Source organism: Gordionus sp. m RMFG-2023, chromosome 3 (assembly GCF_954871325.1).
Source record: "Gordionus sp. m RMFG-2023 chromosome 3, tfGorSpeb1-WG-v2, whole genome shotgun sequence".
In the NCBI taxonomy this organism is placed as follows: Eukaryota; Metazoa; Nematomorpha; class Gordioida; order Chordodea; family Parachordodidae; genus Gordionus; species Gordionus sp. m RMFG-2023.
In genome coordinates this window covers 51936933-51997399 of record NC_088777.1, presented here as the reverse complement: position 1 = coordinate 51997399, position 60467 = coordinate 51936933, and the positions used below count along the sequence as shown (strand labels likewise).

General features: G+C 29.6%; 2 protein-coding genes across 3 annotated transcripts in view; one reads left to right on the top strand and one right to left on the bottom strand.

The window, feature by feature from the left end:
- Positions 1 to 24374: 24374 nt before the first annotated feature.
- LOC135925700 (uncharacterized) lies at positions 24375 to 32079 on the bottom strand. Of its 2 annotated transcripts, none has more exons than XM_065461152.1 (2): positions 31940 to 32079; positions 24375 to 26374 (listed from the first exon to the last, which is right to left on the bottom strand). In XM_065461152.1, exon 2 carries the CDS (start codon positions 26242 to 26244, stop codon positions 24820 to 24822), a length of 1425 nt encoding a protein of 474 aa, XP_065317224.1. In that variant the 5' UTR covers positions 26245 to 26374; positions 31940 to 32079; the 3' UTR covers positions 24375 to 24819. The 2 variants fall into 2 exon arrangements, with proteins under 2 accessions (XP_065317224.1, XP_065317225.1); XM_065461153.1 differs by lacking the exon at positions 31940 to 32079 and adding an exon at positions 29491 to 29535.
- Positions 32080 to 58602: 26523 nt separating this feature from the next.
- The window catches only part of LOC135927100 (uncharacterized), a 13499-nt gene continuing 11634 nt past the window's right edge, over positions 58603 to 60467 (top strand). Inside the window, exons 1-2 of the mRNA XM_065463037.1 lie at positions 58603 to 58692; positions 59445 to 59513. Of these exons, the coding sequence (XP_065319109.1) occupies positions 58603 to 58692; positions 59445 to 59513 (159 nt within the window). The remainder of the gene's footprint in view (positions 58693 to 59444; positions 59514 to 60467) is intronic.

Genomic DNA, 60467 nt, shown 5'->3' with positions numbered 1-60467 from the left:
AAATGGGAAAATATTATATTTATACATTTATTTAAATGGAAGAAATATGAAAAGAAAGAAACTGTTAATTTTTATGAAATAATTTCTGAATAAATAACTAAAAATATTTTATAAAAATTTTTGTTTGATTTTGTTATAAAAATTATAATATAAAAAAAAATTTGGTCATTATAATTTACATTTATATAAATCCATTTTGTGCCGATTGTTTAATTATAAAATTATTGATATTTTTCAATTTAAAGGCAAAAATATTCCCTTTTTTTCCCCATTTAAAAATCCCAAAAATTGCTTTAACACAATCACATTTACATCATAAAAAACGACTTTTTTTCAGAGTTGCCTGTATCTAGATATAAAAATGCGGTATCTGTATCTGTATCTAGATAGATTTTTGATTAAAATAACTGTATCTAGATATTATTTTAGACGATGTATCTGAATCTAGATTCACTTAAAAAAGTATCTTTTATCAACTGCTTTTTTTTTCATTTAAATTTTATCTCTAAGTATGACTTCTAGAAAGAAGGTTTAATAACATCTAACAGAAATCATTCAATATTTATATTTTATTTGTATTTATTTATATTTCAAAATTTAAATTTAAATCCTATATTATTATTATTACATAATTTTTAATTTATTTAATTATATTTTTTTTTGGTGTTGAAACTTATATAATACAACCAAGAAAAAATAAAGAGAAGAATTTCAATGCATAAAAATCTATTAATTCGTTTTAATTTATATTTATAATAACATATAACAAACCCAGCAATAGCAACGATACGGCCTGTAAACAACGGTGGGAAGTTCATAACTTTTGAATATTTAAGGGCTAGTAATTAATGTAAATTAATTAAGCAGGAAGGCTAAAAAATAAATCCCCATGTTAAGAATACTTAACGGTAATAAGATATTAGAGTTTTTAAGGGAAGAATTATTGTTACAATCAATCAGAGTTAAAGGATCTAAGTATCTATCTGTATCTAGATAGATTTTTGATTAAAATATCTGTATCTAGATATTATTTTAGACGATGTATCTGTATCTAGACAACTGTGCAATCAATTAAGCAGGATTACATATGCATTGTGATGGAAGGGGAAACTGGTATTCTGGATGGCCCAGGATTTTGGCTTTTAATTTACAACCACCACTTCCCAGAATATTTTTGATCTTGGGAATTGTATTTTATTTTGTCTTATCTTTTGTTAAATAAAAAAGATAAATGCATCATTCTCTCGAAATTATAGACAAAGTAATTTTTTATTTTATTTTTTTTTAAAAAAAATGTAGCTTATATGATATCGATTAAAAAAAATTTTTTTTTGCCTGTGTTATAGTTCTTATCAAATCTAACCAGATGCTGGTCTTAATATAAAAGAAGAAGAAGATAAAATGAGTTCCGCGAAGACACCTACAAACTGGATGTTTGCAAATGTAGATTCGGTTAAATCTCGGTGGTGGATCCGATTAAAACTATTTCCTAAGAGACCTAGAGCCTATTGCGCCTAGTTGAATTTTAGTGATACTTTTGTTTTTTTTGCTTGTGATCTTGATTTAAGCAGGGGAAAAAATATATAATCTCCATACACCTGCAGGCCCTATCCTAAGCCCTGCCCGGCTACCCGAACCGGACCCTATTTTAATTTTTATCAAATTTCAGGTCGGGTACCAAATATTTGAAATCGCCCCTTATTAGCCGTAAAAAAAATATATTTTAAAAAAATCCGGGCCGAAAAATAAATTTTTTACAGTTCTCCGATAATCTCTAAAGCCATTTTTATGTATAAATATATATTTCAAAAACATATAATTTTGGTGAGGTCGCTTTGATTTTTACATATTTAGCAAGGGGAAATGAATGGAATTAAATAAAAATAATCAATTTTTTAAAAACATATTTACTTATCATTTCAAACAAGTTCGGAGGACCAGTTAAATAATTTATATATTTTTTATTTAGGATCGAACGTGGCGAGACAAAATAATATTTCCATTTTGGATTGGAACAAGACAGACCGACCCTGACAAGTCACTTTTTTTAAAAAAAGTTTTAGATCAAGAATGCGAAATTAAATGCTGTAAGATGCAGTGACCACTGGAACGAATGGACAGACAGCATTGGAAATGCAAGGCAGAAATATAAGAAATAAGTTACTTCAAGAAATGAACCATAAACCCCAAACATTAATATTTTAGACTATAATTCTCTATGGGGGAAGGGGGTGGGGGGTCTCATTCAAATTTTAGAAAAATACTCAGAATCATGTTGAATAGATATAGAAGACCTATTAATTGGATCTAATATCATCTGAAATTTATATTTTTTAAAAATTTATAACTAACTAACCTGTTACTATAACCCAATGATATATAAAAAAAATTTTTAAAAAAAGTGTTATTTTTTAAAAACGAAAATAATTTAACATTAGAGGTATATAGTCTCCATCGATTTATTTAACATTAAGATGATAGGAAAGTTGATACCAAAAATAAAATTTAACAATAAGGTTATTCGAAAAGGTACATTTCTTGATTACGGCGATTATAGATATTAGATACTAATAAGAGGCCTTAAACGTGTACTAATTATAAATGGGAGATTTCTGGATAATTTTTTTTTTGTAATTTTATAAAACTTTTAATTTTTTGTAATAGGTAAAAAAAATATGGATTTTAAATCGTACAAGACTAATTTTAAATTTTTTATTTTAAAAAATAATCAATTTATATGATTTTTTTTTAGAAATCTAATTAAAAATAATATAATATTATTTTCAAATTAATCCATATTTATTATATATATATCCCTGTTAAAATTATCATATTTATTTATATAACCATATCCATATTAATTTTAACAAAATCTGAAAATACATGCACAAAACATAGGAAAATATAAGTGGTGTTCATAACAAAAATAATGATCATTCTTTTTTCTTCGAAAAGAAAAAAAAATTACATGTTTGTTAACAAACACATTCATAAAAATGTCTATTACAAATTGACAGATAATAACAATCTTCGGTCTAGAATTGGAGTCCTCAACTTGATTTTTCTTCGAAATTTTTAAGTTGGAAGTGGATAATAAATTTATATAAAAATAAAAAAAACTAGATTAAAAAATATTAATTTTTCGCCCAAAATTAGTGTCAAAATTCAATCAATAACTTTTTCCGTATATTTTTATTTTAAATTTTATAATGTTGATTTTCTCATTTTTAAACATTTGTGCACATGGAACACTCCAATTTCTAGACCGACGCCATGTTTACCACAAAATACCCCCATAAATATTTAAATTTATAAAATTATTGTATGGCTCTTGATTGGTTGTTAAAAAAAAAAATTTTTTTAGAACGCAGCTAAAAAAAATTCATCATTACAAAAACAAATCATTACGTTTCGCCAAAAAAAATAGTAACCCCAAAATCAAAAGTAGTTGCATGTCGTTGATGATAATGTCGTTTCATTGGTTTATCGGAATAACTAAATGAAATTATTTTTAATTGTTTAAACTTCTTGTCGTTATAAAAATAGGTAGTGTTGTATGGCCGGTCGGTTCGAGCAGATTTTTAAAAACGGCTAACTCGATCATTTTAGCCAGAAAAAAATTGGTTGCCCTAAGACTCGAGATTTCGCTAATAGATGTCCAAACCTTTGTTCCTTCTACAAACAAAAACTTCAGGGCTTTCGTAATACTATCCTGGATGAAATACTGAGTTAGCATTTTTTAAAGATTCGCTCAAAACGCGCCGTTAATAACACTAAAAATAGGCGGGTTGGTTGGTATTTTTTTTTTCGATATTAAACAAGTAATATAAAATCGTTCGTTATTTTTTTTATACCAATGCGTTGCTCAATGACCCGGGGTAAAATGATTTTATTAGGCTTGGCAATGAAAGTAGTTTTGACCAAATACGTTCCTGGCTCTTTAAAATCCAACAAAGTTTTGGGTGACATATATCTGGGCTATTTATATATGATGATAAATATAGGATATTTTTAAAAAAAAGTTATTAAATCTATGATTACAAATTTTTTCTACCAATATATTTGAAATGATATTGCGAAAGTTAAAACATTAACATAACAATCGACATACGTATTTAGGCATCCAGCTTTTGCTTTTATTATCTAGTTTTTTGATTCTATATATTTCTTTTATAGTATGCGGGATATTGGGGGTTATAATTTCGTAGATGTAATCTTTTTTGTGGGTGATATTTAAGCTCTTGATATTATGCGTATCTAAAAATATAATAAGAGAAATGATAATTATTTTTTGTCTGGCTTTCTAGATATTTTGGAATTTTTAAACACAATTATACAAGCTTTTTAGGTACATTTTCATTCGATTACTATTAATATATATTTTTATTTAGTAATTTTATATATTTTTACATATTTTTATAAAGTTGCTTTAATATTTTAGTGTTTTATTATTTTTTTTAAAAAATACTACTAATATTAAATACATGTAATATTGGTTTTACATTAATTTGATGTATTATAAATTCTATTTTTAATGTTTCTTATTTTTTTTTGTATATGTTAATGACAAATAATGTTTTTTTTAAATTATTTTTAAGTTCGTCATAATTAAATAAAAATATTTATTTCTTGATGGTTTATTTATTAGTAAATGTATCAATGATTGTTTTCAATTTTAATATATTTCAACCTTTGAGATTTATAATCCTCTTCTTCGTATTAGGAAATTCGGAAGAAGTGGCAGTACAGCTTGAATTATCATATCGAAATTCAACTTCATAAATATTCCCTCTATCAAGATTCTGGGAAAATGTCTTGTTCTGGTATAATCGCAAAAAAAAAGAAGAATAAAAAGTTGAATAGAATATAATGGAGAGTTCAGTTGAACACCAATGGTATCCTAAGATTTTGCAAGTTTCTCATCTAAGTTTAGATATTGGGATTTCTTTAGAAAAAATTGCCTTAAAAAATCAAAACTAGATATGTTATTATACTAAGTATTATATTCGAGGTAGAATAACGAATTAGAGTCAATCTACTAAACGATGTTATAATGTAAATAAGCCAAACCCCGGCAAATTTTTATTGAACTGAATCTCTATTAAAATGAAACACGTTGTTGCTCAAAACATAAGAAAAACTATTAATAATAAAAATTTATTATTTTAATGGGCTTATAACAAGATTGAATTTTTGCAAGGTACCGTCAATAAGTGTTGTTAACAGCTCGTTTTGAGCCGAGTTTTTTAAACGGCTAACTCGATATTTTAGCCTAAAAAATATTGCCTATAGGCTCCAGATTAGGTTAATATATGTTCTAGACCTTTGTTCATGCTATTGGAGAATCTTCAGGTTTGCGTAGTATTTTTCTGAGATGAAATATTGAGATAGCCGTTTATAACAACACTAGGTTCGAACTAAGCACTTACAACCACGCTGCGTGTAAGAGTGGGGTGGGGAGGGTCCTTTAATACCGTTACAATTTTATTAATTAAACTTTTTGGGTGATCCTTCTATTTATGAGCGCTCCGGACGTCGTATCCTTAAACGTGACATTAATGGCCGGCGCACATTTCCATTTTCGCCAGTAAAATCGGATTATTTTTTCGCTTTTTTGTTGAAACACGAAATTCGGGGCGGAAGCTAAGCGTATACGCATCGAAATATAAATTAAGAAGATGATAATCGATAAATAATGTAGGTTCATGGAATTCGAAGAAGACCGTTTCGTAATTCTCCGTCTCTCGAGAGAGAACGAAGAAAGCAGAGAAGAAAGAAGAAAAGAAACGATAAAATTTGTTAGACTTATAAATGTATATTAAAGTAAAATTTTTACGTTGTATCGTTACGCATTTTTCGATAGCCACCTTGTAATAACCTACTCTGATAAAATTGTAAGACGCCGAAATTTGATTTTTGGATACCTACAAATCATTGAAAAGAGACTAATAATCGTAATGCTACATTTCCGATATTATTATTGTAAATAAAAACATGCGTCAATAAATCTAGGTCCGGTCCGGCCCGTGGTCTAAAAATAAGGCGTATATAATTTGATTTTTCAAATCTAACCCCATAACTTTACTTTTTTTTAAAATTATATATTTTTAGGCCATAGGCCAATCCGACGCACGCAGGCCTATTGGCCGAAGATTCTAATTTTGATAAAAGTAACATTCTATAATCGTATACCGATATATTCTTTACTGATCTGTATTTTTCCGTTTCATTGGTCCACGAGTGATATATCTTGATTACTTTGGCCATTGGAACCCATCGTATTTCGAAGTTGAAGAGATGTTTAGGTGCGATGTCCAGACATTTCTGCTGAGTTGTCTTGCCTGAATCAGGTATTTTTTTAAAATTCAAAAATCACCCAACAAAGAAATACGAAAGTTCGTTAAAACTTTTGTAATGAAATTATTATTAAGATGTGCACAATTTTTCATTATTCACTTTTAGAGACTAAATTGAGTTAGGGATTCAAAATAACTATGACCCCCCTTATTTCAATTTATTTTCTTTTTCTTTTTTTTTAAAAAATATCTAGAGTTTTAATTTTTTTTAAAAAGATATTATATGAGAAATTCTGGGAATTGTTTGAGATCAAAAAAAAATTATTATGTTCTGCCATAGTTTTTTTTTTATAAAAGAAATTTTATAATAATAATATATATACATTATAAGTATTGAAGGCTCTCTTAATAATAAATACGTACCTAAAAGAAGCCTTCGATACTTACAATATATATTTTTTTATTTAGTAATTTTATATACCTTTTTTAATAAAACCGATTTAATATTTTAGCGTTTTATCCATTTAATAATATTATTTTAAAAAAATATATCATATAAAATATTTTAATAGGACACGCAGTTTTATTATTAACGACTCGATTTACCAACTAATTTTAAATGCGATGTTAAATCAAAATAATATTACGTAAAGCCTCTAAGAATTTCGCAAAATACTGATGTCTAAACCATTTTTCTGCCCCATCTAAATGAACAAATTTTTCAACCCTAATAAGAGTAATATTTTATTTTTGGTTTTAAAATTTTGAAACCGTTTAACAACACTTACAAGCTTATAGAATTTTTTTTATATTTATATATAATATAATACACGAAAAATTTACCTGCATACGAAAGCACAGCCAGAAGTAATACAGAAACCAATTTGATCATTTCTTTAAATTTTATATTTTATAAATTTATAAATTTTTTTAATAATTTTTATAATTTAAAAAAAAGGAAATACAAAAGTTATTTTATTAAATTTTTATATATTTTAAATTTAATTTTATTATTTTTTAAATGAAAGTTTTTTTAAATAGAAATAATAAAATTACGAAATGTGTTGAGCTGGGAGATGACGAATCTTGTCTATTTTCCTAATTTTGTTATACAAAAAACATCCTATCAAAAAAAAACTCTTTATTTAAGTCGACTATTAATAAAAGAATGTAAATAAAAGGAAGCTGTATTTAATTTTTGCTGTATTTGTTTTTTGTATTTTAAAACGTTAAATTGTTAAAGTAAAGAAAAGAAAGGAAGAAAGAAAGAAAGAAAGAAAGAAAGAAATAAATTTAGAAATAAATTTTTAACACTGTAAAGACCTGTAGGTTCGGGCCAAAGCCCGGGTAACAGTTTTTATTAATCCGCAATATGTTTAATGCGGCATTAAGTGGGCAAATTTTTTCTAGCCCCCCCCCCCCCAGTTTTTATGAGGGGCTATGCTTCGCTACTCTTCATTTTGCGGGCCTTCGGTCCACTTTTATCTAGCGTTGGTCGGGTTTATTGGTTTTTTTTTGAAAAAATTGTTATTTCTTATGATTTTTTATAACGATTCTCATTTCACTTTGAAAATATGAAAACACAAAATAAGCCATAATGGAAATTATCAAATATTTCTCAAAAGCTTTCAAAACTTTTACCTAATGCTAAAAAGTTACGTCTTGTGTAAATGAACTAATTTTATGTATAATATATAAAAATAAAAAAAATTAAATCTTAATTTTATATTATAGTTTTTTTTAGCAACCCAAATGGAGTAGCGTTGTTACGGTTTAACTTAATAATTTAGCCAGAAAAATATTGTCTAAATCTCGAGATTTCACTAATAGATGTCCAAACCTTTGTTCCTTTCTACGAGCAGAATCTTCAGACTTACTCTTAAAACGAGCTGTCTACTACTATGGAGGATTGAAATTGCATTTTTGATACCGTTTTTGTTCAAATGTGTAGACTATACAAACGACGCTAAATTATTTTTTTTTTAAATTATTTTAAACAGCATACAAATTATAATAAAAAAAATTTAAAAATAATATTCTTCGAAATTTGATCTTGCCTGACTAATAGTTTTAAAATAGTTATATATTAAAATTTTTTTTTTTTTAAATAAAAAACAAATTACGGAAGTTAATATTTGCCTTTTCAGTTTTTATTTATACATAAAATTAAAAATATCCACCTTTTATAAAAAAATTTTTTTTTAAATGTTAGTTATTTTTATTCGAATTCAGGGGCCTGCAGAGGTACCATTTATACGGCCCGACCCGGCCCGGCCCGATCTGACCCGGATTTTTTTTTCAAATATTTTTTCCGGCCCGGTCCCGGTTTAAAAAAAAAAAATATTTTCAAGCCCGACCCGTTTTTTTAATTTGTTTTTTTAAGATATATTTTATTTATTTTTGATTTTTTTACAGCTAAATAAAGGCGATTTCTGGTTTAGGGCCGAGCCTAAAGTTTCTGTTCGAATTCATATAAATATTTTTTAAAAAATAAATAATCATTTAATATTTATAAAACCTATGATAAATAATATATAGTGCTGTAAATGTTACTACAAAAATAAAGCCCTACCGTTTTTCGTTACGCCTGAAAAAAAGGAACGCGTTACCGTTACTCGTTACTTTTTAAAAAATGACGCGAATTACTGACTATTCAAAAAAGTAACGGGGTTAATCGTTAGTTTAAAAAAAATTAAATATTATATAATATTAACAAAACTATATATAAAAAGTTTATGTAATAAGATATGATTCTTTTTATGGAAATAATTTTCATATATATATATATAATTTAATTATAATAATATAATAACAAAAAATATTTGTATCAATTTTTATTTTTTTTATTTTATGATTTACAAATTTTTTGACCAGAACAAACAAGAGCGCTTAGTGCTCAACACAGCTTTCGCCATGCTAAACGCACGTTCGATTGGCGCAGAGTATGGGAGAGTTGTATTATTATATTTAATAAATAAAAATTTTAAGAGGAACTTATTAAAAAAATTTAAGAATTATCTTAATTTTGGATGAAAAAAACACTTAATGGAACATCCTCATAAGGATCTAATTCATTTCCTGCCTTTATCGGAAAATATTCTGGTATGTGTGTTTGGATAAAGGAAGAATTAAGTCTGCTCTTTTTTTTTATCAATATATTTTCTCAAACTGGAGAAATAAGTTATAGCATTCTTCCTTTGTTAACCTCTATTTTTATCCACAGCCAATCCAATTTAAATAAGCTGGTGAATCATTGCTGATAATATATATATATATTCAACTTTATAGATGTGTTTGAATCTATTGAAAAGTAAAGATAAATCACAAATATAAAATTTAAGCAATATTTGTATACACCTTTTATCTATGCTTTCTAGGATCGAATTAATAAGCGGCTTACAAAACTTGAAATTATTTAAAGCCGTTTTAATGTAATTTTTCTTCGCTCTCTAAAATTGAAAGAGCCGTTGCAATCAGTTCCATAACCTTTAAGATCACATATAAACATATAATATTCATCCATGAACGACTAGTCGTTAGAAAGTCTAGGTAATACAGATTATCACAAGATTCGTTAAATTTTACAATTCTTCTTAATTAGACTATCTATTAATTTCACCAAGTTATAAAAAATAGATTTCCATCTTGTTATAACCAGTTGGTTTAATAAGATATATTCACTTTTTTTTTCTTAAAAATATCTGCACAGTTTGAAGATTGTCCATGTTAATTCCACAATCGCTTACTTACGACTTAAAAAATGTAAATTTTCAAAATGGTTTTAAAATGGGACATCGTTACCTGCCTTTTCAATGTCAACACTTGCAACGAGATTTAAAGTGTTCATCATCCAATTCCTCTCCTTATTCATACACTCTAGGGTAATGCTTTTGGTCACTTTATTTTGTATCTTATATGTGGTAAAATTTCAAAGATTATTTTTTCCTGGATTTCAAATGTGTCTGTTTTAAATTAGCTTTTTGACACGTTAAGTAGGCTGTATCTCAAGAGTGTCTGGGTGTAAACAAATTTACCATCATCCCTAAATAAGAACTTTTTTTAAAAAAGACAATATTATCAATCTATAAAATATATATTATATATTTTTTATATGCCGATGAAAAGCTGACCAAGAATCCACAGTGGTACAGACAATTTTTGTTGTTATGCACAATAAATCCACTAATTTCTTTGCCATGGTTTCATATACTTTTTTAATTTTTATATCCTGGACATCGTATTTTTAGTTGGCTCCTATTTTTTGGTAATATTAATAAATGAAATTGCTTTCTGCAAATGAAAAATGGTTGTAATACTTCAATTAAAAAATTTAAAAATTAATTCATCAACAGCTGATTGTGCTATTTTTTTTTATCTAAAGTAACGAGTAACGTTTTGCTTTACCGTTACTCAAAAAAAAACTAGCTACCGTTACTCATTACCTCTAGAAGAAGGTAACGAATGGCGTTCCTTTTCTTCAAAAAAAGGTAACGTTGTTAGTGACTCGACGAGTTACTTTTTTGACGCAACTTTATAGCAGTATAAATATATTATTTAATCATTTATAATAAACATAATAAAATATTAGAAATATTATTTATAAAGTTTTAGAAATATACTAAGTAAAGGAAAAGCGTTTCAAAAACATGTGAAATTTCCTCGAAATATTTCCAATTGAATTATTTGTAATATTAAGTAAGTTTTGAGTCTTTTGAATGGGTATTTAATTTTTGGATAATAGATTTAAAAAAAATTTTAAAATAAATTTATTTTGAGCCACTGAATTGAGTTTACGAACCATATTTAACCTATGATAGGATATTCACTGGAAGCAAACCTCCCTCAAAAATTAATATCTACCATCCTAATAAATATTTGTCAGCTCCGGCGGCGATATTATAAATAACTATTGACCTGTTAGAGCCCCTGAGCGGATCTGATCATATTTTGAAATGTGAGATGCATAATGAGCCATAATTTGACTTTATGTAATTATAATAATATTGTTATTTTATCTATAAATCTTTCAATTAATGCCTGACGATTCCATATGTTAAATTCCGCTACATTACATGAAACCAGATGAGGCGACAGGTTATTAAGGATCCTTTGATTTTGAAACCTAATTCGTTTGATGATGAGAGATCTAATGATCATTCTATGATATATGTGCATATGATTAAGGCTCCTTAAAAACTCGCTCCCTCTACTGTAATAATATATTTTAGCTACATTATCAACATTTATTAAATCTCATGGGAAAATATGTCTTTAACCACCGAGACCTCCAGGCGAGTCAATTTGTAAAGAATTTGTTTTGCCTTGGAGGCTTTGGTTGTAAATTTTTTGAAATTTTTTAAAATGAGAGCCCATTACTACTTGAAGGAAGATGATTTAGCTAACATCTTCGTAAACTTCAATCTATGTCGTTCATTCCGAAACGGCGATATCGTTATCGGAAAAACATCGTTGAGCTCCATTCATTTTAAAATTAGTCATATATTTTTTATTAATAGAAGTTAAAGTATCAATTCTATTTTATTTTGGCCGGTATACTCCACGTAATATATATGTCTGAATTATTCATTAAGGATTACAATGTTATCTTTAATTTATTAAGATATTGGAATATCTTGATCATCTGCGGCTTATACAATATCGAAAGAAAAAGTAAAATAATAAAATGGTGTTATCAAAGTAACAAGTAAAGTTAACGAATAATATAAAATAACTGCTCCACTTGGTTTTCTAGATGGAATTGCTTGGGAAATCTTAGGTAGGAAAAGTGCTCGACCAATGATTATCAAGATCACTGTAATATTTGACATTGGTCTCTGCATTAAATTTGAAAAATTCAAGCCATTTAAATATATAAAGCAAATTAGTGCAATTATTGTTAGTGGTAACAGCATAAAGTTTTGCAATGGCTATAGTAGTTCCGATGTTGAATGAAGTTATTGGTAGTGTTATGTTAAATTACCATTATAAGAGCCAATTATGGGAACCTGATTATATTGAAAATTTATTGAGTTATAAAAAATGCTAACTCATCAAAACTATTAAAATGGAGAGTTGTTAAACCCGGTTCCATGTCAATTCAGTTAAACTTTTATCCCGTTAGCACATTTACTTAAAAAAAACTTTAAAAATAACATTTTTTACCATTGTCACTTATCTAGGGTACATCTTCATTGAAATTTTATTTAAACATGTTAAAAATACTTATTTTAGCTCATTTACGTCAAAAAATGTAAAATAACTTTAAAAATAACGATTATGACATTTGTCATTTTTCTATTGTACATTTTCATGAAATTTTAATTTTAACATGTTTGCAATCTATATTTTTACCCATATCAACATAATTTAAAAAACTTTAATAATAATCATTATGACAATTGTCATTTTTCTATGGTACATCTTCTTGAAATTTTAATTTTGACATGTTTACAATCTATATTTTTACCCATTAGCGTCAATAAAATTCAAAAAAACTTTAAAAATAACCATTATGACAATTCTCATTTTTCTATTGGTACATCTTCATGAAATTTTTATTTATCATGATAACAATATTTAGCCCATTTAACGGCAAAAAAATTTAAAAAACTTTAAAAATTACGATTATGACAATTATCACTTGTCTATATTAAATCTTCAGATTTTACTCTTTTGCAACAAAAAAATACAAAAAACTTTAAAAATAACGAATATGACAATTGTTACTTATCTAGGTTACATCTTCACTGAAGTTTTATTTAAACATGTTATACTTATTTTTGGTCCATTTATGTCAAAAAAATTTTAAAAACTTTAAAAATAACGATTATGACAATTGTCACTTTTATATGATACATCTTCATGAAATTCTAAGATGTCGCTAACGGGGGGGGGGGGGCGCGCGGGGGCTCGAGACCCTTGAAAAATTTGAATAGCCCCCTGAAACAAAAATTTTTTTTTTAAATGGTTGTTTAATATCCCCTTGAACTAAAAATAAATTTTTTTGATTGCCCACTGAATGATTTCTTTTATAATTTATTGAGTAATATATAGATTTAATTTTATAATTTAAAAATTAATAAGTCTATCTAAATTATTCTTAAATTAATATTTTAATTAATAGATTAGATTAATACTTAAAAATTATATTTTCACTATGTGAGCTTGCAATCAAATTCTGTGTTTAAATAGAATATTATAATCACTCACTAAATATTAATTTAGCATTAACAGTTGAAGCTTTATTGACTTTTTTATTTAAATTATTATATAACCCTATTACTTGAAAATTAATAAATTTAATATCCGAGTTTAATTGATATTTAAATTTAATTACCATGCCTCTTCTTAAATTTATTAGGTTCAAATCCAAAAAAAATATAAGAGATTTATTTATAAAAAGTAAGTAAACATATATTTTATAATCCTTTATTAGATATAATTGTTTATAAAAGATTAGGTTAAATACCACTTTTACAGATGTATTTGACAGTTATATAATATATTACAGTTAATATTTTAATAAATTTTACTAATAAATGCTTTTGATAATAAAATATAAGTAATAAATTGCTTTCAAATATTTAACGCCACATTTCTTATGATTTATCCCAGAATTATGTAATAATTAGATAATTTTTCATCTCTTTTTTACGTGTATTTAGGAAAGCTATTTTTTTCTTATTTGAAAAATAGTTTTGAGTTAAATTTTTGATACTAATATATTTTTGATATTAATACAAACTACTACTATTTTAAGATATAATATACCAACTAGAGGTGGTGCGATAATAATAAATAAAATCTTAATTAATTTCTTTTATCATATCATATCACTCTGGTTCTTATTTATAGTTATAAAATGTTTTATTTCTAATATGGCATCCTTGCCTTGTAAATAACTTAAGGCTTCAAATCAGTGCATAATTTCTTCTAAATATTTTTAGTGTTTTTGTTATATCAATTTATCTAGCATAATAAATTCTGATATAAGATAATATAGTGAGTGTCATGGCTATGACTGCAAATTAACCAGCATCTATTATTTGTGTGGTTATTTAAGACTATTATTACAGCTGCTGAGAGCATATGATTGCATATTTTATATGCAATAATGATCAACTGTGTAGTTGTTTATATATCAATAAAACTGGAAGATAATCTTTTAGAAATTTAATATCTCACAATTTTTTTCTCAATTACTTATCTAGCTTTCATTATGTCATTTAAGAGGAAGCTCTAACCAGCACCATATAGTTTTATTATTTGGATTGGTCGTTTATATTCTTTTCTCCATTAATTGTTGATTTGGTTAGGTCTATAAATTTTTCCTTATTAATCCATTCTATAAGACATTGTCTAAAAATGGTAACAGGGTGTTATATTAATTTCTTGATCTTTTGTCAATGTAAGTTGCTAATTTTATAATATGTAGTTTTTAAAAACCGTTATAAATTGAGGCATATGTATAAATTAATTAACCTTTTTTATCACAGACGCAAATTTTTTATATCAGCAATCAATATTTTATACTGTAATAAATAGATTTTGTATTAAAAAATAATATTTAATGACAAAATATGAAATTCAGAATTCAGAGTTAGCAAATTTTTAAAAAGTATAATATATTGATATAACGGCCGAAGGCCTGCAAATGAGAGTATGGGGGGCTTCGTCCCCCATAAAATTTGTTTTAGTTGAGCCCCCTGAGATTGTAAAGGCTAGCGACGCCCCTGTTCTAATTTAGCATGTACACTCTATATTTTGACCCATTTAACGGCAATTTTTAAAAAGTTTTTAAACAACGATTATGACAATTGTCACTTGTCTAGGGTACATCTCCACTGAAGTTTTATTTATACATGTTATAACAATACTTATTTTCAGAGTTGTTAAAGGATCTTAATACTTGTATCTAGATCCTATATCTAGATGTAAAAATGTGGTATCTATATCTGTACCTAGATAGATTTTTGATCAAGATATGTGTATCTATATATTATTTTAGACGATGTATCTGTATCTAGATCCATTTAAAAAATATTTTTTAACAACTCTGCTTATTTTAGCCTATATACGTCACTAAAATGTAAAAAAACTTTTAAAATAACGGATGACAATCGTCACTTTTATATGGTACTTCTTAATTGAAATTTTAACATGCAAAAAAACATCTAATACGTTTAATAATACCGAATATGATAATAGTCATCTTTGCAAAGAACATCTTCATTGAATTTATTATTTAGCATCTTTACAATATAAACGATATTTTCAAAATATATAGTTTTACTTAAATTGATTAAAAAAAAGTATAAAAGAATTAACCCTAAAGATTGTATATTTATAAAAAAATTCACAAAAGAATTTCTCAAAAAATTTTTTTATTTACAAATGAAGATTTTTAATTAAATACTGATATAATATATAACATGTAGATTGTTGTATATAAATTTAAAATATTTGGTAATGAAAATTAAAAATTTTTGATATTAGTTTTGTGATGTTTGTTAGCATAATAGATTCCAATTTTGAATAGCGCGATAATTTGTGTTTGTTGATTTCTATTAAAAAAAAAGAACGGAGATGGTGGACGCAGGGAAACAAAAATGAAAAAGGAACCTAAGCGTTGTCTATGATAGCTCTTTGGCTAGAAGGCTACCATTGAAACTGATATAATTAGCTTTGTGAATCGCTATGGATAATCGTTGACGAAGAAAAAAACCCTCTCGAGGTTCTTCTGAGAGTTTGCTGATTTGTGATCCTAAGTTTTTGAAAAATGCTAAGGCGAGTTTGCCGAAGGTGCCAAGAGTGGTTGATATGATTGGGATGAAGCAATGATCGTTTATTATTTCTGTGTATTTAGAAATTTTAAGTTGTTCCTTCTGGTCAAGGATGTTGATGGCGTGGTTGGATGGGGCCAAGGGGTCAATACAGGAATAGTCCCATACCAAAAGTTGGCCTCTCCTCCATGGGATTTGAGAGATCCCATCAGGACGTTTACCATCAGATCTAAAAAGACCCTGTGGTTCTAACGTGGAAGGAATTTGGGCGGATTTCAGAGCATGTTGGATGATTGTATTATATTGCTTGTGTCTGATGAATCGTCCATTGCAGGAGCGACAATGTAAACTTTTAATCAGATCAAAATATGTTCAAAAATCTTAATATATTTTTGCTTATAATTCTGGGCGTGAAAATCACTAATAAATTGTAAATAAATAATATTACAAAAGAATTTTTGCGATAAACGACATTCGCGATAAAAGTTTCGCGCTGATTTGACTTGATACGGTATATACAGAAATCGCTGAACAAAGACCTTATTCCAACATAGATAGGAGCAATAAAAGTTCAAATTTTTAACTCTGCAAAGCAACATGAAATATTTTTTTTAGGATTATATACATATGATGAGTTGTCGCCGGGGTGGACTAGTAGTTTATGATGTGAGCTTAGAGCAGAAGATCTCAGGTTCAATCATGGTTAGGAACATAAAATGTATTAGATTTATCTTTGATGACAGATGTGTAAGGACATATGCTAGGATGAATTTCTGAGCTGAGAAATGCCACCCCGGTCACCGACAAGCTTAGACAGCCGGGTGCTAGGATACATCCAACAAACCAAAAATGAAAGATGACCAGCTGACTTGGTGGGCCATTCAAGGATGATAGAAGGAACCTATAAGAATACTCCGGTAGGATATCTGTGATTGAATACTTCGGTGGGATATCTGTCGATATGATACTTCGGTGTGAGATCAAGATACAATGATAGCACTACTCAGGTGGAGGATCCGAATGGAATAGATAAGGAACTCCGGTGAGGGATATCAGAGATAGATAGTGAAATATTTGTATAGAATCTTCTGTTATGTAATAATACCATGATGTATTTAGACATCATAAGACAAAATTTTCTTTATTTTATTTTCATAAATTACACTTTATTTTTATTATAAATTACATTTTTTTTTTATTAATCCCTTAAACAAAAACAAATTTTTCTTTTTATATTATTTTTTATACAATAAAAAAATAACATGTGAAATACAAATTGCAAATTTATATTTTAAAAAAAGTAACGTTAAAATAATATTTAAAAAAATATTAATATAAAATTTTCACCGAAAGTCTATTATTTAACATTCCACCCCTCCAAAGAAATTGGGCCTATGATTTCCTTGGATAAGTTGAGTGGTAACGCTGTTGACGTTCATTATGTAATCTTCCAGATGTTTAGGTATTTGTTTAAGTCTGACCGGTCGAGCAGTCCTTATAACTGGATTCAGTGATTTTTTCATATTGTCTCTTATATAGAGAGACCCAGTAGGATATCCGTCATTTTGCCTATCGATTCATTGTCCTTAATCGTGGCTTCAGGAACATCATTCGAGAATATCTTTTTAATCTGATCCAAATGTCTCCTGATTTAAGCATAACCACAGTGTCTATTCTCAATATCAAATTACCTCCTGTTAGTAACAATGCCATTATGCCATTTGTTGTCTTTAAACGTTTTGTACCACACTTTGTCAACAATCTCTAAAGCTCTTGCAGATGATATTTTCTCTAATGAGTTGTCGCTCATTTTTATTGGTTTTAGCAAATCCCAGGCAGTTCTTGTTCTATGCAGGAATAATCTCTTGCTAGATGCAACACTTGTTGCAGCATTAGGTGTGTTCCGATAATAGTGCAAAAATATTTCTAGTGCGATCTTCTCGTCTACTTTTTTATTTTCCAGACTTCTTTTCATGTGTTTTTTGAAGGTTCTAATCATCCTCTCCAACAGCCCATTGGATTGCTGGTGATATGCTGACGTTTAAGTGTGCTTAATCTCTAGTCTTTGCAAAACTTTTCAAAAAACTTGCTGGTAAATGCCATTATCTGTAACGTTTGTTCAGGTACCCCAAACAAGCTTATAGTTCTCATCAGGTCGATGACAGTCTGTTCAGCCGTTATGGAGTTCATCGATTTAATGATGGGGAACTTGCTTTATGCATCAACCATTACCAACCAGTATTTTTGCAGAAACGGCCCTGCTATAACTAAATGCATTCTTTCAAAAGGTTTATTAATGGCAGTCCAAGCATATTGTATTTTTTTTGGATTATCTCCCCAAGCATTGCATGATTCGCAATTTCTATCGTCATTATCTATGTCGGTGTTGATTTCTAGACCACCAGATGTAGTTTCTGGCAAAAATTTTTGTCCCATGAGCCCCCAAATGTCTTCTGCATCAGTTTTCTCATGTTGAATGGTATGATCACTATTGATTCATTGTAAAGGCGGTCATCAACTATGCTCAATTTATTTTCCATGAACCTGTAAGTTTTATTTTGTATGACCTTACTTTTTCTTATATCACTGATGACGTCCATAATCTCTTTATCTTTCTGAGTCTCCGCAGATACTTTCTCGAACTTAATAGGTATGTCTCATAGCTCCTTGCATGGCTCGTCATCTACCAGCACGCGCACCTCTTCGTTGTCAGAAGCCAAAGGAAATCTGGACAGACACTGATACCTTGCCGGACCTGTGGATTATCTTGTAGTCATAAGCCCCCATCGCAATATTCCATTTTTGGAGTCTCATTGACATGGCAGTGTTGTCTTTCAATCCTTGTTGAAGATGTAAATCAGTGGCTTGTGATCTGTTATTATTGTGAACCTCGTTCCATTAAGATATTCTTGGAGCCTCTTGATGGCATAGATTTTTGCTAATGTTTCTCTCTCTATGTTTGTATAGTTGATCTCAGCCTTCAATAATGACCTCGAGGCAAAAGCTATAGGCCTTTCTTTACCTCCTTCTTCTATGTGAAATATTACAGCTCCCAGTCCTTTCTTAGACGCATCTGCCGCAATGCTTATAGGTAGGTTGGGGTTAAAATAGCTAAACGTTGGTGGTTGATCATGAGCAGTTTAAATTCATCAAAACTTTTTTTGTGATTTCCCAAATCCATTTCTATATATTCACTATTTTATATAATGGATCAGCTAAGCTGGCAAAATTGTTCAGAAATTTACGGTAGTAACAGGTCATTCCTAAAAATGTGGCTCAGGCATGCTGGTTGTGGCTTTTATTTTGTCATTATTCGGGTGGATGCCCTCAGCGTCGATATCATGGCCTAAGAATCTGTACCTATCTTTTATGAACTCGCTTTTAGAGAAGTTAGGTGTCAATCCGTTCTTTCGAATTCAAACACTTTTTTAATGTTCTCGATATGTTTTTCATCATTACTACCAGTGATTAGCAAGTCGTCAATATAAAAAATGAAATCTTTAAGATCGCCAAAACAGCTGTAGGATCTGTTGAAAGATGGTTGTGGCTATTTTCAAACCGAATGGTAGCTTGGTGAAGCGGAAGTACCCCTTGTGTGTTTAGATCGTGAATAGATCCCTGAAATCTTCGTGTATGGGAATCTGTAGAAAGGCATGCTTGAAATCTATTTTTGTGAATTTCCTGCTCTTGGCCGCGATCAGATCATTAATAAGCGGTATCGGGTATTTGAAGTCCTCCATAACAGGGTTTATGGTGTCTTTAAAATCAACCTCATAGTCACCTTTGAAAACAGGAGTAAATGGACTTGCCCATCTGACTTGAGATACTTGCTCCATGATGTTGTCCTTTAACCAGCCGTCCAATTCACGAGTCATCGCAATAAACCTAGCATAAGGAACTCTCCTTGGAGGTATGATTTTAGGCACGGCACCGAGCTTCAAGTGAATTTTCACTTGTCTGATCAACGTTCACATTGGCAAGAACTAATATCTTGATGGCGCTGCCTTCATACCTGTAAGTTTCATATCCTTCTTACGTATGGTGGTTATGCCTACAGTCTTAGCTTGCATCAACGTGGGTATGTTGTTGATGCTCACCTTTACGTTGTACACGTCATATCTAGTATACTTGACCCCAAGATTGTACACTTCAAGATTTTGAAGATTTCTTTATGGTCTGCATTTAGGTCGTCGTCATCATCGATTACTTCGATGTTCATAGCATGGTTCGTATCCAATTGACAATCACCTTCTTTGTAATCAGATGATCTGTTTTAAGTATTATTATCATTTTTGAAAGTTGGGCCTCGTCGAATATTTCGGAAAACCATTAATATTTTGATGGTTGTGTTTGTGCTGACCACGACGGGGATAGTTGGTTAGGTTATCACCTCTATAGCAGTTATCCCGTCGATCAGGGCTATGTTGATTGTCACAATGATAGTCGTGGTGATTACCATGGACGGTGTACCCGCTATTGTTGTATCAATCGTCGTAGTAGTTATAGTTGCGATTGTCGAAACGGTTGCGGTTATAGTAACAATTATAGTAGCTTTGATCAAAACGATTGTCCCGAAAGTTTCCGTGCCGTCCGGGGGCGATTGTGATTATCAATGATGAACTGGGGTTGCTTGATAAGAGATTTACCATGTGCATTAGAGTCCTGAATGGGTTTTGTGATTACGTTACTATTTTTACTCTGCCCATGTGATTAACCTATTGTATTCTATGTGATTAAGTTAAATGAATGGCTTCAACTTTCATCACGCCCTTGATGTCACTTGGCTCCGTGGTGTCTTCCTTTAGACCTAGACTGTAAATATCTTTTATAGTCATATAGCTCCTGACCGCTTTCCTTACATCTTTGGAATTCGAAGCAACTCTCACTTTCTCAATAATGCGCTGAATGCCATTGAATTTGCATTCTTTATTGAGTCGTGCTTCGCGTGTGACCCAAGCCGAGAAAGCCCCTTGCCTTGAGTGGCAGCATAAAATAATGGTTTGGCGTTCTCAGTCTTCGACGGATGTTGTAGTTTGAATTTGCCAAGCAGAGCGATTGGGTCCTGGAAGTCTGCCTCTGTTCAAATTGCTCCAATGTTATTGAATCATCTGGAAGACTTCGGAGAAAAAACGCGGCCTTTCTCCGTTGGAGATCTTGTTGGTGTCGAAGAAATTCTGCAATTTCCCTATGTAGGCCCTGTTATCGCTATTAAATTTAGGGAAATCCAGATTGACGAATTCAGTCATATATGTGGAATTTAACGTGAGTCGCGAGTTCGTGACTCGTCTTGGCCACCATGAAATATTTGTATAGAATCTTCTGTTATGTAATAATACCATGATGTATTTAGACAGATTTTTATTTATTTTATTATCATAAATTAAACTTTATTTTTATTATAAATTACATTTTCCTTAACCAAAAACAATTTTTCTTTTTATATCTTTTTTTAACAATAAAAAAATAACCAGTTAGGTGAATACAAATTGATATTAAAAAAAATGTAACGTTAAATAGATATATAAAAAAATGTTAATATAAAATTTTCACCGAAATTATCTCTATTACTTAACAGTTAGCATGAATAATAAAGTGGAGAGAGTATTGAAAGCTTAAGAGAAAAAAAAATGATGAGTTCCATATCAACCAAGGTTTCAGACCCCTTCAAATTTTTTTCTAAGATTCCCAAAATTGCTTATCCCCTGGGCGTTTAAAGCGCTGAAAAATGGTATATTTTTTTGACAAAATGCAATTTAATTTATTTTAAATTTCTCGAGACATAATTATTAAATTTAATTATATAGCCTAATAATAGTTCTTTAATGTGACATATAAAAAATAAATATGATAGAAATCTGAATAATAACTAAAACGGGAAATATCCATAGAAAAAAAAGGTTGGCAATAATTGTACAAAATCCTATACTGTATTGAACATATGTCTAGGATCCGGTTTTAGATATTAATCAGATATCTATAATACTTATTTATATGACATATTAAAAAATTAATTTAAAAGCCCATATCTTAGCGGATAAGCAGTGTTGGAAGGTATAATTTTATTTATTTTTCTTAGAGTATATACTACCAATATACAAAATTTTTGAGGAAGTCGGGTTGAGAATCAACTATTTTTGTTGATTTGATATGAAATCCATATACTTGTTTATAGGTATTTATCAATGTCAGCTGTTTGATTATCCCAGAGATCCTAATCGTTTTGTTTAAAGCTCAAAATTCTATTAAACTCCGGCTGCTAGATTTTATAACGTTTAAGCTCAAATTTGTAGTTATAAAGGTTCGTTATCTATACGGGAGGATTCCGGCTTATAACTTAGCCGTTCTATCAATTAATATACCTTAATACTCTTTTCTATTTAATATCCCCATTACCGCTTCGGCCTTCCTCCTTTTGCCAATTTCGTTCACCTTGTTAAACAATCTTCATAATCTCTTCTTACCATATGACCAAACTATCAGTCACGACCAGTTGTTTTACTAATTAAATTTATAAAAAAAATTATTTTGCTGTATTACCAGATTTAACATCTATCAAAGATTCACATTTCTATAATTTCTATCCTTTTCTTAATAGTCCCGAGTTTCAGAAACAATAAAGCTTTGGTTGTACAAAACTTCTCAAATCCTAACTTGCATATTGAAGCTTTGAAGAACCCTTTTTGAATTTTTTTTTTGTCTCGTATAGGATTAGGTATGGGAAAAAATTTTTTAAATCGAGAATTTGTGAATTTAAATTTTGCTAGTAAAACCTATATAGATTACTTAACATGCCAAAAAAAATGGGAGAAAAAAAAAAGCTTCCATCTTTGAATGATCAGGGGGTTTGTTCTTAAACGTAATTATTGACTAGATAAAAATTAGCGTTCATATCTGTGCCACATCAAATGACTCCCATATATTTCTTTTCAGTTTATGGTCCATATCTTGTTAAAAGATCCCTTGGGTGAAATGTATTATTCCGTCATTTCTCTTATGAATCAAACGGTCACATTGATATATCATGTGAGGTTTTTAATTTACTAAATTTCTCAATAAGAAGAGTCAATCAATTAGATTTTAACATGCACCCATCAAAATTGAAATTCTTGGGTGATACGTTGGCTATCCTTCTTAGTTCTCACTTTAATAATCTTAAGCACATGTTTTATCACAAGAATTTAGTTTAATTCGATATTAATGGAATTATTTAGGTAATTCATGTTTGAGGTTCAAAGAGACTTCAACTGACTGAATAAATAATTTGATTCTCAAGAAGAAAAATTACTGTAAATTGTAACGATTTTTGTATTTGTTTATGGTTGATCTGCTTGGTCTATTAATTTTTTTTAAGAAGGCCTCTATATCGTCGGCCTAGAATTGGAGTGTTCCACCTGCGCAAAGGTTTAAAATAAGAAATCAAATCTAGGAATAACTTATTAATCAATTTTGAACAGAGCTATAACTTTGGCAAAAAATTAAAATTTTTTTAATCTAGTTTTTATTTTTATATATATATTGGGAATAAGTTATTATCCACTTCTAACTTCAAAAATTTTGAAAATGTCGAGGGGATTACAGTTCATATATTATTTTTTTTTCAACATTTTCACATGGCGTCGTGAGAAGGATGTTCATATTATCTTACAGTTAGGGTAGTAACCCTACGGCATATTCTAAAACTGAATCTAGTGGAACGAAAATTTGACACTGAAAATGAGAATAATATAACATTCACCCCAACCCTTCAAAATATTTGAAAATAGCCATAATTTTATAAAAATATGGAGAAAAATTTTCTATAACCAAGCTACATAAATAGTAATCCAAACGAAATGATTCGATATTTAATTAATTCAACTGTAATTTATATAAAAATAAGTTTACAACAACCTCATTCTATTCATACAGATATAATTTGTGCAAAAGTTTTGGATGTAAGAACAATAAAGCCTAGTTTATTAATTATCGGATAGCGATGTAAATTCAAATTCATTGCATCTCCCATCATCGTCATTATAAAACGTAACCTTATTATTTACTTGCTTCCCGGTAAACGAGGTAAATAAGTTTGACATAACGCTTTTAAAACGATACATCTCTTTATATACGTTTTTATTATAATAAAGGAGTAAAAAAAGTAAAGTATAAACTCGGTAATATAAATAAAATTTCCATTTAAAACATCATTTGTTTTTTTTTAAATATTTAATAATTCAAAAAAAAAACAGTGTAAATAAAACTTTTTATGTTTAAAATTAAAACAAATAAAAAACACAAACTGAATTACAGGAAATAAATGTACAATGTTATAATAATTATAATTAAAAAAATAATATTTTATTTGGTTTGATCATGCTAAATCGATTATTTAAAGGACTTAGCGGTATCCGCGTCACGAAATTGAGTCACGTTAATGATTTAAACACGGAAAGGGTAAGGTTTATATAAATTATAAATTTTTGCGCTTAGTTTGTTCACTACGTTATTACAAGTGTAAGCGATCGCGTGTTATATAGTAAAATATATATTATACAACACATGTACATCATACATTTAAAAAAATAATATATATATATATATATAAAATACTCATTTTTTTGTGGCCCATCTCCCATCACCAGTAAATTGATTACGAAACTATTCCTCCAATGTGGCCAACAGTGAAAGGGGGAAAATTTAATGTACAATATCATCGTAAACTTTGCTTATCATTCATAAAACTGTAAACGCTTTAAGCTATTTTATAAGATTGGCGAAGCCTTGCTATTACCTAGATACACGACAGCTGCTAATACGTTGATGAGTCCGGCTATCCAAAAGACGGGGAACCAGCGACCACGACCGGCGTGAACGAGTTCGGCAGTTAACGGACCACAAATCATGCCAGGCAATGCCGCCAAAGTGTTAGCAACAGCAAAGGTTGCCCCTGCACGTCGCGGAGCCAGATCTGCATGGTTGGCCAGGTGGCCGCAGGAGTTAAATGCGGAACCTGCCATAGCCAAGCTCATAAGGAGAATGGCAACAACGGGGTCCCGGGCTGCGGCTAAAATGATTAAGCAGGCAGCGGGTATTAGGAGACCTATCGCGGTAGCGAGACGACGTACGTATAGAAGGGATTTGCCGCGGCGAGCTAAAAGGGAATCCGCCCAATGACCGGCGGCGGCGCCCGCTAGAGAATTGAAGGCATAAGGTAGAGCAGTGAGAGATAGGTGGTCGGGATCGGCCCCCAGGGCCGTCGTCAGGTACGTGGGAAGCCAAAGAGCGACCACTTGACTGCACCAGTTCATGGCAAAGTGGGCGGCATAAATAGCCCACAAGGCGGGCTTGTCCAAGTATGGTAGCCACCAGGAAACGCAAGGTGGTGATAGTCGATGCAGGGTGCGCTTATAGTGCGAGAGTAGAGTATTATTATTACCGTTGCTGACGTTGTTATCGACGGGGTCAAAATTGGGTTCACGGTTTTCGGCGAAAAGCGGGACTGATACGGAATTATTAGCATCGTTGGCACGATCGGTCCCTTCTAAAGGAGAGTACTGCGAAGGAGTCGAGTAAAAGGCGGGTGGAACAGGAACAGAGCGTCTCTCACGGTAATATGCCACCCAAGCCAGAACCCATAAAAATCCCACTACCCCTAGCAGGTAGAAAGCGGCGGACCAAGGTGCATGGGGTAAGATGAGAGTGGCGGTGCATTGACCCACCGATCCAAGGGCCACGAGGTACCCAAAGGCGCGAGAGCGCTCACCCGGGAGTAGCGTGGTAGAGTAAACGTGAAATACGGCAGGCAGACCAAACCCTTCCCCGAACCCCATGAGTAATCGGGCAGCGATCAGGTATGGGAGGCTGTGGGCCACGAGAGGTGTTATAAAAGTGGAGAGTGACCAGATAAACACGGCAATACCCAAGACCCTTTTAGCACCGTAACGTGGGGCGGCTCCGGCCCCAGCAAGTTGGGAAGTAAAGAATCCAAATGAAAAGGCGCTGAGAATAAGGCCCTTTTGATGCATTGACCATCCGTATTGGTTAGCCATGGGCACTATAGCCAGGGGCATAACGACCCGGTCGGCCGAGTTTATAAAGTTCGCAAGGGAACAGAATGCTACTATCTGAGCGTAAGAAGACGAGGACGGACCTAGGATGGGATTCAGGGTGGATATGGGCGATTGCATCCTTCTTTATTCGATATTTAAAATTACCCGATGAATTTTGACGGCTGGATATACTAATTTTAAGATAAGTCTTTGTCGTGGTTTGTGTCGTAGTCTTGGCGCGGTTTAAGCACGCAGCTATTTATGTATCCTAAAAACGAAAAAAATCAAATTAATTAAACATCATTATTAGTCTATTTTATCTTAACCAAAAATTACTCACCGATAATAGCGGTGCTGGCAATCAGGAATGACAAATGTTATGCTAAATCTCACCCTTAAAAATTAGTGTTATTTGAATCCCATAATTTTGGCTAACCTAATCAAACGTTTAGCCAGAAGGGATCGGTTTAAAAGTATAGAGGTTATGCCTCAATTTGGAGATGGAGACCTTTTTTTTGTGTTACGATAAAATCTTGGGCCAAGGTGTTTAAAAGTTTAGCTAATCGATTTAACGACACTATTCAAATACGAATCGATTTTGTAGTCAGATTACATAAAAATTTATCACGTTTCTTATAAAATATATATTAATATTAAAGGCCATAAAAAATCAAGTATATCAGTTTAGTTGGATTTGAGAATACCCTAAAGAAGAATTAATCTTCAAGATTATCAATAGTTGTATTGAAATCTTTAGACGAGCCACCGATTAAACCATCATAGATATACCAGACCTCTGAAGAGGGGAGCGTGAGGCATTGATTGCCTTGACCATATCGTTGATTCCGAGACTAAATAGAAATGATCCGACAGGATCACTTTGTTGAATCCCTTCTACGGAGGGAATTTTATTAGAATCAAATGTAAAGTAGAAGGATATTGAATGCAAGAATGGACAGGGAAAAGAGGGGTTGAGGAATTTAAGTAAGAATTCAGATACAGGGTATTAGAAGATTCGGTGAAGACGATCTTATTCAAGATTTCATTTGAGGGAATGTTTTCTGTACGAATTTGGTTTAGTAGTGTACTGAAGCCTCACAGCCACGCAACTTCCACGCTAAGTTGAAACGACGACTACAAAACGGAAATCATTTTGGCAACAAAACAAAGAAAAGGTTGAGCGCATAACCAATTGGCCTTATATAATTTTTAGGATTTTTTGTAAGGCAACGGGGCGCGCACCGTAAAGTATGGGGGAGACCCAAAGTCAGGAACATCTTCACCTAGAATTTTGCTGCAGATGAAAGTTAGCATGGTTAGGTTCGAAGATTGGGCACGTATTAAAGGGGAGGTAATGTCCCGTAGAAACGTAGGACGTATACCGCCGAGACCCATGGGCGGATTCGCGTGGGAAAGAGAGGAGGCCTTCTCCTAACTTCTTCCGGCGTGAAATTAGTCGCGCAAATGGAATAATATTGAGGATCAATAGGATCGATGGTGGAGTTAAGATGTTTGGCGCGAAGCATGATTGTAGGTGTCATAAAGAAGCTTCGGCTAGTGAATCATAGGTAGATACATGAAAAAAAAAATTAAATCAATTTTCAAGAGCCATATTGACCCGATTTCGATCCCGGTCGGGATCAAATTTTTTTTTTGAAACCAACCTCGTGGAGTCTAATGAAGATAGGTTCAAAAAAGTGAGATATATGGGGTTAGAATTTACTTCCTCCGAAAACGGAGATAATTCTTTTATTTTTTCTTTAAAAATTTTTTTTTTTAAAATAAACAGTATTCTGTATAATAAATTTATAATAATAATTAAATATTTACGAGACTCACTTTATAATTAGTATGTTGTAAATTTGATGAACGATTTTCCCCCCCCCCCTGATCGATTTATTTACATTTAACAAATTTCGTTTTTACCTTGAATAAATATAACGAGATTTAAAAAAAAATTTTGTATCCTGTTACATCTCGATATATCTATATACCCCGTAAATATTATCTTAACATTTATAATGATTATCAATAATAATATTTATTCGGTTGAAGATTTATTTGACAGATCCTATTTCGATATAGTCAAACCCTTCTATAGTTAACTTCCGCTACTGTCTACAAAAATTTGAATTTATATTTTTTTAAAAAAAACCCGAGCCGGGCCTAAGAGGAAAAAAGTTTCTTTTTCAACAACAAATTTCGTTTTTACCTTGAATAAATATAACGAGATTTAAAAAAAAATTTTGTATCCTGTTACATCTCGATATATCTATATACCCCGTAAATATTATCTTAACATTTATAATGATTATCAATAATAATATTTATTCGGTTGAAGATTTATTTGACAGATCCTATTTCGATATAGTCAAACCCTTCTATAGTTAACTTCCGCTACTGTCTACAAAAATTTGAATTTATATTTTTTTTTAAAAAACCCGAGCCGGGCCTAAGAGGAAAAAAGTTTCTTTTTCAACAACCTCGATTAGTACGAATATTTAGAAAATTTGCGTCGGTGTGTTTCATTTCATTTGTCAATATGTTATTTTTTCAACTTCGAATTATTTTTATTTTTTGGGAAAACTTTAGGCATTTAGCCCTCGTAATAAGATATTGTTTGATATCTTCGTTAATTAATGAATCTATCTCAAATTCGAAACGAAAAAAAAAACAATGAAATAAATAATAGACAAATATAAAATACACCTATGGGTAAAATTTTTCTTTTTACATTAACGTATAAAATATAATACTTTATATTTCCTCCTTCCTATCATTAAAAATAATATTTTTCGCGAAAAAAAAACACACATCAAACATTTGTACTTTATTTTGTCACGCCTACGCTTTTAACTTTGAGGGCGTTATGATGAACGCTCATTTGCGAGAAAAGAAAATTGGTTTCAAAAAATAAATGAATAAAAGGTTCTAATAATTAAAAAAAAAGAAGTATGTATGATATCGATATCGGTTAAAGTTTCGACGAATATCGGCCGATCCGACATTTTCTCTAAAAGTTCAAAACCGGAGCTGATCCGATACCGATACTTAATATCGTTACATCCCTATTCGTAAATTTTTGTTTTCACTTTTCAATTTCAGTTTTATGACAATATTATTACCTAATATTTGGTATTAAAATCGAATTTAAAACAACTATTAACTTTCAATGGATAATATGGTTTTAACCGTGATTTTTTTTTTTTTTAAAAATTGACGATTCTTGATGTGTGTGTGGGGGGGGAAGGGGTTAAAAAAATATATATATTAACGCATTTATTTTTTAAGAAAAATGAATATATATATAATTCAAAATATTCCTTATTTAATTCAAATTTTTTTTATTATTGTTTTGTTTAAAATATGTATATAATTAGTTACATAATCAGTACGGGGACTCAGAAATAGACATGTTTGTGCTACTACTCCGTTCCAATCAAATAGTAAATGTCGCGTTCCATCTTTAGGAACGTATTCCTAATGACCATTTTTATTAAAAAAAATGGATAAGAATCGCTATTTTTAATGAATTGTCATTTATTTTTTTACGGGTTAAGAATTCCCATTTTTTTTTTAAAAAAAACCCCGATTATGAAAAGGCCATTTTAGAAAATAGGCCTTAAAAACCGCCATTTTTAAAAGAATCGGAACTTAAAAACGGACTATGAATCGCCATTTTTAAAAGAAACCGGAAATGGAAAAATCCGAGCTAGGTACATTTTTTACAAAATTTAAAAAAAAAATATCCAACGTAGTTTAACAAATAAAGTTAGCTATTATCGATTGATTTTACAGTATTTTCTTTCCTATTGTTCCCTATTTTGCCTGATCGAATTTCGCAATTATAAAAATGAATAAAAAAAAAATCAGGATGAAAATGCGCAATGTTGAATAATTCATGGGAAGGAGAAGGAAGAAAAAGGGGGGGGGGGTGGGGGGTGGTGTGAATTAGAGATCTGCAAAGTTAAAACCGAGCCCGGCCCGAACCGTTCGGGCCGGGTTCGGTCCTAATTCTATTTAAAATAATCGGGTTCGGGCCGGGCCTAATATTTTTAAAAAAATTTCGGGCCGGGTTGTGTCGGATTTTGGAAATTTTTTTAAAATATATCTAAATTTATCAATTTTATATTGAATTTTTTTATGAATAAATAAAAAATTTTGATTTTAATTTATTGAAAATAAAAGACATCTATAACATATGTCTTTTAATTTAAGTAATAATAAAAAATTAATTTCTATATTTAAATAAATTCGGGCCTGGCCGGGCCGGCAAAACTTTTAAAAAAAATTTCGGGCCGGGCCGGACTTGAAAAATTAGGCCCGATACAGATCACTAGTGTGAATATTGAATAAAAATAAATATTTCAAGGCAAAACCAAGGCATACAAAAAATTTTTTTACCATCTGACTCTAGCCGTTGCTCAGAGCGTGAAAAAAAAAAGTGAAATTTATTTTGTAGGTCTAAATTTCTAATATATTAAAACTGAATAAGAATATTGCTTATCTTAATTGGGGAAATGGTAGAGAATGAGGAGTCAAGAATAAGGCAATTTGATGGGACCTTGCTGGCTGCCATGGGTAGGGTGGAAATCGTAGGAACATCGGGGGGAGAGGGTTGGAGTATTAGATTTATGGATTATCAATCATAATAATATAGAAGCTGTGTTGGGGTGGGACTGGATCAGCTTATACTTAAATAAAAAATAATAAGTGATATTTGGGCTCTAAATATGCACAATTATTTTATATATGGATATAAAGATAGAGGGGATTATAATATGCCATTGTTGTGGGAGAAATAAGTCCAAAAGCCAAATTGCTCATAAGGTGAGCACGCGGTCCTATTTTTAGGTTTCATTGATATAGAGATGTAGCACTTTTGATGATAAAATTTTAAAGCTTATTATTTCATGAAATGTGTCTTGAAAAATTGCCAAGTTTTTTTTATTGGTGGGTGTTGATGACTTTGGAAAATTATATTTTCTCTGTCTGGTAATTGAGTTTTAGATGTCACTGCTTTCTAATGTTCTTAGATCATTATATATAGATTACTCACAATTTTTTTACTAAGATTTCTAATGTAATTAAGAAACTAATATTATTTTTATGTTTTTATTGTTAATTGATTTTGTTATTTGCAATGTTGTCAAGGATGTATTTTATTTTTATATGAGAGATTTTTTTTGTTTTAGCTAAACTATTTTTTGATCAAATGGAGAAATTTTACAACGCTATCCAAATAGCATATTATTTTTGCACGGTATCAGCTCTGTTGACTCTATCATTAGATATATTTCCATCAATATTTTCCAAGTTTAAATTCTCTGTATTAATTAATTTTAATATTTATTCAATCCTATAATCATCAAATTTTGTTAGGTAAACAAACTGTAGTTTAATAATTGCTCTATTTTTTAGCTGGGCTAAAAAGTATGTTTTCTGAAAATATAGCTCAACTTTGAAGAAAACAGAAATAAACTAACCTATGCCTCAATGTTTGTCAAATTTAATTAAGCATATGCCCGAAGTTAAGCTGAATTTGTAAAATTTTTCTATCCATTCCACAATAAACTTATACACTCTATTATAATTAATCTAATTAGTTAACTTTAAATAAATATGATTGATGTTATGAATGTATTATGGGTTGAGAAAAACTTAACAAAAGTACTGGTAACATTACTACAGTAAAAATAAAATTGGGATTAATATGCAAAATAATTTAATAATTTTCTTTATTATCAATGCCTACAAACATTGGACATATTAAAATAATGTAAATATTAAAAGGTGCATATTAAGATGTATATATTAGGTAAATTATTATTACCTTAATGAATGTGTTCACCTCCAGGTTAATATCTTCTTATTTAAAATATTAGTATTCGTAGTGAAAAGGGTTCTATAAATTTTATAATCCTTTTAAAATGTTTAGCGTGGTTATCAGGAATATCTACCCCTAAAAAAATATGAAGGTATGAAACACATGTTTATACCATATGTTTATATAATATCTAATATTAAAATAATGAATCAAATAGGATATTCAATTGTAAATTTTATAATTATTGCCAAAAAAATAACCACAATTATCATTGGTAACTATAGCGGTACAAATCAGGTTAGGTTGCGCTCTGGGAAAAGATTATTTATTTTTAACATTTGGAAGGTTTTAAATCAAATAAAGAATATGTATTATACTGTAAATAATTTGCTAAATAAGGGCACACTGGTCAAGGCGGAATCATGATGTTATTTGATAAGTCAGATTGTGAGAGTGGAGTCCTTAAAACATAGGTATAGCTAAGAATTTGCAAAATAGGCTGGGAAGGCTAGTAAGTGGGTTTTATTTACCCATAATTTTTATTGGAGATTTTTAGGTCCAACCTTATGTAAGATTTGTCTGTGCAAAATTTATACAAAAATTATTTTGGTTTTTGACTTTATATAAAAATTATTTAAAAATATAAGCGTTGCAAAGAAGGGGGGGGGGGCAGGGTAAGCCTTTTTTTTGGAAATTTGCTTGTTCTCGTAAATATCATTTCATTCTTAGCTAAAAATATTCCCCATATACTCCCATAATTTTTCCTCCAAAATGTATATATATAAAACTACATGCAAAAAATTGAAAAATAATAAGCAAAAGTTAATAACTTCTTTAATTAATGGGCATAATTTAAATTTTTATGACATTTATATTAATAACTAAACAAAATTTTTTTAATTTTTTTTAAAATTAATTAACACCCCCCCCCCCCCCCCCCCCCCCCCTTCCACCCTTCTTTTAATTTTTTGATTCTGTAAACTCATACCATAAATTATTTCTAATATTTGAATTACTTGTAAAAGTGTAAACTAAGAAATAAAACTATATAAACACATTTTGTATTATAATCGAATTTTTACATAAAACCTTTTGCTATTAATTATATTAAAAAAATTTATAAACGTGACGACAATACAATTCATATGAAATGATTGTTTAGACTGCTAATTTCAATTATAACAGCACACTTAGTATTTATCACTCACGTCACGACAATGATTTTGACTAAAGATTTGGTCAAATAAATTATTTGGTTTCATTGGAAAAGTTTCCAATCTTGCTCTCTAAGATTTTCATTCAAAAAATGATTGACAAAAGGTAGCCACTTGTAATTCTCAAGCTATAAAAAATATGCAAAATATTTTTTAAAATATCTTTTTTTATGGAAATGGAATATAGTTATTATCAGTTTTGAGACACATTGAATAACAATGAGTCGCAGTTTTTCATATTTAAACTCCAATGCCCCTATGATAATTTGATAGCAAAAGATGCCATGTTTAAGTTAATATCTTTTAACAAAATGTAAATTTTGGTTGATACTGATGTCGAAAAATACTATGATAAATCCAGGAATAAGGTATGCGAATGCCTCTCAAAATATGTAATATCTATCCATTTAAGACTTATCGATAACCAAATATATATAGTACATAATTTTTATCGTAGATATAATATGAAATCGTCGGCCTAGAATTGGAATGCTCCACTTGCGCAAATGTTAAAAATGAGAAAATCAACATTAAAGTTTAAAATCATAAAGCTTATTGATCAATTTTGACAGAGCTATAACTTTGGCAAAAATCAATATTTTAATCAAGTTTTTATTTTGGGAATATATAAGTTATTATCCACTTCTAACTCAAAAATTTTACGATGTCGAGTGGAGCACTTCAATTCTAGACCGACAAAATGTTAGTGTAATTAAAGCCGCGAAAAATATTATTTCCAGGTTTATACGTTTAGGTAGACAGAGCTTTTAGAAGCATATCCAAAATGACTAGAAAAACTTATGGCCAAACACAAGTGACAAATAATGTAGGGAATATCTCTCATTATATGTGATTTCTCTACTCTTCTATGTTTATTTGGGCCAAAACTAAGGTGTTGTTCCATGAGTAATAGGCATAAACACTATAACGAGGCAGTATAGGTTCCCTTTGCCAAAATTAGTGAACATTTTAAAACCGTACTAACAACTAAAAAAATGAAATAATTATGGTCTGGATGAATGTAGATATGTCAAAAACCTCGAAAGAGATAATCATTATTTCTATTTAAAAGGTATTATCAGCCGAATCTATCAGCAATATAAGATTTGCAATATAATTTTTTGGTCTTTCAGTTTTCAAGGACCTGAAAGAATTGTATAAATGTAATTTACGAGTGAAGGCATATTACAACGATGAAGGTTAGTTATTCAAAGTATTCTATTTTTAAATGTAAATATTAAAAAAAAAATTTTTTAAATAAATAATACATAATGATTGTTTGAATTTTGTTATTTTATACCAAAAAAATCAACAATGCAAATTTTGTGTTTTATCTTGTAAAATAATTATTATATATAGAAACTTATGATTGAACCTCGAGAAGCAGCCCAACCAGACTTAACATATATTCTTAGTTCGGAAAATGGCAATGCTGAGGGGGAAGGGTGGCCTGGCCCTACATTCTTGTTTATTCATAATGGCGAAGTGAAGTATGACATGAATCACGCCATTCATGGGCCCAAGGTCATCGGGAGATTCAACAGAAATTTAATTTACCTCATAAATTACGCCGAAGAGGTGGGAAAGGATAAAGTTTTTCTGAGGGCGGAATGTCTGGCTTACGGCGACAAGGTAGACAGGCTCAAGCAGGAAATCGAAAATTTCAAGGCGAAGCTGGAAAATTTGAAAAAAATGAGAAAACCTACCAAGGATCCTATCGATGCCCAACATGCTACGAATAAAAATGAGGCCTGCTCAAGTGGCTGGGTCCAGGACTCGGCAGCCGTCAATTCACAGAATCGAGGAGCGAATGTCTGGGAACGAACCAAGGCCGATATATTGAACGTTTTAAGAAAATCTGGCTTAGCCTCGCAGGATCATTCCAATGATTCGGAAGAAAAATCTTATCGAAATAAAAACTTGAAGACCAAGCAGGGAAAACTCTTGTGTCACAATATAGAATCCAATTTTAAAAGGGGGAAGGAACTGTTCGTCAAAATTTCTAAGGCTCACGACACGCTCGAACTTATGAAAGAAGAATTGGAAGAATTAAAATACGAGAATTTTAAGATACGCCGCGAGATGGCGAAGTATTCGGTGAGTCGCGATGCAAGGCCGTCCATCGATGGCGCAGACGATGACGATGACGAGAGGAAATTTCAATTAGAAACAACAAATAAATTGGGAACTCAAGAAAGTGAAGCTGTGAGGGATGTTTGAAAATGTTTGACCTTCAATTCCCCCCCCTAATTTAATATTTGTTTTTTAATGAGTTTTTTTTTTTTTAAAAAAAAATAAATAAATAAAAAACATTTTAATGTGTTTTATTTTTTGTGTTAAGAAAAATTTTCATGCATAAATTGATTATTTTTTTTTTTTTTTAAAATGAATAAAACGTGTATAAAATATCTTAAACTATAACATGGATAATATTTAGAATTAAGGAGGGTAGGAAATAGTGTTGTTAAACGGCTAACTCAAATATTTTATCTAGATGAATATTACGCAAACCTGAAGATTTTGCTCACAGATGGCCAGAAGGTCTAAACATCTAAACTAACGAAATCGCGAAGCTTGAGCAATATTTTTCTGACTAAAATATCGAGTTCGTTTAACAACACTAGTAGATAAACTGACTAAAAGGTGTGCTATTTATATAGAGGCTGATGGGATAGACTGGCTAGAAGAGATGTACGATTTAAGTTCGTTTCGTATCTGCAAAACTATAATATATATTAATATCCAGGTATGATTCACAATACACGAAGTCTAAAGATTTAGCATTTAGCTGAATTTATAAGCACATGACAAGAAAAATAAAGCTTATACAGCATGCCAAAATCAACATAAAAAGAAAAAATACAAAACAAAAAAAAATTAAGTATGTATTATGGAGAGTTTGGGTGTTTTTTTTTGTGACTATATTGAGTTTAAATGGAATTCGTAGGGTAGGCAATTCCAAACATTAGTGTTGTTAAATTACCCTAACTATGACCATTTCTATCGTGTCTAAGTCAAGCTTTTAAACTAAAAAAAAATTGTATTAAGCTTCTAAATCGAGCCCTCAACTTGAAGATTGATTAGAATATTTCTGGATAAAAATATGGCTACACTGTTTTTATAGTTGGCTAAAGGTAGGTAGTTTAACATCCCTACCCAGTGTCTACATGAGCGGGGGGGGAGAGGGGGGTAGGAACAGTTTGCATCCTAATATCTATAAAGGGGTAGGGGGTAGGTGGTAGGGGGTAGGCAATATGGGGGGTAGGCTATAATAATCTAGAAAGTTTTCCATTACATTTTTAAATTATCTATGGATAACATTTTGGTATTTTTAGGGGGGTTTGCATCCAGTGAATATACTGTCATGTAGACGCTGACACTGCCAAACATGACGGAAAATACGTTTCCGGTAAGATCACATTTTTTTTTAAATTTACAAAAAAAACGGGATCAACAAATGATTTAAAGTTGATAAAATGACACATTCCCGCAAAAAAAAAACAAACTCGTTGAAGCTAACATATACAAAAAAAAAGAGATATTTAATTTCTGACAAAGTTCTAATTTGTATTAACAGATTCTAATATATATACATTTTTTCTTAAGAAAAAATATCAATGAACGTTAATATTTTTAGTGGTAAGCAGAAAAATTGTATAACCGGATTAGTTATCATGCTAAACACGATTCATCAGGTATTCACTGTGATTCCCTATAATGAACATTCCGTAGTCAAATCTCCTATAACAATAATGGTAAAAAAAAATTTTTTTTTTAAAAAAATTTCGGATATGTCTTAAAATAGCATTATATAAACGTGATTAGAGCAGCGAAATCATTTACAACGATCCCAGGAGCCTAAGCCTAATTTTTGGTAAGTTTCAAATAAAAAATTTTTTTATTTATAAAAAGGAAGAATACATCCAGAGCTAGATTTACTTCTCTTTATTTTGCTCGTAAGATCCGGAATTCATAGTTAGCGCGAATTCGTTGGTGAAGTAGATTTGAATTCCCTCTAACTGTGATTGCGGAGAGAAACAGCAAATAAAGTTTAAAAAAAACTGGGGAGACAAGACCATCGTAACACCTTTACCACTTACCATAAGTAAAATCAGCCTTGGATGTAGGATTTTTCCTTTCAGCTTTAAAATGGTATTATTATATAACAAAAAATAATCTGCTAAACAGTATGACATATGACATGTACGATGGGTTTTTGCGCTGCGTATATCGTAAGGCCCGATTTGCTTAAGGAACGCTAAAACGCGAAACTTTTTCGCTATGTAATTTACAAAAAGCAGGTATACGATTTATAAATACCGAGCGAAGCGATGAAATCGCTATGAAAAAAAGAAACATTATTAGCAAATCAATCATAATTAAAGTGGTTATATAAGTCGCTTTTTTAAAATATTATTAATCCGGTTTTTCATTCCAGCCTTTACAACTACTAGTGTTCTCAGTGGTCTAGTCGGATCGGTCGGACCAACGGACCGGTTCATTTCGGTCTCATCTGATTTTGTGTCCGATAGTCCAGTCCGGCCCGACCGAAGACCGATTAAAGATGATAAAAGTTTACTATGAATTGCTTTTTAGTTAATGTACACGTACATGAAACACATAAAACATGATTATTAAATGGCCAACACTTTATAATAACTCATACATCGTTTTAATTTTTAAACCTTCCGTTTCGTTCACCTCATTCGTCAAATAATTTAATTTAGAAGGGTAATTTGTATTGTATAATATAATAAGAATGATTAGATGATATTTCAAAAAATATTGGTAATTTAACACTTTTCATTTTAAAATAAATTTAATACAGAATAAAACTTTTATAGCTTAATAATTTTAAAAAAACATTTTTTGGATAGGACCAGACCGGAATGGACCGATGGTCCCACGGTCTGGTCTCATTTGACTTAACAGTCCATCGGACCGGTCCCATTTTAGAAAAAAAGACCGTATCGGGCGGGACTGGATTGCAAACACTAACAACTACCCTGCGTGAATTTTATTTTTACGACAAATTTGGCCATAGATATTTTTTAATTTTTATAACACGATTTAAAAAATAGATTTAAAAAATAGATTTAAAAAATAATAATAATTTAAATATAAGAGGGGGGTTCATTATGTTTAAGAAAAAAAATTTCCCGCTAATTTATAGGTTGGGGATATGTTAATAAACCTCTCTAAGAATACTTCATTTTTTTTTATATATTCCTTTAATGAATATTTTTTTAAGAGATTAAAATCAATAATACCGGGATCAAAATATTGATGGCGGAAGCTCGAATGGAATCGTGTTGCTTGCATATTGATTTTCCCAATGATATTGATTGCGAGGTGATTTAATATTCAAAATTTTTTTTTATTTATTTTCTTCTTTTTTTTTTATTAGATAAGAATTCGTTTGGCATAGCACGACAGGAAGGAATTTAATATAAATTATAATAATTACATCGATTTATAATTATCGCAATATAAGTTTTCCTTAGTTCAACTGGAAGGAATGACTAAATATTTGAAACGTTCCATAGGCGTATCTAGGGTTCTATTAAGTAGGGTTTTCAGGTATATATTTTAATTGGAGGTCTTTAGGTCCATATATTGCAGGCCCTTAGCTATATTATATTTTTTTTTTAAAAAATGATTTTAGGTATATTCACTTATTTTTTTTTTGTAAAAAAAATGATTTCTTCTTAAAAAAAAAATTAATTATATTATAGTCTTTTATTTTGAAAAAAATTATTAACTTCTGCCAATTTTTCTTACAAATTTTTCCTTTATATAATTATTATAAATTGTATTTTTTGGGAAAGAGAGGAAAAGGGGGCTGGGCTGGGGAATAATATTTACGCCATACGCAAGTTTGCGATGGGAATAGGGAGATTCTCCCCCCATCCCCCCTTTATTTTTTGCGCAACTGAAACGTTCCATGTATTTTTCCTCTTTTTTTTTCCTTCAAGTTATTTTTGCCGACAAACAAATGGTGAATAAATATATCGTATTTTTCAGAGCATTTACAACTATTACTCCTTCTCGTTTCGACTGAAATAATGACTTGGAGAAATTATAAATTTTCTATGAGTTATCTTTCTTCTTCATTTTTTTTTTTGAATACCCAATTTAATATATATCAGAGTTAATTGACTGGAGAAGTATTTAACCGATGTATGAAAAAACAAAATAAAAACGATATTGGATGGGATCGCAATGCTGCCTATTTATTGGTACCCAATATCTTGGGCAGTGTATTACTGCTAGTAGTAAATTTAATGAAGGATGTGATATAATACCAAGAATTAGGCCCTATACAAGGGTAATGATGATCAAAATATTTCAAGTGATATCATTAATTTCAAAAGTAGAAGCGAGCGACATGTATAATTAGCAAAATATGAGGAAAAGAAATAGATTCCGCAAGAAACAATTTGATTCCGGCTTCAAGTTTACTGGAATCATGCCCATTTATAGGAATGACATTTTATTAACAATTCCTGGTTTTACTTTTTCTTCAGATTGGTCCATTTGGATTAATATTTTTTTGCTAAAGCAGGAATAAAGATATCGGTAAGAAGAAAATTGATTAAAAATATATTTAAAAAAATGAAAAATATTGAATATGAATCAGAACAAGACTCTGCCAGGGAGAGCGAAATTATAGTTATTGAATGACAATGAATTTAAAAAATAAAAATATCGTAAAATGAATATTAATAGATTCATTTTACTTTTATATACAAAATAAAATTTTAATGTTATCTTAAAAAAACATTTACTTGTATTTGACCATATTTTTACCCCTCAAATTACACAAAACTTGGTAATATATTAATTAATATAATAAATTTGATTGTATGCAGTCAAATGTCAATGTGCTTGCCTTAATTTTATTTTATTTTATTTTCCTTTCTTTTATCTTTTAGTCGATGAAACTTTGGAGCAAAGATAGAATTTTAATATCACCGAACAGCATAGGAACCCTCCAACTTCTCTTCATTAACAATGTATTTATAACATAATTTTTTATTATTATTTAAAATTAGTTCAATTATATATATATATTTTGGATATTGTTTTTAAACGGCTCGTTTTAAGCCTCTTTTTAAAAACGGCTAACTAAATATTTTAGCCAGAAATATATTGCCTAAGCCTCAAGATTTCGATAATATAATCTCTAGACCTTTGTTCCTTCTGTTAGCAAAATCTTCAGGACTTGGTTAATATTTTTCTGGATAAAGTATTGAATTAGCCGTTTCGAGCCGTTTAACAACTCTAATTTTGAATATGACAGAAACCAGTTATGATATATCTTAAATGGTATAAGATATTTTACTTATCATTTATATCGAGATTTTTAAAGTAGGAGAATTTGCTTCTTTAAAAAAATTCGGAAAAGAATTAATTGGTTTGTTTTGCCAGCACAGCACCGTTCACTTTTTTTTATTATTTAATTTGAATTATTCATTATTTTATTTTTATTTATTTATTGACAAATAAGTATATAATAGATCGTAAAGGTAGCTGCGAAATAAACATAATTCATGCCATGACCAATGTTGATAAACACACCATTAAGTTCGACGTTGGCTATGATCGATTTGGAAAGCTGCACACTCGCGGAATTAAACCTTCAGCGGAGGAAAATGACACGGAGGAATTGTCGTTCTTTAGCAGCTTGTACGAGACGCTGATTGGAAATGGTAATGCGGTATATTCTCATTATTTATGCTTGTTAAGCTTAGAATCTCTTTGAGCTGTAAAAAACATGATGCATTATCAATTAATCACTTCACCAACTGAACAAAAAGAGTTATTAAAAACGCTTTGTATACGGAAATATTATTAATGGCATAGTTGTTGATTATACATCAAAATAGGCCCGGCAATCCCTCCATTCAAAAAATGTGTCACTCACGATTTGGACACGCTGAGAGACTGCCAACCTGTCGATTGCGAGGCCAAGTATTCTGGGTATCGAAATTATTTCAACGAAAAGAGTAAGAAATGCGAAAAAGTTCCTATATGCTCTAACCTTAAACCAGGCAAGCCACATACAGTATAATAATTATAAAAAAAAATTTGTTTATAAAAGAACCATTCATTATTTGAAACATCTAGTAAGCTTTTTATTTATGTGGGAAAAAAATAATGAGATTTTGGGTTAGTTAGAAGTCATGAAGGTACTTGACTAAATGCTATAAGTTGTGTTGTTAAAAAGCGAGATGATTAAGATCGTATGTAAGCCTAAAGATTTTGTGCATAGCTGGCAGAAATGCTTGGAGATCTATTCGCCAAATTCTCGATGCTTAGATAATAATATTTTAGCTAAACTCCTAATCTCGTCGGTTTTGAAAAATTTAGACACTAGAAGCTCTGTGCAACTACGATATGTATATCTTCTTTTTTTTTATTGTAGGTTGTTACCAGATCGACGAAATTGTTAATTCTCTAAATTATATTAAAATACTTTGGATTGGAACAATGTAATAATAATAATAGAATTGATATTTTCTAAAATAAAACACTTGAAAAAAAAAAGTATTATGATATGGAGTGCAATTGCTGCAAAGAATTGACGCGCGCTATGGACGAAATGGAAATGATTTCGCTGACCAAGTTGATACAGGCTTCTGATTCCATTTACCGAATCAAGGTGGAGAGTGATTGGCTGAAAAATTATCCCGTCGTGGTAAATCGTTTATAACAATATGCGGAGCATAAACGTGATTTGTAGAATTTTTTTGTATTCCCGTTTAGAACGCTCAGAACTTGAAGTGAAATGCTAAGGATAAATAATCCTCAAAAGCTTAAGGATAAAAAAATAATACTATATTTACAAGAAATTTTTTCGAAAATGTTTAATTTTAAATAAGATTCCTAGAAATGATATAGCTCAGACTTTAGACTCTTAATTGTTAAGAAATAATTTTCATTATTGGGGTACTACATTTTATGGGGCATCCAACAGAATCATCTATCCGGGAGTAGGGTGTAGGGCCGGATACGCGCAGAGCCATCCTGCCGAGAGGGGTGTGGGGAGGGGGGTGCTGAAATAACTTTATTAGAATTTAGGGAGCATTAGCGTTTGGGAAAAGAGAGATAGCGTCATTGGGAAGGGGAATAGGGATAACTGGGCAGAAGAAATTAATTTTCTGTCCTTTACATGTTAATATGCTCTCAAACGAGATGATATCAAATATAGACAATATAATATAATATTTTTTGAAAACATCCCTTATCCTATAAATAGTTTACTTTGTTAAAAAAAACAAAACATATATCGGTAAAGAGAATTTTGAAACGCTCATCGCAGATTTGAATGTAAAAATAGACCTTGACTTTATTTTTAAATATACTTTTAAATAAACGCGAACAAATATTTCTGAGCGAATCTAAGTATTTCTTCCTCAAACATTCAATCGAAGCATAATTTTTTTTACAATAAATTCTTACTCCTCAGTATTTAAGATAGGATTAAAGGGAAGGTGGTCAAATTTTAAATGACTTACATGTACCTAAATTTTATTTTTTTCGAGCCTCTCATCAAGTGCGTTCACGGGGTAGAAATGTTCGGTGGGTTGAGTTGCGATTGCGATGATCAATGGACCACATATTCCTTCGACTCCAGGCATATAGTACCGGGCAAAGATGTGGTTGAAATGTGTAACGTAAAGGTTGATCAGTATACCACGACCTTCAGTCCCTCTTTATTACCCCCTTTAGAGTCCCTTAAAACGGTCAAGAAATTAGGGATAATGGATAGGATAAAAGAACTATTATTTGGTAAAGCGGCGCCTCAGATTCTACCGTTCACCAGTACATCGCCTTCCTCTCTCACCAATAAAGCATCGACAAGCGCTCATTATGCCTTGATACAGACTAAGCCTCCGTGTCCCTGCGGGGATAATAGTAAAATTCCTAAAGAGATTTGTTCTTGTCCAGAAGGATTCGCTCCTATGATTCCAATCGAACTGATACCCAAGATAAAGGCCATGTTTGATAAAGAATTGGAGGGACCAACGTCAGTTCATGTTGCTTCTCAAAATAAGAAGGGTTCCTTTTTGGAGAATTTTCTGGCGAAATTTAAAAGCGTAATAACTATAGGACCCTCACCGTATCCCAATAACACGCCGCTCGTCAAATACCCCATGACTCCCGATAAGGAATACGAGAAGGCCCACAATATTTTGCATCCGGGGGTAACAAATAAAACGATAGTCAATGCCTTCAACACACGGGTATTGATATTTCCTACTGCAATCAAAGCGACTGGTTTAATCATTTCACCGCGCATGCCTGACGACAAAAACGAGGCTTCGAAGGATCTTAAAGGCAATGTCAAAAAGACTCGCATGATATTGGGCATAGTGAATATATTACTTTTATTATTATTTTTTTTTATTAGAGAATTATATTTTCCTCGTGACTGAATTTGGAATCTTGAGCCCGCAATATTTATTAGTAAAATAAATTACGTAAAATTAAAAATCGATTTACGTTTTTTTTGTTTTGTTTCAAAGCTTCTTATCGTAGTTATAATAATAACGGCTGTACTGGTATATTTAAATTGGGAATTGGTGAAGCGCATGCGTGAAAGGCCCGGAATATCCAAATACTTCGGCAAATCAACGGGAGAGAAAGAAAAGCTACTTAAACCAGGTGAATAGAAATAATAATTCGATTGCACACATCATTGTCAAAATATAATTTATTTTCTAAGCTTAAACACTAATAAATTCAGATTGTCTTCTATATAAACTTGCGAGACCATTTCTGATACCTTATTTTCTGAATACTTATTATTTTATGTTTTAAACATTTTTTTTTTTTAAAAACAGAAATAAGCAAGGTGGACAAGGAAGGCCTCGTTACTTATAAATTTGGAGTCGTTAAAGAAGCCTTTACGCCTAGAAATGATGGAGAGTTAGAGCTTAAGCCAGGAGACTTGGTGGTGGAAATCGGACAAATTGATAAGCCCAATTATATGACAGTAAAACTGTTTATTTACAATCAATTTTAAACTATAATTTAATTATTTTCTAACAATAAAGGAAGGAAGGAAGGAAGGAAGGAAGAAAGGAAGGAAGGAAGGAAGGAAGGAAGGAAGGAAGGAAGGAAGGAAGGAAGGAAGGAAGGAAGGAAGGAAGAAAAGAAAAGAAAGAAAAGAAAAGAAAAGAAAAGAAAAGAAAAGAAAAGAAAAGAAAAGAAAAGAAAAGAAAAGAAAAGAAAAGAAAAGAAAAGAAAAGAAAAGAAAAGAAAAGAAAAGAAAAGAAAAGAAAAGAAAAGAAAAGAAAGTTAAAATTAGTTTATTAAAAAGATGAGCCATAATTTTCGTTTAAAATAAATGTCAATTTATCTTTCTTTAAGGTAATTAAAATAAAAAAATATCCGCCAAAAATAATTTTTTCTCCTACATTTTATTATAAAAATTAAAGAAATAAATTTTCCATTTGCTTTCAATTTTTTTGTTTGTTTTAACGTATAGTATAACAAATAATATTAATTTTAATTTGATCCTAAAAAAAAATATACGTTTTATTTGAGGACGGTCTTAAGAAAATATTTACAAGGGAATGCAATGTTTAGAAGCGTGTTTGTTAGCTAATCGGTACGCAATTTTAGTATATAGATATAAAGATGAACTCAAAAGTTGCTGACAGTATTGTCTGGAATTTGTTAGGAATATGTATTTTTATACCTATTTGGAAAAATATTTTTTGACATTAAAATGAGATCTCTATTTTTTAACTTTTAAATCATCCTTTTCGCGCTAAAAATCTGTTTTAGCCGGGAATTTATTCCAATCATGCGCAAAATATCCGAACCTAAAAATTACAGACAACTCTGAAAAATATAGCACATATTCACCGATTACTTGCCTATAACAATATATATAGTTTTTTTTTTATTAGTTAATATTTAATCATTTAATATTTATAGTGGGAGAATAAATTTAAAAAAATAAATTAAAATAAAATAAAATATTTAAGGCCATTTCCGTGAGAATGAATAAGAAAGGAATCTTTCCCGCCAAGATCATCGATCTCAAGAACGAACACAATAATGACGTGGCAGTTTTTTACAAAACAATCGACAACGGACGTAAGGATAAGGTGCCGGCTATTAAAGAAGGTGAATTGGTTCAAATGGCCGCCGTAGTTCCCAATACTGTTGTTCCGGCTAACGGAAAACATGGTGGCGAACAATTTATGACGAGTACAGCTCCCGCGATTGTCGAACACAACCCGGGAACACTGGCGAATAAGCCACAAACGGAAGAGGAAGCTAAATTAAGATTGCCCGATAAACCGGAAATGATTAATTTTGTTAAAGAAACGCCTATCAAAGATTTATCCGTTCCACCCCCACTTCAACCTTTGATTGACTTATCGCCTAAAACAAAATGATTATTATTAATTTTTCTTTTATATTAATATTATACTGATATAAATATGTGTTTAATTTGGTAAATAAAATCAGCAAAAAAAAATTTATCAAGATTCAATTTAAATGGGAATCAATAAAAATGAAATTTTGCTAAAGGACAAGTGAAAATTGGAAGTAAATTTCGATTTTTTTGGGGGGAGTATAAAATTGTCTTCCTTCCTAAGCATTAGAATAACTATATAAATCGGATTGGGGGGGGGGGGTGGAGAGAGAGGGAAAGGAAGGGATAGGAAGGCACCGTTTAGTTGTTTATGTCGGTAATGCAAAAGTATATTTATTTTTTTTAAACAACAAAAAAAATTTTTTTTAATAAAAACGTTCGTGCTTTTCATATATATATATCCAAATAGAAGTCTAAATAGCGAAAAAGCAATAAAAAACAAAAAGTAAAGAGGAAAAAAACATTCGATATTTAAAAAAAAATTAATATATTTAAAATTATACGATTAAAATTATTTCATTATCGCCATTATAAAACCATTAAAATCATTAAAATCCATTAAAATCATCTAATCGGAAAAATTTCCCTTTTTCTCATTTGACTGAAATTCTAAACTTTTAATAGGTATTCCAGTCCATATAATAAAACTAAATATATATATATATTTTTTAATGTTTTAAATAAACCTTAAAAAAAAAATAAAATCCTTTTGATAATAAAATATTATTTCTAATGTCAGACTCCGTGATACCTGAAAATAATTTTCATACTTACACGCAATTTAACACCGAAAAAGAACTAGGGGAAGGAGGGGATTACACAGGTTGCCGACAATCGACAGTTTCAGCGGAGACGGCTAGTAAGAGAATCGATACTGGGATATTTGAGAACGCCGGAAGCCAACCTTATAACCATAGGATCGAATGGCGTAGATACTTTTTGAGTAGGAGGGTAGGTATATTCGGACATAAGTGCACCGTAAGATCGCTTCTCACCTCTATAGTGGTGTGCGTTTTGATGATCTGTTGCGTTTCGCTGTTGTTGCTTTTGACGCATGTATCGCTGGAAAACGAAAAGAAAGAGGCAAGGCTAGCCTCGATCGATCCCCTTGTCCAAACATCAACGATTAATATCACTGATCATTTATCTACGACACCCTTGCCTTGTCTCACTGGGGATAACGATACCCGTTTGATCCCTAACAAAACGCAAAACTTGAAAGACGGATGGTGTTACGAGCCCTCCTGTTTGATGCAGGCGTCTTATGTAATATCTAACATGGATACCGGAAACAAATTCATAGATGAATCGCTTTACAACGTAACTCGAAAAGGTACATCGGGAGTTACTTCTTTCTTCACAAACCGCAGTAGGTCATGGAGCATTGAAAGATTAAATTCCTACTTTTATCAACCTAAATCGGATCCTTGTCAAGATTTTTACCAATACGCCTGCGGAAATTATGAGATTAATAATCCAATTCCACCCGAATACACATTCGTTAATCTGAAGGAAGTCGCTCGCATCAGGGCTCTGCAAATTTTGAGAATTCAACTCGAGAGGCCTGAGCCGTTACTTAGCCCTGAAAAATTGGCAGTGAATCGGTCTGACGACTCCAGTAATTCCGAATATGGTATCCCAAGAACGGACACTCTAGAAGTCAAGCTCAGGCAGGTATATAAAAATTGTGTTTCACAAGATGCGATTCATACCAAAGGTAGCCAACCGTTGCTTGATGCTATTAATAATGTAGGTGGCTGGTGGCTATTCAACGATTCGTTGGATTGGGACACCAAAGTATTTAATCCACCTGAGGATATACGAGATGGCAAGAAACAGATATGGGATTTTCAGGATGCGTTAAAAAAACTTACAACGGACAAATTTATAGGCCCATTATTTGGTTTTAATTTACAACCAAGTTGGAATCGCAGTAATCCTCATAATATTATGGTTTGCGCAAATATTTCACAAATTATACTTAATATTTTTGACTCTTTTTTTTCTTTTTCTTACAAATACCTCCTAATATATTATTTGATTTTTTTTTTTTTACTTAATTTAGTTATATTTTTTTTTTAGATTCCTATATTCTTTAATCGATATTTGATTTTAAAAAAACATGTTTTTTATTATTATTTTTTTTAAAAACAACGCTCCAAAATCATTAAAATCGATACAAATTATAGTTATCGATACCATCGCCATTTACAAATAAACACGATGAGTATGACTTAAAGGTTAGTAATTTTTTTATTAATCCACTTTCGTAGGGGATAGTCACAGGACTTTGTAAGAAGAGTAAAGAAAGAGGGTAGGGGAGAAGTGTTGTTAAACGGCTCCAACTCACTAATTTATCCAGAAAAACATTACGCAATGCCTGAAGACATTTTCCTTCCCATAGATGACAACAAATGGGTTCGGACATCTACTATCAAAATCACTTGAATATTGAATTCACCATTGTTAAAAATCGGCTAAAATCAGGAAGTTTGACAACACTAGTGGTGAGAAAGCATTATTAGGGCTTATTTTTTTTTTCTACAGGACTTTATTGGAGGATTTTAGGTCTACCTTAAAAAGAAAAACAATTTGAGTTTAAAATTTTTATTATATTATTATAATTAAATAATGTTTTGTGCCTATTTAGCATGATTGTGTTTTTTTAGCTTATTCATCTTCTAATAAGCTGAAACTCAATGTTGGTTTTAATGATAAGATTAAATTCTAATCTATATGAGATGGCTGCAGTCATATTAATATTTATTTTAAAAAAAAAATTTTTTTTTTTGTATTAGAAATACAAAAATATAAGCTTTATTCGAATAATTTGTCTTATAATTTTGAAGAGAATCTTGACATACATAGATTAACTGAATTTTAAATCTTATTATCATTATTATATTAAATGGTGTACTATTTATTTTCCTTCCTGATATCTTGCTCGAAATCAAGATATGTTTCCACCTAAACAATTCACACTCCTAAAGGTACTGAGGTAATGAATGAACAGTTAACTTTCCTTAATCGTCATTATATTTTAAAAAATAACTAATGCTTATTACTCCGTTCGATTATTAAACCCAAGACAATGAAGGGGATAGGTGTAGTTCAATTTTTTTTTTCCAAACAAATATCTGGGACAAGGGCATCAAATGGAAAATTAATTTTAAAAAAGGACCTATTAACAACATCGTTACATTACTAATATAAAGAGGCAAATAAAAGTATCTGTTGGCTTAGTTGAATAAACTTCGATACCTTCATTTTTTTGCACACAAGAAGTGTTAATTTTAGGAAATTTTTGGCGCTAGTGCCCGCTCTTGGCTACTCTTAATGAACCACATTTAAAAATAAATGTATTTTTTTTTTGGAATATAATATATTTTTTTTCTAAATAATTCTTTTCTTATTTTAGAAAAAAAAAATTGATGGATATTTCAATATCTATTTAAATAACACTGCGCATGCCCTCTACCACGATAAGCTCGGTAAACCTGTAGAACAAAAAAGGATTGATATGTTCGTGAAGGATGTCAGTAAAGTTGAATCACTATTACATCTTAAAAGTAAAGTAATCTATTTCTACATTTTTTTGACTATATCATATTTTATCGTGCGCAAAAATGTTCTTTCAAAATTATAAATAATTTTTCAAAAAATTAAATCTATATAAAAGATTTATGTATTAAAAAAATTAAAGATTTTTCTTTCGAGAATACATGAAGAACCAAGATTTTTTGATTAATATAATTCCAAAATTTTTTTCTTTTAGACTTTCTGATCTAAGCATATTTTAAAAAAAAACCTCAAAATTTTATCAATTTTCGTAACTTCATAAATGCTAATAATATAGTGTGAGTGAGTGGTATGGATAAAGCAAAAAGATATGGAAACAAAATTTCTTTATTTTAAATTTCTTTATTATAAAATATAAACTAACTCCTATTAACCTAACCTAATAAATTCTATATATATATATATTTTTCAAAAGTAAATATAACAATCAATGTAACTATTAGATCAATTTTATGTTAAGCGAAAGAAATGATATAATACCGTAAGGTAAAATTTAAGTTAATATAATTCAAATAATGTTAGCAATAAAATTATGAATTTTTTTTAATGTTTTGTATAAATTTTCAATTATATTTTTTCCTATTTATTTTAAAAATATTTCCCAATTTGATTTAGTATAATGCTTTCATGATTGAAATCTGTCAATTTTGTTATTTTAATGCTTTTTTTTCCTCAAAAAAAAAATTTAAAATAAGAAGAATATCAAAATAAAAATCAAAAATAGATATATAAAATAAAATCAATTAATTCATTAATAGAAAAGGATTTGATATGAAACAAAATCGATGTGTAAAATTTTTTAACGAGAGAAAATAATTTCGCGAGTATTATAGGTTTTAATTATTTTTTTTAAAATATATACTCATGTGTAGTTTTTCCTTTAACCATAGAAAGAAAGAAAGAAAGAAAGAAAGAAAGAAAGAAAGAAAGAAAGAAAGAAAGAAAGAAAGAAAGAAAGAAAGAAAGAAAGAAAGAAAGAAAGAAAGAAAGAAAGAAAGAAAGAAAGAAAGAAAGAAAGAAAGAAAGAAAGAAAGAAAGAAAGAAAGAAAGAAAGAAAGAAACTATTTAATAGTAAATTGAAGTCTGTTCTGCTCTCATTTGGCCTAAAAAAATGTTAAAAATTTACCCGTCCATGCCCGCTTATTTGGCGCGAATGAAAGGGTTAAGCTAGGTAACTACTACTTATATAAGTCATTTTTTTTTGTATTATAATTTTTATAGTTTGGATTTTGAAAAAGCAATTGAGACGAAAAATATTTTTCCTTTTATATAGATGATTTTCATACTTAATATAGATGCGTAAATTTTATTTTATATTCTAAATATGTCAGTTTGTGTCGTTGAAAACTTTTTTAATATTTACATTTTAAGGCTTTTTTTAGGGCCTTTTATTTTTAATTCATTTTAAAAATCATATTTTTTTACATCTGAAGTATATTTTAACATGTGTAAAACAATAGGGGAAACCGGGGACCTTATGAGGCCAAGGTTCTTGGTAAGTCCTGGAGCTTTTCTTATAGAGTCCTCGGCTCTGACAGTTACCAAATATGTATATAAGTTAAAATATCGGATCACATATAAAATTTTTATAAAGCAATGTATGATTTATACCCTCAAAATAATTCTGCGATTAATAAAAAAAAATAATAAAAAGTAATAAAGGTCATCTTATATAAAAGATTAAACCCTTATCTTATATTTGGAAAAAAATATGTGTTTAAACCACAAATAAAATTAAAATTTGAAGATATTTGAGGGGTTAGAGGCCTGCATGGGCGGTCCACCCGCATCTACCCGAAATAAAAAATAGAAATTTTGAATCTCAAGGGTCGGATATCATCAGTTTCTGACCTGAGGTGTATTTAAATTTCACCATTCATAAAATTTTATTGTGTTATCTCACAAAAAATATTGACTCTATTTAAAACTCACTCTTAACTTGATACTAATGATAGTGATATGATATTGATGTCTTTATATTATGTTCGTTACATCATGCACAATTTCAACTTTTTTTAAAATATTTAAACTGAATAAGAGGCATATATTTATCAATTTAACTAAAATGCAACTTAATACACATATAGATTATGTTATGGGCGGTCATATAAACATTTATTTACGGTACATATATTTTTTTAATTGTTTTTTTTTTGTATATTATAATATTAACACTCAAATTTTTTTAAAAAAAAATTAGTCGGGTCAAGTTCGGATCTGGCTCAGATCGGGTTAAAATAGAAATTAAATTCGAGATCGGTTGGCGAAAAAAATAATTTTGTATACATCTAATTGAGGGTCTAGGCCTACTTTTCAGGGGTTGGTACGAGCTTATTGAGCGCCATCCTTAAAATTTACATCTGCTTATTGAGATTTGGCTGTGGTAAGAAATTATATTAGAAAAGAAACAAATGACAAATAATGAAATCGTGAATATATATATGATTAAAAAATCTGCCCACTTGTTAGCCGATATAAACAAAATTAAACTTAAAATATGCAACTCGTAAGAAGATATAAATAAAGATTAAATGAATTAAATTGTCTACAATATCAAGACAAATACTTCAAGAAAGATATTGTGCAATTATCTAAAAAAACGCATCTAAAAATATCTATGGATATATTTGTTCCAATTCAATAAATTTCAACTTAATTTTTTATAATTATATCCCCATTATGGCTTTATTTTTTTTATTAATATCTATAAAGTTAGTTGCCATATATTTTTTTTACAGCTCAAAAGTGTCTCATTTAAAAGCTCGTCCTACTCCGGGAGTAGCTCATCCTTCCCCGCGCGTAGCTCATTCTTCCCCGGAATTTTTTCTTTTATTGGCAAAATTTTTTTTTAATAACTGTGTCAAATATTTTTTTTTATGCATAGCATAAAAAGGTAAAACTAGTAGAATTAAAATGAAGATTACTATTTACTCAATTATCAAGTATTTTTAATTTTATTTAAGGTTTTCGCCTTTCTCGAAATACTCCCCTTCTAGAAGTTTGCTAAATGTTTTTTCGCAGCCACAAGCCCGGATAAAATTTTACGATTCGAGTTCGAATATTATAACAACCAAAAAGTTTTTTTTAATGTGTATTTATTCATCGCCACCTTGAAGGGTCCCCTCCTCATTGTAAACACCCCCTTACTTTCCTCATTGCCAATACTTAATCTGAAATTTGTAACAGTAACTGAAACAAAGGCACTAAAAAAAACCCCCTTCAAATGCTTTATTTAATAATACAAAAGTTCATAATCAATATAAAAATAAGTGAACATGATAAACATTATTTCATACTATTCATAATGATCATCATTAAGCTTCTGACATCCATTTCTCCACCCAAAAGGCACACCAAAGGGACATCTGTTGTTCTTCACCAAAACCCCATGTGATCACTCCTTTTAACTCCCATCTCCCAGGAAAAATTAATTATCATATCAGAAAATGACTGACATTAATATTAATTTTATTTCTTCTTTTCTCAAGGGCTACAACAACACCACTGTAAAAACCCCTTACTCTCAACCATTCCTATACTTAAACGGTAATTTATAACTGTTCTTTTTGGAGTTAGAATTGATTTCCGATACTTTAAACAAAATATTCTTTATTAGTAATTTTCAAAGCACAAATGTTTATAAAATTCAATAATTTAATAATTCTATAATTTCAATACTTTCAAAAAATCTCCAAAAACAAATATATATTAATCTTATATTCATATATTTTATATAAAAAATCTCATAATTTTACAATAATGTTTTTACAATTATATTTGTAAACGAAAATATTTCTTCATCACGTGTTATTCATGTTAATTATAATCCAATCAACCTTATTTATTTCGGTTGATTGGCACTACATAATATTAATATAAATTCGTATATGAAAATACGACACTCATCTTCCCTACTAATATATTTTTTTATAATTAAAGTGAAACTGCGATAAAATTTTATATCATTTATATTTTTTCTTAAGATTTTTTTAATATAGATTATAAACGATGAATCAAAAGCTAACAACAAAACTATCCGAATTATAGAAGATCATTATTCCTTCCTTTCTTTATTTCTTTCTTTCTTTCTTTCTTTCTTTCTTTCTTTCTTTCTTTCTTTCTTTCTTTCTTTCTTTCTTTCTTTCTTTCTTCTTCGAGCTCAAAAATAATGTATTTTAAACGCATCATACGAAAAAAATAATAAAAAACACATAATTCTGCCAATAAAATATTATATAATATTATATAGTCAAGGAAACCTGAAAACACGCCAATTAGCGTTAGGACAATTATAAAATCGGTAATAAAATCTATTTATATAATTCAAAAAAATTAAAAAATTAAAAAACCACATTATTTTAAGGTGAATTGGAACGATTTTTTCAATCACGCCTTGAACAATCCTCCCAATATAACTTCAATAGACTCCATTATTCCCGTCGAAGATGTAGATTATTTCAAGAAAATTGATATTATCCTCACAAACAATTCTAAAAGGTTGCATTGAAAAATTCATATTGTTTTTTTAATACTCCGTTTATTCTTCTGTTTTAAATTTTATAGGGAAATCAATAATTACATGATTTGGTATTTGATACACTCGGAAATTTATGAATTATCTGCACAATACATTGCCTACGCAAGTGAATTTCACAGGGTTTAAAGAATTCTTATATTATTTGTTTTTTTTGCTTATAAATATATTTATTTCTTTTCTGTGTTTGTATAAGTATATAAAGGCCATTCTTGTTTCTTTTGGCATTTAATATTTATCAAACACTGGAGCCTAATGAAAACCAGTGCATTATAACTGTAGTGTATCTCCTTCATAGCTTAAGTTATTTTTTGATTTGTACTAGGCCTACAATAAAAAATATATTTTAGTGATGGGTTAAGGTATAACAATTAAAGGGTTATAAGAGATTAGGGTTAAGGGTTAAAAGTAAAGTAAAAGGTTAGAAGAGAACAAGTATAGCTAGCCCTGGTTTGACCTAAGCCAATAAACTATACAAATGCAAGTGAAACCTTCCCAAAAAAATTTGTAATATATATTACTTATATATTTGTTTTGAAATCTTACCTTAAATAATAATCATTTTTTTTAAATTTCATTGGTGGTGATATAAACAAAGGGGATGTAGCCATTATTCTCTATTCCTATTCCATTGGAATGAAACGTCATCTTTTAAATTAACTTATTCATTCTCAAGACCATGTGCCAAAAATTTTTCGTTACTTATATTTATTAAAGATATGATTTAGAAAGATTAAAATATCCTCAATTGAATATTTTTGCAGCACATCTATATGAAATATGATAAAAATTGGTATCGACTCTAAGCCTTTGTAGAGGGGAATAATAATCGAGTCATTATCATATTTGCATGGTGGAACCTTTCTTTATGTGTTTCTTTTTACGAATTATTTTTTGGTAAAATTTTGACTTTGGATTAATTTTCAGTAGTAATTTATTTGCTAGCGATTTCTAATTTATCAAAACACTTGTTTAATTTGAAATTCAGAACCTGTTAATTAATCTTAGAAAATTATAAGGTATAAAAAGATGCGGAGGGCTAACTTATATCTAAAACCCAGATTTGATAAAAATTTACATGTTAGGTTTTTGTTCCGGCCATATAATGGGTAGGTTAGTGTGTGGTTGTTTATCGATATAAAAAATAAAATGAGAAAAAAAATATATATATATAACTTTTACAAAATATACCTTTAATTTATTCATCCAAAGAAAGTGTATCCCTAAAACAAAAATAAACAAAATACAATTTATTTAGTAAGAGGCTTTAACTCTTACGCGTACGGGTAACTGCTGCCTGCCCAAAAAATGTGTATGATGGTCCTCTTAATTATTTAATTATTTCCCATGTTTTATCCCAGTTAGATAGGTTTTTTTTTTCATGAGAGAACCAAGCGTTGCTCTTTTGTATATATATCCTTGATATTTTTATATGTGACTAGGGCTAGCGCGCTTAATAATCACGTATCACGTAAAGTTAATACATTAAAGTTTATATAGGAAAATATATTAAATTTTTGAAATTGTTTATTTTTTATAATTAATTTTTGTTTTAATAATTTTATAAATTTAATTTAATTATTTCCCATGTTTTATCCCAGTTAGATAGGTTTTTTTTTCATGAGAGAACCAAGCGTTGCTCTTTTGTATATATATCCTTGATATTTTTATATATGACTAGGGCTAGCGCGCTTAATAATCACGTATCACGTAAAGTTAATACATTAAAGTTTATATAGGAAAATATATTAAATTTTTGAAATTGTTTATTTTTTATAATTAATTTTTGTTTTAATAATTTTATAAATTTAATAATAATATTCTAATATATCGCCGGTCTATAATTGGAGTCCTCCACTCGAAATTTTCAAAATTTTTGAGTTTATTTATTCTTCCCAATATATATACAAATAAAAACTAGATTAAAAAAAATATCGATTTTTGCCAAAGTTATCGTTGATTTTCTACATTTTAAACATTTGCCCAAGTAAAATCATTAACACCTAAATTTTATTTTAACTATAACACACACACAAAAAAAAATAAATAATAATAAATCTAAAGAAAGTGAACGAACAATTCGAAATAGGCCCGATCTGGCTTCAGTGCATGGACGGTTTATCTCAAACGGATTTAAATACCGTGATGAATTTATTACCAATTTACACGCAATACGTGAACGATTCAAAAGAAGTTAATTTGATAAAACAATAAAATTAAAAATAAATATAAGTATAATATTCTTTGGATCTTCCCATCGGAATGCTTACCCCGACATTGAATATTTAGATTGGATTTCGCGTCCATTTCAAAAACACTGGTAGGGTTAATAAGCACCTTTTTCATCCTTCCATAGACTTTTATAACAAAAATGAGCTTCGTCCCCATATAGGATTAGATAACTAATGTATCTGCAAAAATAGTATTTAAAGCAAATATTTTTTCAGTATATGTCTAAGGCTATTCGTTTGAACCGCATATTTCATATGCATATTTATATTCGTAAAAGAAACATCTATTTGTGATTAGAAGGGAATGTAGGTAGGTATTAGTTTGTATAACCAGAATATTCGATACTGATTTTTAATTTATGATAGTGTACTCAGAATGTAACGATGTTTCAAATATAATTATAATAAACGATAAAATTACAATTTTATAGTTAAAATGATATTTTCTCAAAAAATATAAAAAGTCGAAATCTAAATGTTATCAATATTATTGATCTTAATATGATATGATGAAAGAAATTGTATATTTTTTTATATATATGACAAAATATCGCCTTAGAACAGTAAAAAAGATATAGACATTTTTTAAAATAAGTTGAACTTTTGTTTAAACAAGAACTTGATTATCATAATCAATATATATCCAATCAGTAATACATTCATAAAATAACACATCAAATCATAAAATACACAAAAGAATTATATATATATATATAATAAATGAACTTTATTTCCCATGAATTATATTAATCTTACAATCATAATTCTTTGTACAAAAACATCCCATCAGCTGGAAGACAAAGCTTCATAAAAAATCTGTGATCTTATCTTACAAATATCATCCACTAACAAAACCTACTATCAAAAGATCGCTTTTGATTGACATTTTATATATAACATTATATATATATGTATATAATAAATATATAACAAAAACACAAAACTACAACAATTTTAACTATAAATTGAATGTAAATTAAAGATTGAATTTATTTAAAAAAATAAAAAGCATATTCGATAAAGTTATCCAAATTTTTGTATCCATCATGTAAATAAAAATGTTAATTCATTGAAAGTTTTTAAAGTCGGTATTATCATATCTTATACAAAAGCGCAGATAGGGTAAATCTAACTCCAACAGACCCAATTGTATAGCCGTAGCATTATAAACACTGCAAATAAAAACGTATATATAATAAATATTAGAAGGTATTTTTTCACGTAATCGCAATGTTAGTATGATTATAACCAATATTTATAAAAAGTTTAAAAAATATATATATAGGCACTAATGAGATAAAAGATTTTCTGTTAATTAGAATTATAAAACTCTAAGTTATAAAAAAATAAAGTATGAAGATATGTTAACTTTACTAGAGTAATATATATATAATTGGAAATTTTTACATCAAAAGACTTGCTAGCCCTACTAGGTTCATTTTAGCCTCCTCCCATATATTAGAAAAATAAGTGAATAAATAGCCCTGGCCGAAAGATGAAAAGAAGAGGATTTATTATTCAAAGAACCATAAATTTAACTATATACAACAAGGGCTTGTTTTCGCTGGTGTGCAATAGATGGTTTTATTACACTAAAAATAAAATTAATTAATTAATGTATTATTTGTTGATAAAAAAAACTTCTAATATTTTGTTGAGTATAATCCTAGTAAAGCATGAAATAAAGCATGTTTGATTGATAAATAAATGTAGATATCTTAATACAGAGTTGTGTAGATTTAGATTTAAAACATTTCCATATTTTTTTTTAATTCGTTTGTATAAATAAAATTATTTTAATGATATGAAAATTATATAAATGTGTTTTTTTTATTGCAAATCATATTATTTTCAAATAAATTAATAAATATGGAAATGTTTTAAATTTAAATCTACACAACACTGTTACTTTGTTACTTTTTGAATATTTATCAAATTTGCAGTTTAAGGGATGTATATATATCAATTATATAATATTAATCCTTTTATAAAATAAAATTAAATAAATTAGATTATAATAATTTTTTATAATTTTTTGAAATTTCCATCATATTTTCATTAATGATGTGTATTATCGATATTTAATATTATTTAAAAAAAATAAATTTGTAAAATTTTTAATAAAATATATAAATTTTTATGTATTTTTTAAATATTTTTTTAAGAAAATAAATATTATATATCTATATAATCATTAGACTACAAATTTGATTATATTATTTATTTATCAATTATGATTACTCAAAATACTAAAAGTTTTTATTTGCAAAAATTATCTTTTTATTTACATTTTATATATTTTTAACCAATAATATTATTTTGAATTGAAGTCCACTGCGCATGTCAGGAAAATCCATTAAACCATATCACCTTACCAACATTTTTAAAGTTAAAATTTTTATCAAAATATTTTTTAATTTTATAAGAATAAAATATAAATTAAACGAATATCTAGTTTTTTACTTCTTTTTTTTTATTTCAAACAACAACTTTTGTTATCTGCTTTTTTGAAGAAAAAAAAATATCGCCGTTACTAAATTCCGTTACTTTTGCGACACTTTACTATACCCCACGATTCATAAATGTATGTATTCGCCTACTGGCATTTTTTTTAAACATTTTTACTAGGAGACTGCAGGTCTTTGACTATAATATACACATTTTTATAACATTCAAAATATAATAATTTTGTTTTTTTTAAGGTGGATAAAATGGCTAAAGATATGATCTCTTATATGAAAGATGATTTGAATACTAAATTTTGGGTGAATTTCCAACTGAAAGAAGGCATAGTTACGAAGGTAATCTTGTTCGAAATTCGTAAAGCTAAAAATAATGATTAATTTATCATTCTCTTTTAATCGGCTCATTAAGCCGATTTTTAGAAACGGCTAACTCAATATTTTATCAGGAAAAAATACTTTGCAAGCCTTAAGATTTTGCTCATAGTCGTCACAAAGGTTTAAACAGCTATTAACGAAATCTCAAAGCTTAGACAGAAGAGAAGAGAAGAGAAGAGAAGAGAAAAGAAGAGAAGAGAAGAGAAGAGAAGAGAAGAAGAAGAGAAGAGAAGAGAAGAGAAGAGAAGAAGAAGAGAAGAAGAAGAAGAAGAGAAGAGAAGAGAAGAGAAGAGAAGAGAAGAGAAGAGAAGAGAAGAGAAGAGAGAGAGAGAAGAGAAGAGAAGAGAAGAGAAGAGAAGAGAAGTTTTTCTGGCTAAAATATTGAGTTGACCGTTTTTAAAAATCGGCTTAAATTGAGCCCTTTAACACACTAATATAAACCTTTCATATTAAAATAACTTCGATTTTATTAAAATTGTAATAACACACACAATCATCAACAATAATAATAAAATTTTAAACAAAAAATTTAGTATTTTTGAGATCATCACTTTCATCCAACAAATACAGTGTGATTTAACACATGCATGAATGTCTTGCATATGCGCATATCGTATAATAATTGTCATAATCTACATTTAAACATTATTTGATTGACATAAGATATTATATAAAGATATATAATCCTTTTTTTTTTGCCTTTTTCTCGAAAGTTTCAGGAGATGAAGGTAGAAGCCGGGAAAACTAAAACGTTCGACGAAATTGACCAAGATTATAAAGATGTAATAAAATTAAATTATTTATAGCCTAACACGCCATTGACTACTTTCTTTAAAATTTTATCCCGTAACTGTTCACGATGAGGAATATAAGATTTTTTTGAGATTCTTGTTGGATTTAGAAACCCGAGATTTAAAGATTCGGCCAAATTTTTCGGATACTGTCAAAAGAAATTTAATATAAGGGAAAAATTTAGTGAGATTAATGCCGATTTCAACGAAGTCTTCTCCTCCCCTATAAACAAGCCTGTATGATGCCAATTAATCCGAGCAAATAAATTGTTTATTTAAAATGTATTAAGATAGTTTTTAACTTACGTTGTTAAATGACTGGCCAGTTCAACATTTTAGCCAGAAAAAAATATGTTTCCTAGGACCTCGAAATTTTGCTAATAGATGTCCCAAACCTTCGTGCCATCTAGAGCCAGAAATCTTTAGGAATCGATCCAATCCATTTAGCAACTCTAATTTATTTTAACTAATATAATATGTCTTTAATATCTTTACTCACATTTATAGGTTCGTGTAATCATTTTGGATTCGATATATTAATATATGTTTAAGGTGTCAAAATGTGATTTTCTGGCAATGTGTTATTTTTAAATAATGAAATTTTAAAAAAAATGGGATTTTTAACCAGAAAATATATTCTTATCATGTTTGGAATCACCTATCTTATAAATTGTAGACAATTTTGCCGTTAATCTTGGAGTCATTTTATAATTTATATAAAAAATATATGGAAAGTTTAAAAAGTTCCAGGAAAGATTATCTCATTAGGATAGGGTATTCCACACAAGATGGCATACATTTCCGGTAAAAATCTTTATTTTTTTAAAAATTTTCTAAAAATCCAACGAAATGCATCGGATAATTTGGACCTGATTTTAGTAAAGAAGCTTTGCAAGACACTACTGAGAAGGCCCTCTTCAGAATCTGCTAAAGTCGGTTTTTATA

Excerpts from the sequence above, each read along its gene's own strand:
- LOC135925700 (XM_065461152.1), bottom strand. The coding sequence starts at position 26,244 with ATGCAATCGCCCATATCCACCCTGAATCCCATCCTAGGTCCGTCCTCG.